The following is a 72,089-nucleotide window of genomic DNA, read 5'->3' as shown; positions in this document are numbered from 1 at the left end:
GAAGAAGAGAGTTAATAAAGATTCGAGCAGAACTCAATGAAATAGAGACCAGAAGAACTGTGGAACAGATAAACAAAACCAGGATCTGGTTTTTGAAAGAATTAATAACATAGATAAATCATTGGCCAGCATTATTAAAAAAAAAGAGAAAAAAACTAAAATTAATAAAATCATGAATGAAAAAGGAGAGAGATCAACACCAATACCAAGGAAATACAAATGATTTTAAAAACACATTATGAGCAGATAGGTATACGCCAATAAATTAGGCAATCTAGAAGAAATGGAAACATTTCTGGAAAACGACAAACTACCAAAACTGGAACAGGAAGAAACCGAAAACTTGAACAGAGCAATAACCAGGGAGGAAATTGAAGCAGTCATCAAAAACCTCCCAAGACACAAAAGTCCAGGGCCAGATGGCTTCCCAGGGGAATTCTATCAAACGTTTAAAGAAGAAACAATAAATATTCTATTAAAGCTGTTCCTAAAGATAGGATGAAATACTTCCAAGCTCGTTCTATGAGGCTAGCATGATCTTAATTCCAAAACCAGACAAAGACCCCACCAAAAAGGAGAATTATAGGCCAATATCCCTGATGAACACAGATGTAAAAATTCTCAATGAGATACTAGCCCATAGGATCCAATAATACATTAAGAAGATTATTCATCATGACGAAGTGGGATTTATCCCTGAGATGCAAGGTTGGCTCAACACTCGTAAATCATCAATATGATTCATCATATCAACTAGAGAAAAAACAAGAACCATATGATCCTCTCAATAGATGCAGAGAAAGCGTTTGACAAAATAGAGCAACCATTCATGATCAAAACTCTTCAGAGTGCAGGGATAGAGGGAACATTCCTCAACATCTTAAAAGCCATCTAAGAAAACCCCACAGCAAATATTATTCTCAATGGGGAAACACTGGGAGCTTTTCCCCTAAGACCAGGAACACGACAGGGATGTCTACTCTCACCAATACTATTCGACATAGTACTAGAAGTCCTAGCCTCAGCAATCAAGCAACAAAAAGAAATACAAGGCATTCAAATTGGCAAAGAAGAAGTCAAACTCCCCCTCTCTGCAGGTGACATGATACTGTACATAGAACACCCAAAAGATTCCACTGCAAGATTGCTAGAACTCATACGGCAATTCGGCAGTGTAGCAGGATACAAATACATGCCCAGAAATCAGTGGCATTTCTACATACTAACAATGAAACTGAAGAAAGAGAAACGAAGGAGTCAATCCCATTTACAATTGCACTGAAAAGCATAAGATACCTAGGAATAAACCTAACCAAAGAGGTAAAGGATCTATACCCTAAAAACTACAGAACACTTCTGAAAGAAATTGAGGAAGACACAAAGAGATGGAAAAATATTCCACGTTCATGGATTGGAAGGATTAATATCGTGAAAATGTCAATGTTACCCAGGGCAATTTACACATTTAATGCAATCCCTATCAAAATACCATGGACTTTCTTTACAGAGTTGGAACAAATTATCTTAAGATTTGTATGGAATCACAAAAGACCCCGGATAGCCAGGGGAATTTTAAAAAAGAAAACCATAGCTGGGGGCATCACAATGCCAGATTTCCGGTTGTACTACAAAGCTGTGGTCATCAAGACAGTGTGGTACTGGCACAAAAACAGACACATAGATCAATGGAACAGAATAGAGAATCCAGAAGTGGACTCTCAAATTTATGGTCAAGGAATATTCGACAAAGCAGGAAAGACTATCCACTGGAAAAAAAGTTGCTTCAATAAATTGTGCTGGGAAAATTGGACATCTACATGCAGAAGAATGAAACTGGACTATTCTCTTACACCATACACAAAGATAAACTCAAAATGGATGAAAGATCTTAATGTGAGACACGATTCCATCAAAATTCTAGAGGAGAACACAGGCAACACCCTTTTTGAACTTGGCCACAGTAACTTCTTGCAAGATACATCCAGGAAGGCAAGAGAAACAAAAGCAAAAATGAACTATTGGGACTTCATCAAGATAAGAAGCTTTGCACAGCAAAAGAAACAGTCAACAAAACTAAAAGACAACCTACATAATGGGAGAAGATATTTGCAAATGACCTATCAGATAAAGGACTAGTATCCAAGATCTACAAAGGACTTATTAAACTCAACAGCAAAGAAACAAACAATCCAATCATGAAATGGGCAAAAGACATGAACAGAAATCTCACAGAGGAAGACATAGACATGCCCAACAAAAACATGAGAAAATGCTCCACATCACTGGCCATCAAGGCAATACAAATCAAAACCACAATGAGATACCACTTCACACCAGTGAGAATGGGGAAAATTAACAAGACAGGAAACCACAAATGTTGGAGAGGATGTGGAGAAATGAGAACCCTCTTGTACTGTTGGTGGGAATGTGAACTGGTGCAGCCACTCTGGAAAACTGTGTGGAGGTTCCTCAAGGAGTTAAAAATAGATCTGTCCTATGACCCAGCAATTGCACTGCTGGGGATTTACCCCAAAGATATAGATGCAGTGAAACGCCGGGACACCTGCACCCTGATGTTTATAGCGGCAATGTCCACAATAGCCAAACTGTGGAAGGAGCCTCGGTGCCCATCAAAAGATGAACGGATAAAGATGTGGTATATGTATAGAATGGAATATTACTCAGCTTTAGAAACGACAAATACCCACCATTTGCTTCGATGTGGTGGAACTGGAGGGTATTATGCTGAGTGAAATAAGTCAATTGGAGAAGGACAAACATTATATGGTCTCATTCATTTGGGGAATATAAAAAATAGTAAAAAAGAATAAAGGAGAAAGGAGAAAAAATGAGTGGGAAATATCAGAAAGGGAGACAGAACATGAGAGGCTCCTAACTCTGGGAAACGAACAAGGGGTGGTAGAAAGGGAGGTGGGCGGGGTTGGAGGTGACTGCGTGACGGGCTCTGAGGGGGGCACTTGATGGGATGAACACTGGGTGTTATTCTATATGTTGGCAAACTGAACACCAATAAAAAATAAATTAATTAATTAAAAAATATTTGTGTGGAATCAGAAAGACCCCGAATAGCCAGGGGAATATTAAAAAAGAAAACCAGAGCCAGGGGCATCACATTGCCAGATTGAAGGTTGTACTACAAAGCTGTGGTCATCAAGACAGTTGGTACTAGCACAAAAACAGGCACATAGATCAATGGAACAGAATAGAAAATCCAGAAATTGGGCCTCAACTTTATGATCAACTAATATTTGACAAAGCAATAAAGACTATCCCCTGGAAAAAAGACAGTCTCTTCAATAAATGGTGCAGGGAAAATTGGGCAGCCACATGCAGAAGAAGGAAACTAGACTATTCTCTTACACCATACACAAAGATAAACTCAAAATGTATGAAAGTCTAAATGTGAGACAAGATTCCATCAAAATCCTAGAGGAGAACACGCGCAACACTGTTTTCGAACTTCGTCATAGCAACTTTTTGCAAGATACATCTATGAAGGCCAGGGATTAAAAAAAAGCAAAAATGAACTATTGGGACTTCATCAAGATAAAAAGCTTCTGCACAGCAAAAATAACAGTCAACAAAATTCAAAGACAAACTTCAGAATGGGAGAAGATATTTGCAAATGACACATTAGGTAAAGGGCTAGTATCCAAGATCTATAAAGAACTTATTAAACTCAACTGCAAAGAAACAAACAATCCAATCATGAAATGGGCAGAAGACATGAACAGAAATTTCACAGAGGAAGACAAACACATGGTGAACAAGCACATGAGAAAATGCTCCGCATCACTGGCCATCAGGGAAATACAAATCAAAACCACAATGAGATACCACCTCACACCAGTGAGAATGATGATAATTAACAAGACAGAAAACAACCAATGTTGGAGAGTATGTGGAGAAAGGGGAACCCTCTTGCACTGTCGGTGGGAATATGAACTGGTTCAGCCACTCTGGAAAACTGTGTGGAGGTTCCTCAAAGAGTTAAAAATAGAACTGCCGCATGACCCAGCAATTGCACTGCTGGGGATTTACCCCAAGTTAGAGATGCAGTGAAACACCAGGACACCTGCACCCCAATTTTTATAGCGGCAATGTCCACAATAGCCAAACTGTGGAAGGAACCTCAGTGCCCATTGAAAGATGAATGGTTAAAGAAGCTGTGGCATATGTATACAATGGAATATTACTCAGCCATTAAAAATGACAAATACCCACCATTTGCTTCGAAGTGGATGGAACTGGAGGGTATTATGCTGAGTGAAATAAGTCAATCGGAGAAGGACAAACATTATATGGTCTGATACGTTTGGGGAATATAAAAAATAGTGAAAGGGAATAAAGGGTAAAGAAGAGAAAATGAGTGGGAAATATCAGAAATGGTGACAGAACATGAGAGACACCTAAGTCTGAACTGAACACCTAAGTCTGAAATGAACAAGGGGTGGTGAAAAGGGAGGTGAGCGGGGGGGGGGTTGGGGTGACTGGGTGATGGGCACTGAGGGGGGCACTTGACAGGTTGAGCACTGGGTGATATGCTATCTGTTGTCAAATTGAACGCCAATTAAAAAAAAAGATGAGAAGATTAAAAAATAATAAGCATACAGATTTTTTAAAATTTTTTTTATGATAGTCACACAGAGAGAGAGGGGCAGAGACACAGGCAGAGGGAGAAACAGGCTCCATGCACCAGGAGCCCGACGTGGGATTCGATCCTGGGTCTCCAGGATCACGCCCTGGGCCAAAGGCAGGCGCTAAACCGCTGTGCCACCCAGGGATCCCAGCATACAGATTATTTAATGCAGTCCCTTAAATATTCTGATAAGCAGTGCTACCAAAACTTTGTAAGTTATATAGCTTAATCTATTCCAAAATATTTGAGTAAAGGCAGAGAAACATCTAAATCATTTATCACATGCTGAAATGGAAGGAGACTTGCTTTTCATCAGTCTGAATCATTGGCTTAGAACATAAATCATGTTTCCACAACTTTATTCTGATTATACTAAATTTTAAAATATCTTAAACTGGGTAGCCCAGGTGGCACAGCAGTTTAGCGCCACCTGTAGCCCAGGGTGTGATCCTGGAGACCCGGGATGGAGTCCCATGTCAGGCTCCCTGCATGGTGCCTGCTTCTCCCTCTGCCTGCGTCTCTGTCTCTTTCTCTCTCTGTCTCTATGAATAAATAAACAAAATCTTAAAAAAAATAATAAAATATCTTAAACTAAGGTTTATTCTCTATGTGGAAATACATAATCTAAATGTAGGTAATACAATTTATTCACTTAACAAACATTTACTGAGATGTTACTATGAGAAGGCACTAATGTTAAACAAGACAGGTCAAGTACATGATTTCTTGGGGTATACATTTTAGAAGAGGAAGATAATTAAAAATTTGAACTTTATTCCAAATAAGTCATAAGGTATCTAATCGAGACTAATAGAAAATATTGACAGGTATATGAGAATATAAAGGAGCAAGTTAGGGATCCCTGGGTGGCGCAGCGGTTTGCCTTTGGCCCAGGGAGCGATCCTGGAGACCCGGGATCAAATCCCACATTGGGCTCCCGGTGCATGGAGCCTGCTTCTCCCTGTGTCTCTGCCTCTCTCTCTCTGTCTCTCTCTCTCTCTGAGACTATCATAAATAAATAAAAAATTTATTTAAAAAATAAATAAAGGAGCAAGTTAAATGACATAATGAGGAAACACACAGATAAATCCAAAATGTGGGCCAGTCTATAAAACAGACAGCTGGTCTTTTCTAGAAATTACATGGAACAAAATGAAGATATTCTAAAAACAAAAGATGATTTAAGGAGACACAATTAAATATTATGTGTGAACTTTGTTATTGTCCTGGTTCAATTAAAAAAAAAAACAGGTATAAGAGGTTTCTTTTTGGAGTGATGGAAATGTTCTAAAATTAGATTGTGATATTAAAAAAAATCTGCAGTAAATAATTAACTCTTACACTTAAAATGAATAATTTAATTATTCCCCAGGAAAACAGTTAAAAAAAGATTTTGAGGGGACACTTAAGGATATCTAAAAGTGGTGAATATTAGAAAATATGAGAAAATTATTTTTAGTTATCTTAAATATTATAACATTGATAATACAGAAGAAAATATCCTTATTTTTAGGTGATACATGCTGAAAAATTTGCATCTGAATCATCATGAGGTCTGTAATTCAAATTGAACAGCAAAACAGAGAAAGCAAATACAACAAAATGACAAAAGTTCTTTACTCTAGGTTGTGGGTACATCGATATTCACTGCAAAAGTCTTTCGAGTTTTCTACATTTTTGAAAATTTCACAATAAGTTTTATATTAATTTTTAAGAGAAAAAAAGAACAATTGGAATATAATAAATAAGGAATGATATGATCGGTCATTTTGGGCATCTTAACAAATTGGACCTTCTTACTGTATGATTTGATAAGATAGATAAAAATCCTTCAGTTGCTGAAAACCAAATAAATTGAATATATTGAGATATAACTGATTATGAAGCTACAAATAGACTCAGACTAATGTCCTGTCTATAGCAGTATAAATAGTGAACATGCATTTCACCTTTCTATTTTGCTTCCTATCTCTTCCACCTTTAACTTTTCAATTTTGGCTGGTTCACTTTTGTTGTGGCCAACACATAAAGTCAAGGATCCTTGGCATAAAAACCAAAGACCTTAAGTAAGTATATAGCCTCTAATCTAAATACTTACTCACTGCTTATCTCTTCCTCTTTACCTTCTGTCTCACTCATCTTCTCTCTGTACCTCAAAATCAATGGCCTTTTTAAATATCTCAGATATGCCACATTCCCTCTACCCAGGGCCTTTCCATTTACTATTTCCTCTCCCTAGGTGCAACTTGAATATCATTTATTTAGAGAAGCTTGTCTTGATTTTCTTGAAGAAGCTAGACCTGGCAATTATACTCTGATAAAACTTTGTACTGTTTCTTTTAATACTAATTGCAATGATAATTATCTAATTATTTATGTAATAATTTAATACCATTTTTCTCCACTAGATTATGAGTTCTATAAGGAAAGGATTCCATGTGTATTGTGATCACTAGTGAAGCTTTCAAGAAGACATTAGTGTATAACATGTTAAGTGTTCCATTTAAAAACTAACGGAAAAACCACCTTTTTCAACCCCATTTCTCCCATTATCTTGTTTCTTTTCTCTATTGTCTTTTTTTAGCAAAACCTCTGGAAAGGACTGTTTATTCATTATTTTCAACTCTTCTACTATTCTCTCTTGAATACACACCAATCTGGGGTTTTACTTCAACCACTCCATGAGGACTTTTGTTGTCCAGGTCACTAATAACCTCCATGTCATGAAATCTAATGATCAATTTTCATTCTTTATCTTAATTTCATCAATCAACATCAATTGACAGTGGATTTCTCCCTTTTCCTTGAAACATTTTAACCTCAATTGGCTTCCAGGATTACACACACTCTTGATTTTCCTCTCACTTTTCCAGCTGCTCCTTTCCAGTTTCCTTTTCAGGTTCTTTCACATTGACCAAAAGGAAATAAGAAATAATATTTGTAAAAGTTCTTGCACCAAACTGGTGGTAAGTTTTAGGTTAAAGAACTAAAACTTAAAAGTAACAAAAAATGTAATAATCTAATTTGAAAATGTATGCTAACCAGAACAAAATGTTCTTTTATTCAGGGAAAGTAATCATCCTCCATAAAAGGTTATGATTAGCACTTTCTCACCATTATAATTATTTAATCAACTGTAAGTAACTACTGTAAATAACTATAGATTGCTCCTTGTTATCACACTTTTCCTACTTATAATTGGTCACCTAATGTATTCTTCCCTATTGTTGAAATTTCTCTACCTTCAATGGAATCATTGTTCTGAAACTCAATTTCTTTAAAGAAAATTCTGCTCCAACATCTGGACTCCTAACTTTATATTTCTATAGTGCTTTCAAATTGACAGAGTAAATTAATAAAAGAAATATGAGTAAATTTTATGAAATAATTTAACAAAATTAAAATAATCTTTGGAATACATTAACTTTCTACCTTCCTTGATATTTCTCAACATTTATAACCAAAATGGACTGCCAAACATAAACCTTCCTGATAGCAACAAACAGGTATTACTCTAAAATTGTAACTCAAAATGTAGTGTCAGGACCCGTGGGGTTCTCCAACATGCTCTCAGGGTGTCTGCAAGGTTCTCATTTTTCCAACTATGTTATTTATATGAGGCCTTTAATATACTTCAACCAAAGCATCATGTCACAATAGATTAAATGTAGAAACATATATGAGAATTATTAAGTCAGCATTAAAGAGATTTAAAAATATAAAATAATGCACCCTGCTCATTACATATTTTTAATTTGGAAGATATAATTACTTTTCCTAAAATGTTATCCAGTTAAAATGCAATGGTCTTATTAACTGGTATTTTCAATGAGTTAATAAATATTTTAAACACTTCTCAGTTTTCATTTTTAATACCATAAGTATCAATAGCTATTATTTTCCGATATTATTTACTGGTTACCACATAAGCAAATGCTCTTTGGGGTCCTCAGTAATTTGTATCAAGTAAAGGAATCCTGAAACCAAAAGCTTCAAGAACCATTGCTCTGAGAAAATGTTTCTCAGAGTGTACACTGACCATTTATATCACAGCCATCTATGATACTTGTTAAAAATATAGATTTCTGGACTTCAGAATTCCAGGGGTCATGGACTTATATTTTTAACACAACCTTCAGGTGACTCTTATGCATAATATTATTAGAAAATTATAATAAAGAGGTAAAATGACTTTGGAGTCTGATGGATTTAAACCCTAGTTGTGTTGCTTCCTTGTTACAACACTAGCCTATACCACTCTTCACTGATTACCTAAGTAAGAACTTTCCCCTCCCTCCATCTCCTGAATCATTTTTCCAACTGCACATGCTCAATTAAATAGTTCCTCATTTCCAGAGGGAACTCAAAAATTTCTACGTAATAGGAGTTTAGAAGCAGCAATCATCTGGATCTTAGAGAAAGACACGGGCTTAATGTTGGGTTCCACAGGAACCACGTAGCTTTTACATAGTTTGTTTTACTTGAGGTGACTAATGGAGAGATCTGGTAGTGGGAAAATATCCCCTAGGCTACTCATTGGCATAAACACTTACTTATTTGATTCTGTTCCTGAACAGCAAAGGCCTCCTCAACGGATTTTATTTTCTGTTTTTCACCTTGGAGCATATGGCACCGTGAGGCTGGCAGCCATTTTGTCTTCACGTAGCCCCACCCCAAATCAGTTATCCTCATAAAGCTGTTATCTTCTACTTCCTCAATGCTTGCTGTAATTTGCATACACAGTTCTGACCAATCAGAAGCCTGGAACTAGCTCCGACGTTATTGATTTAGCCAATTAACATAAACCTAATAGAAACCAATGAAATTTTGCCCAGCAGTGACGAATGCTTTAAGCACCACAGGCTTATTTAAAGATAGCAAAATTCTCTGTAGAATAGTGGTGCTAAGTTATAGTCCACTAACCTTCAAGATCAGAATCATAGAGGATTTTTTTAATGCAGATTCCTATGTTCCATCTTAGATTACGTGTATCAAAATCTCTGGCAGTGGATGAAATTTAGGAATTTGTAATTTTAACAATTTCCTTAGGTTATTATGTTATAAATTAAAGTCTAAAAACCATTGCCATAAGGGAAATTTTAATAAGAAAGAGTAGAAATAGGAAAAATAGGCATATTCTGTATCACTGTACCTAGTTGTTTTATTGATTACAAATGGATGTCACCCATGTGTCCTTCCACACAGACATAATATTTGCTTCCTTCTGTGTAGATACTATTTAGTACTTGATCAGTGTTCTAGCAGTACTGGATTGGGGAGGTTAATTCAAACCGCAGTTACAAGACAACATATAAAACAGAATGCCCATCTATTAGTTTATAATGGGAAATACTGTAAACACAGGGATATTCAGTTTGATAACCAGAATATTCTGAATTTATCAAATAATACATATATAAAAATTATAATAAGAAATTACCACGGTGAGCCAGGAATCATTAGAAAAGTAGTCAGTAGATATTCTCAATGACTACTGCTTCAAGATTTAATTTGATCTGCCTACCCATCTCCACCATTGGGTCGGGGACTAGACTATTCCAATTTGATAATTAGGAAATTTCCTTTCCTAGACATTGCTGGAAACTCAGAGCTAGCTCTCCAATTTTTCCTAATATAGTAATTTTTTATGGTAATTCAGTCTTCTGTTAAATGATTAGATTTTACCTTTCTAATTTATCATCACATTCTATGCATGCTTCCCTGAAACTCAACCAAAACTTTTGGTGTTTCTTTTTTTATTTTTTTTATTATTTATTTATGATAGTCACAGAGAGAAAGAGAGAGGCAGAGACACAGGAAGAGGGAGAAGCAGGCTCCATGCACTGGGAGCCCGACGTGGGACTCGATCACGGGTCTCCAGGATCGCGCCCTGGGCCAAACGCAGGCCCTAAACCGCTGTGCCACCCAGGGATCCCACCTTTGGTGTTTCTAAATCAAATTACCTACTAACAAGCAATCTCACTGGTTAATTTTGCAAGTGGCTTATCTTACTGTGGCTTTTCATTTTTCTTAATGTCACCTTGAAATTCTAACACCACTTTACTGATTTTATAAGACACTTGGGGGATGCCTGGGTGGCTCAGCAGTTGAGTGTCTGTCCTCAGCTCAGGGCATGATCTCGGGTCCAGGGATGGAGTCCCACATCAGGCTCCTGTGGGGAGCCTGCTTCTCCCTTTGCCTATATCTCTGCCTCTCTCTTCACGTCTCTCATAAATAAATAAAATCTTTAAAACAATAAGAAACGTGGAATTTTGAAAATATAAACAATAAATTTGTAAAGAGTGCTTAAGAATATTCAATATGCTCATGTCTTTTGCCCATTTCATGACTGGATTGTTTGTTTCTTTGCTGTTGAGTTTAATAAGTTCTTTATAGATCTTGGAAACTAGCCCTTTATCTGATACGTCATTTGCAAATATCTTCTCCCATTCTGTAGGTTGTCTTTTAGTTTTGTGGACTGTATCCTTTGCTGTGCAAAAGCTTCTTATCTCGATGAAGTCCCAATAGTTCATTTTTGCTTTTGTTTCTTTTGCCTTCGTGGATGTATCTTGCAAGAAGTTACTGTGGCCAAGTTCAAAAAGGTGTTGCCTGTGTTCTCCTCTAGGATTTTGATGGAATCTTGTCTCACATTTAGATTTTTCATCCATTTTGAGTTTATCTTTGTGTATGGTGAAAGAGAGTGGTCTAGTTTCATTCTTCTGCATGTGGATGTCCAATTTTCCCAGCACCATTTATTGAAGAGGCTGTCTTTCTTCCAGGGGATAGTCTTTCCTCCTTTATCGAATATTAGTTGACCATAAAGTTGAGGGTCCACTTCTGGATTCTCTATTCTGTTTCATCTCACAGAGGAAGACATAGACATGGCCAACATGCACATGAGAAAATGCTCTGCATCACTTGCCATCAGGGAAATACAAATCAAAACCACAATGAGATACCACCTCATGCCAGTGAGAATGGGGAAAATTAACAAGGCAGGAAACAACAAATGTTGGAGAGGATGCGGAGAAAAGGGAAGCCTCTTACACTGTTGGTGGGAATGTGAACTGGTGCAGCCACTCTGGAAAACTGTGTGGAGGTTCCTCAAAGAGTTAAAAAGAGACCTGCCCTAAGTCCCAGCAATTGCACTGTTGGGGATTTACCCCAAAGATACAGATGCAATGAAATGCCGGGACACCTGCACCCCGATGTTTCTAGCAGCAATGTCCACAATAGCCAAACTGTGGAAGGAGCCTCGGTGTCCATCAAAAGATGAATGGATAAAGAAGATGTGGAATATTACTCAGCCATTAGAAATGACAAATACCCACCATTTGCTTCAATGTGGATGGAACTGGAGGGTATTATGCTGAGTGAAATAAGTCAATCGGAGAAGGACAAACATTATATGTTCTCATTCATTTGGGGAATATAAATAATAGTGAAAGGGAATAGAAGGGAAGGGAGAAGAAATGGATAGGAAATATCAGAAAGGTAGACAGAACATAAAGACTCCTAACTCTGGGAAACACACTAGGGGTGGTGGAAGGGGAGGAGGGCGGGGGGTGGGGGTGAATGGGTGACGGGCACTAAGGGGGGCACTTGACGGGATGAGCACTGGGTGTTATTCTGTATGTTGGCAAATTGAACACCAATAAAAAATAAATTTATTATTAAAAAAAGAATATTCAATATGCTATCTATACTATACTCTAATGTTAAAAGTATCAGAGCAGAAGTTTTACATTATAACCCTTATATTATGGTAATTGGAAAATATTTTTAAGACTTCCTCCTGTGTTAAAAAGACACTATATAAAAAAAGCCAAATAAGCTTACAAAAAGATGTTCAACAACATATGCCATCAGAGAAATGTAAATTAAAACAGCGATGAGATAACATTACACATCTATTAGAATGCCCAAATCTAAAACACCAACAACACCAAACATTGGCAAGGATATGGAGCAACAAGAACTCACATACAATGCTGGTGGAACAGTAAAATGGTATAGCCAGTTAGGAAGACAGTTTGGCAATTTCTTACAAAACTAAATATACTATTACTATATGATTTAACAACTGTGCTCCTTGGCATATATATTTAAAAAGTTGAAAACTTATGTCTGCACAGATAACTGCACACAGATGTTTATAACAGCTTTATTTATAACTGGCAAAACTTAGTAGCAACAAAGATGTCCTTTAGTATGTGAATGGATAAATAAAGTGTGGTACATCGAGACATTGGAATACTACTCAGCACTAAAAAGAAATAAGCTATCAAGGCATGAAAAGACATGAAGGACACTTAAATGCATATTACTAAGGGAAATAAGCCAATCTGAAGAGGCTATATACTGTATAACCGTAACTATATGACATTCTGAAAAAGGTAAAACTATGGAGGCAATAGAAATATCAGTGGTTTCTAGTGGTGGGGAGATGAAAGGGCAGAGCACAGATGATTTTTAAGGCAGTGAAAATACTCTGTATGATACTATAATAGTGGATATATCATTATACATTTGTCCAAACCCATAAACATCTGAAGAAAACTCTAAGGTAAACTATAGACTTTGGATAATTATGATGTGTCAGTATAGATTCATCCTCCAGAAAAAATTAAAAAACGTCCTGGTGAGTGATGTGGATAATGGGGGAGGCTATGCAGGTATGGAAGGCAGAGAGTATATATGAAATCTCTGTACCTCCCTCTCAATTTTGTTGTAAAACTAAAATTTCCCTAAAAATGTGTCTTAAAAAGACATTCTGAACAAAATTACTATAAACAATACACACGCTGTATCATCTTTCTCAAAAGATGTTGAATCATATTTGCATTTCCACCTTTTTCATCTCTACTCGTTTCTTTCCATCCTTTCTTCAGCTTCTAAAGATAATGAGATGATCCCTGTTCTACCAACCCAATGCAATTCTTTTACATGGATACTCATTCTTTCTCTTTTAAAATAGCCCCTAGATTTTTTAAAAGGTCTAAAATAATAGGGTTTTTAAAATATTTTACTTATTTATTCATGAGAGACACACAGAGAGAAACAGAGACATAGGCAGAGGGAGAAGCAGGCTCCCTGTGGGGAGCCCAAAGTGGGACTCAATCCCAGGACCCTGGGGATCATACCCTGAGCCGAAGGCAGATGCTCAACCACTTAGCCACCCAGGCGTCCCTATAGGTGTTATTTTTAATAAATAACTAACATTGAACTTTAATGAATATTAGATTTGTAACCCATTTATCTATATAATCATTTGTTCAACCTTTTTTCAGGCCTTATAAATTGTGGAAATATTTCAAAAGAGCAACTTGAAAGTAGCAAATGCTAACCTTGTTGTTACTTCAAAGTTATAAGAACTTGTTAAAGAAGTCCTTATAAAAAGCATTAGTTATAAAAAGTAATGACAGTTAAATTAGTGCTGAAATGCATGGATATGTGCTGAATTGAGAATGACCTTGGTCTTAGGAAAAAAAATCTAATGCTCCATCTTGCATATGCTAGTTATACAAACTTAGGATGGTCTTTTAGCCTCTGTGAGCCCAGTTTTCACTTTGATAAAATGAGAAAAGCTGTCTCTAGTTTATGAGTTTTGGTCAAAATCAAATAAGGTAATATATGTGAACATACTTCAAAAAGGTAAATATGTCAGGCTAATGTAATTTCATATTGTTAGAATTGTTAGTATTAAGAATTATGATATCATGAGGGCATAATGGGAGGACCTACAACCATATTTAACAAAAATTTCAATGAAAATTTTGAAATGAAATAATATGTATCAGAGTGGCATTACACACACATAATTGTAACCTTTTAGGAGGGTCCTATGCATAATATAGCTTGCTATGCAAATGCTATGCACCAAGTATGTCCTACTTGTATACATATTCGTACTCTTTTCTATGTCTTGTATATCTTACACACTGCCAATTCTAGTTACCTTCCCTAAAAAATATTCTGATTCAGTCACTCCATATATCACTGAAATCCTTATGCTTTAGTTACAAAAGGTAGCTTACTATTCTTCAAATGTTACAAGAACTTTCCTAACTCTTTGACTTTAAACACACATTTCCTTTAATTCCTGATTTTCCAGATCCTCCTAGATGGAAATAATTTATTTTTCTCTTTTATTCTTGTGGCATGTTCATTCATCCTATATTTATTGAGTGCTTACTATTACCCAGCATCATCCTAGAGAGTGCTAGTGACCTTACAATATGCCTATGGCCTCTAAACTCATAGATTTTAGAAATTCTCATATTAAATAAATAATCCACAAAGAGCTACATAATTAAAACTGTAATAGTTCTATAAAGAAAATGTATAGAGTTTGATGCATATAACTAATACTTAGTCTACAGGATCAGGGAAGATCTCTCTTTGAAAGTAGGACTTAAAATAAGACCCAAAAGATGAATAGTCTTTAGCCAGGTAAAGTGGATGGGGTCCTGTTCAAGACAGAGAGAAAAATATATATGAAGGTACTGAAATAGGAGTTAGCTTGGCTTCAAGAAACATTAGGACAATATAACTGAAGGATAATGATCAATTATTATGGTGGCATGGAATGATGCTGGAGAAATGGGCAGGAGCATGATCATAAAGGACCTTGTGGTCAATATTAAAGATTTTGAACTTTTTCCAAAAGGCCATGGGAAGAGTTTAGAATAAAGGAGAAAGAGATATATATTCAAATTTGTATTTTAGAAAAATAATTCTATCATATGGATAATAAATTGGAGGTAAGTAAGGTTATATGCAAAAGAAATGTTAATCTAGGTGAGAGAGATGATGTTTACTTGGACTAAGTTGGGGCTAGAGTGCCATAGCTCTTAAATTATACCCTTAATTGAGCACACTGTTTGCCAAGTGGGAAGCCACTGAAAATTTTAAGCAGGGAATTGATGTGATCATACTTTCATCTTTAAAAGATCATTGTGCCCTTGTATAGAGAAATGATATTAGTGGGCTAAGAAGGAATGCAGGGTGCTGAGTTAGGCAGTGTCCAATTATGAGAGTTTAGAATACAGTAGTGGCAGTAGATGATAATGGTCTGGGCTAGGCTGCTGGAACTAGAGTAGGAGACAAATGGGAAGATACTATTTTGGAGGTAGAACTAAGAGGACTCAGAGAGTGATTGGAGATGAGATAAGGGAGGAAAAGGAATCAAAGGTAACTACCAAGTATCTAAAATTTGGCAGAGAGAAGTACCATTTATTAAGATGGGGCTCACTAAAGAAAATAAGTGCAAAGGGTGGGTAAGCAAATTTGTTTTTGAACTTTAATTTTGAGATTTCTGCTAGATATCCAAGTAGAGTTTTATTTTATTTTTTATTGGTGTTCAATTTGCCAACATATAGAATAACACCCAGTGCTCATCCCATCAAGTAGAGATTTTGAATAGACAGTTGACTATATGCACCCAGGGCTTAAAAGAGATGCACATTTAGATGTCTGCTTTATACTTCAATTAGTTTAGACCCTGACACTACATAGAGAATTTCAGTAGGGTAGCAATAATGATTTATTCATCTACTATTTCCTGTGGGATCAAACATATACAGAAGAGCTAAGATAGCAGCATAGTAGGAGGAACCTAGGCTCATCTTATCCCTTGAATACAAGTAGGTAACTATCAAATCACTCTAAATACCCAAGAAATTGACCTGAGGACTAACAGAACAAACTCCACAACTAGAGGGAGAGAAGAGGCCATATCAAAGAAGGTAAGATGTGCAAAGATGTGGTTTGGAGGAGAAATGGAATTGCAGCTGCTATGGAGGGGAGGGAGCCCTGGTTGCAGAGAAGGCAAGAGAGAGAGAGAGAGAGAGGAGCACAAAGGAAAACACACAAGGGGAAGGCTTCTCTAAAGCCATTCACTGGGAAAATAAGAGGGTCTGATTTTTCTAAGTTTTTGCAACCAGCAGGGCTCAAATACTAGAGTTTTAAAGGTCTATGGCCTTGTTGGGAGATAGAACTGAGGGCACTGGAGAGAAGGTAGGCAAAAAACCCTGTGGCACATGGTGTGAAAGGAGGATCCTAAGGTGCACTGGGGAGAGACTATTCCCTCCACTTGGAGAATGTCTGTGAAAGGTGGTGTTCCCTGAGATGCCTCTCCAGGGACAAAAGAGCCAGGGGGAATTACTTCATTCCCCTGCCACTCAGCATAGGCAACAGAGACATCCGCTGAATGCTTCTCACCCTGACACTGGTTGTTTAGTCTGATTGCTTCAAATCCCATGCCTTGCATTCTGATGAAACTGCCTTTCTCTGTCAAACCCGCATTCATCTCAGCACAGCAAGACCCTCCCCTAGAAGGTCAGTGCAGGCCTCTGCCACAGCATGTCCCTAAAGTTTGTGGAGTTTTAAACGGCAGCAGCCTTGGCTGAGATAGAGCCCAAAGTACACTGCCCTACTCCAGGCAGACAAGCAACTTGGGAGACAGCTTAAAAACAGAGATCTGCAAAATGATTGGGTCATATAAGGGCAGATTATTTGCTCCTCTGAAAGTGTGTATCTGAGAGCAGTAGCCACAGAGATCACTCTCTGGGGACAAAGGAGCTTGCTGGCACCATTTTCATCCCCTACCCCTCAGCATGAACCAGGTTCAGTAAATGGCACAGAGCCTACACTGGCAGCCTAACCTGCTTACATCAAGTCTGCACCCCTACACTTTGCTGATACTGCTGTTTTCAGGCAAGTATGCCTAAGTCTCAGGGCAGTGGGCCCCTTTCCCAGAAGAACAGGAGAAACTGTAGCATGCACTATATCTCCCAGATAGAGAGTTCTGCGGGACATCAGTTCTAGTGAAAGTAGCATCAGATCTCACTTAACAAGCAGACCAGAGTACACCTAGTTAAAACTTGCCAAACTCTGGCTAAGGTCCAAATACTGCCCACTGCAGGCAAGGAGAAACTCTGCAGACAAATGACCCCAGGAACAGAGTAGCCAAACACAGCAGCAATGTGACCACAAGGATTTAAGAAGCAGAGGAACAAAGTAGTGATACAGAAGATAGAAAATTGGAAAATAATGAAGCTGAACAAAAGAGAGAAAGAAGAATTATGCAACATGAGAATAGATATAGGGAACTCAGTGCTTCAATCAAACACAATAACATTCCTATCATGGGAGTCCTAGAAGAAGAGAAAGAAAAGGGGGCAAAAGATTTATTTGAGGATACAATAGCTAAAAACTTCCCTAATTGGGGGAAGGAAACAGACATCCAAATCCAGGAGGCATATAGCTGCCCATCAAAATCAACAAAAAGAGGCCAATGCCAATACATATTGTAGTTATTGGCAACATATAATGATAAAGAAAAAATCCTAAAGATAGCAGGACAAAAGAAGTCCCTAAACTGCAAGGGAAAACCCATAAAAGGCTAGCTACAGATCTCTCCACAGAAACTTGGTAAGACAGAAGAGAATGCCATGATATATCAAATCTGCTGAATGGGAAAAATCTGCAGTCAGGAATACTCTATCCAGCAAGGCTATCTTTGATAATACAAAAAGAGAAAAATTTTCTGAGTTAAACAAAAACTAAAGGAGGTTGTGATCACTAAACCAGCTATGCAAGGAATATTAAAGGGGATTCTTTGAGTGGGAAGATGAAAAGTGATAAACACTAGAAAGGAACAAAGAAAACCTCCAGAAACAATGACAAAACAAGCAATGACATGGCACAAGATACATATCCATCAATAATTACTCTGTATGTAAATGGACAAAAAACTCCAATCAACAGACATAGGGTGTCAAAATAGATAAAAAACAAAGCCCATCTATATGAAGCCTACAAGAGATTCATTTTAGACCCAAATATACCTGCAGCCTGAGAGTGAAAGGAAGGAGAACTATTTACCATGCAAATCGATGTCAAAAGAAAGCTGTAGTAGCAATACTTATATCTGACAAACTAGATTTTCAACCAAAAACTGTAACAAGAGACAAAGAAGGACATTATATAATAATAATAGGGTATATACAACAAGAAGATCTAAAAACTGAAAATATTTATGCCTCCAGCTTGGGAGCACCCAAATATATAAACAAGAGCAAGCATAAAGGAACTCATTCATAAGAGTACAATAATAGTAGTGGACTACAACATCACACTTATATCAATGGACAGATAATCTAATCAGAAAATCAACAAGGAAAGAATGGCTTTGAATGACACACTGGACCAGATGGATTTCACAGATCTATTCAGAACACTGCATCTTAAAGCAGAAGAATGCATATTTGTTTCAAATGCACGTGGGGCATTTTCCAGAATAGATCACATACTAGGTCACATATCAGGTCTCAACAAGTACAACAATTGAGATCATACCATGCATATTTCCTGACCACATATTTTCTGACCACAATACTATCAAACCTGAATTCAATCACATGAAAAAAATTTGGAAAGACCACAGATACACAGAGGCTAACAACTTGCTACCAAAAATTGAATAGGTCATCCAGGAAAATAAAGAATTAAAAAAATACATGGAAGCAAGTGAAAATTAAAACATGATGGTCCAAGACCTTTGTGATTCAGCAAAAGTGGTCATAAAAGGGAAGTAAATGACAATACAGGCACCCCTCAAGAAGTGAGAAAAATCCCATATAAACAACCTAAATTTACATCTGAAAGAGCTAGAAAAAGAACAAGTGAAGCCTAAAGCCGCATAAAAAAGGGAAATGATAAAATTAGAGGAAGAATAAATGATATAGAAACTAAAACACAGGGTAACATATTAATGAGACCAGGACCTGGATCTTAAAAATAAAATTAATAAAATTGGGCAGCCCCGGTGGCACAGCGGTTTAGCGCTGCCTGCAGCCCAGGGTGTGATCCTGGAGACCCAGGATCGAGTCCCACATCGGGCTTCCTGCATGGAGCCTGCTTCTCCCTTTGCCTGTGTCTCTGCCTCTCTCTTCACTCTCTCTGAATGAATAAATAAATAAATCTTAAAAAAATAAAATTAATAAAATTGATAAAACCTGAGGCAGACTTAGCCAAAAGAAAAGAGAAAGGATCAAATTAATAAAAAACACAGAAGAGAGAGGAGAAATCACAACCAACACCAAAGAAATACAAACAATTATAAGAGAATATTATGAAAAAATATATGCCAACAAATTGGAGAACCTGGAAGAAATGGATAAGTTCCTAGAAATACATAAACTACCAAAACTGAAAGAGGAAGAAATACAAACTTTGAATAGACTGATAACCAGCAAAGAAATTGAACTAGTAATAAAAAATCTCCCAACAAACAGAAGTCCAAGCCCAGATGGCTTCCTAAGGGAATTCTATCAGACATTTAGAAGGAGGAGGTTCTTCCACGGACTGGAAGAACATTTATAGGAGAGTTCATACCTATTCTCAAACTGTTGCAAAAATGTAAATTGAAGGAAAACATCCAAACTCATTCTATGAGACCAGCATTACCTTGATGCCAAAACCAGACAAAGACCCCATTAGAAAGGAGAATTTCAGGCCAATATCCCTGATGAATATGGATGCAAAAAGTCTCAAAAAGATACTAGCAAATCAAATTCAACAGTACATTAGAAGATTTATTCACCACAATCAAGTGGAATTTATGCCTCGGTTGCAGAGATGCTTCAATATTCATAAATCAATCAATGTGATACACCACATTAATGAAACGAACAGTTAGAACTGTGTGGAGGTTCCTCAAAGAGTTAAAAATAGAACTGCCGCATGACCCAGCAATTGCACTGCTGGGGATTTACCCCAAAGATACAGATGCAATGAAACGCCGGGACACCTGCCCCCCGATGTTTATAGCAGCAATGTCCACAATAGCCAAACTGTGGAAGGAGCCTCGGTGCCCATCGAAAGATGAATGGATAAAGAAGATGTGGTATATGTATACAATGGAATATTACTTGGCCATTAGAAACGACAAATACCCACCATTTGCTTCGACGTGGATAGAACTGGAGGGTATTATGCTGAGTGAAATGAGTCAATCGGAGAAGGACAAACATTATATGTTCTCATTCATTTGGGGAATATAAAAAATAGTGAAAGGGAATAAAGGGGAAAAGAGAAAAAATGAGTGGGAAATATCAGGAAGGGAGACAGAATATGAAAGACTCCTAACTCTGGGAAACGAACTGGGGGTGGTGGAAGGGGAGGTGGGCGGGGGGTGGGGGTGACTGGGTGATGGGCACTGAGGTGGGCACTTAACGGGACGAGAGCACTGGGTGTTATTCTATATGTTGGCAAATTGATCACAAATAAAAAATAAATTTATTTAAAAAAGAACCATATGATCCTCTCAATAGATGCAGAAAAACCATTTGACAAAATACAGTGTCCATTCATGATCAAAACCCTCAAAAAGATAAGGATAGATGGAACATAACTCAACATCATAAAGTCCATATACAAAAGGACCATAGCTAATATCCTCAAAAAGGAAAAACTGAGAGCCTTTCCCATGAAACCAGGAATAAGACAAGGATGTAAACTCTTTCCATTATTATTTTTTAAAGACTTTATTTATTATTCATGAGAGACACAGAGATAGAGGCAGAAACATAGACAGAAGGAGAAGCAGGCTCCTTGTAGGGAGCCCGTTGTAGGACTGGATCCCAGGCAGATGCTCAACTGCTGAGCCATCCAGGTGTCCCTCTTTCCATTATTATTTAACATAGTACTGGAAGTCTTAGCCTCAGCAGACAACAAAAAGAAATAAAATGCATCCAAATCAGCCAGGAAGAGGTCAAATTTTCACTATTTGCAATGCTGTGATACTCTATGTAGAAAACCCAAGACTCCACCAAAAAATTGCTTTGCTAGAACTAATACATGAATTCAGCAAAGTTGCAGAATATAAAATCAACATACAGAAATCTGTGGCATTTCCATACACCAATAATGAAGCGGCAGAAAAGGAAATCAATTCCATTTGCACCAAAACCAGTAATATACCTATAAATAAATCTAACCAAAGAGATAAAAGATCTGTACTCTGAAAACCAAGAAATCTTATGAAAGAAATTGAAGAGGACACAAAGAAATGGGAAAATGTTCCATGCTAACAGACTGGAAGATCAAGCATTGTTAAAACGCCTATACCTATACTACTCAAAGCAATCTAGACATTTAATATAATCTCTATCAAAATATCACCAGCATTTTCCACAGAGCTATAACAAACAGTACTAAAATTTGTGTGGAACCATAAAAGACTCTTAATAGCCAAAGCCATTCCAAATAAAGAAAAGCAAAGGTGGGGGTATCATGATTCCATACTTCAAGCTATAGTCATCAAGGCAGTACAGTACTGGCACAAAAATAGTCAAATAGATTAATGGAACAGAATAGAAAACCCAGAAATGGACCCACAACAATTTGGCTCACTAATATTCAACAAAGCAGGAAAGAATATCCAATGGAAAAAAAAATAGTCTCTTTAAAAATTGCTGTTGGGAAAACTAGACAGCAACATGAAAAAGAATGAAACTGGACCACTTTCTTATATCATACACAAAAATACACTGAAAATGGATGAAATACCTAAATGTGAGATAGGAAAACATCAAAATACTAGAGGACAACACAGGCAGCAACCTCTTTGAATTTGGCCATAGCAATTTCTTTCTAGACATGTCTCTAGGCACAAGGGAAACAAAAGCAAAAATGAACTATTGGGACTTCATCAAAATATAAAGCTTCTGCACAGCAAAGGAAACAATAAACAAAACTAAAAGGAAATCTCCAAAATTGGAGAAAATATTTGCAAATGACACATCTGATAAAGGAATTAGTATCCAAAATCTCTAAAGAACATATCAAACTCAATGCCCCAAAAACAAATAATCCAGTTAGGAAACAGGCAGAATACATGAAGAGCCATTTTCCCAAAGAAGACATACAGATAGTTAACAGACAAATAAAAAGACGTTCAACATCACTGGTTATCAAGGAGATACAAATCAAAACTACAAGGAGATATTACCTCACACAAGTCTGAAAGGCTAAAATTAACAACACAGGAAACAACAAGTGTTGTTGGGAAGGATGTGGAGAATAGGAACCCTCTTACACTGTTGGTAATGTAAACTGGTGCAGCCACTATGGAAAACAGTATGGAGGTTCCTCAAAAATTTTAAAATAGAACTATCCTACTAGCAATTGCACTAAAGGTATTTACCCAAAGTATACAAAAATACTGATTCTAAGGGATACATGCACCCAAATGTTTATAGCAGCATTATCAACAATAGCCAAATTATGGAAAGACCCCAAATTTCCATTGACTGATGAATGGATGAAAAAGATATGGTATATGGATACAATGGAATACTATTCAGCCATTAAAAGAAAACAGTGAAACTATGCCATTTACAACAATGTAGATGGAGCTACGGAGTATTATATTAAGTGAAATAAGTCAGTCAAAGACAAATACCATGTGATTTCACTCATATGCAGAATTTAAGAAACAAAACAAATGAACATGGGGTGCAATAGAGGCAAACTAAGAAATAGACTCTAATCTACAGAGAAGAAATTGATGGTTACTGAAGGGGAGGTAGGCAAGGAGATGGGTTAAATAGGTAATGGGTATTAAGTAGGACACCTGTGTGGAGCACTGGGTATTGCATGTAGGTGATGAATCACTAACTTACACAAATTTTTGGAATCTTATATTCAGAAGCATATGGGAACAGACTTGTTTTAAACTCATTGAAAATGCACCATGTATATAAAAAACATACATATATGAATCTGTTCTATATATCTCTTCATTTGAATTAAATTATGTACTTAATCTCAGTCTTTTTATCACAATTTTAAACACACAATGCAATGCAAAAATATTCATATGTTTTTTTCTTTACAAGAGAAGTGGTAGTTTTACATATTTTCTGACTGAATTGGCATTGCTCAATAGATATCCTATCACTGGGCTTTTGGTGTTGAAAATGCTTGGGACACAAATTCTCATGGTACCTGGTACCATGCATGGTTCATGGTACTTGTTACATGATATATGATTCTCAAAGTACATGGTAATACTTTTGGCTATGGCTGGGTAAGGAAATCAGGAAATCATCTTCCCCCAAACCACTATAAATATGGTAAAAGTTAACAAAAGCAAACATTTCAACACTCTGAAAATTCACCAAAATTATATATCCATCTATCTGTGAAGCATTTATTCTTGAAAAATTGCTGACCTTAGTGGACAAAGAGTGGGAATCTGTGGCACTAGGGCCTGGACCTGATCCAATACTCCCAACCCCAGTTCATTCAGGTCAATAGTTCTGCCTATTAAAATACCAGTTCAGTTCTTTGAAGAAATTGATATTGACAAGCTGATCCTAAAATCTATATGGAAATACAAGGTATCAGAGTAACCAAAACATGCTTGAAAAAATGGAACAGAATTGGAGGATTCACACAATTTCAAAACTTAACACAAAGCCACAATTAATCAGATAGTGTGATACTGGTATAAAGATAGGCATTTAGATAAGTGGAACATAATTAGGAGTTCAAAAATAAATCCTTATATTTATAGTCAACTGATTTCCCACAAAGGTACCAAGACAATTCAATGGGAAAAAGGACAGTCCTTTCAACATATGGTGCTGGGACAATTAGATACCCACATTGAAAAAGTAGAGAAGAAAATTAGACAGTTCACACTATATATAACAATTAATTCAAAATGAATCACAGACCCAAATTTAAGAGCTAAAACTACAAAATTTCTAGAAGGACATACAGAAGAAAAACTTTATTACCTTGGGTAGGGCAGAAAATTCTTATATACAATATTGAAAGCATGATCCATAGAAGAAAAAAAATGATAATCTTTATCACCTTTTGCTCCTCAAAAGTCACTAGTAAGAAATAAAAATATAAGCCACAGACTAGAAGAAAATACTTGCAAATCACAGATCAGATAAAGGACTTACATACAGAATATCTGAATAACTCTTACAATTCAATAATTATTAGGAAGACAAAAAGCTCAATTTTAAAAATAGGCAAATGATTCAAATACACATTCCATCAAAGAAAATATATGGATGGCTAACATAGGATATAAGAAATATGTAATATCATTAGTCATTAGGGAAGTGTAAATCAAAACTATAATAAGAAACTGGTACATATCCACTAAAATAACTATAATCAAAAAGACAAATGATACCAAGTGCTGAGGAGAATAGGAAGAAAGTGGACCACTTGTGTATTGCTGATGGGAATGTTATGGACACTTTGGAAAATATTTTGGCAGTTTCTTAGGAAGTTAAACACAATATTAGCATATAACAGCAATTTTTCTCCTAGGAACATAACCATGAGAAATGAAAATAAATGCCCACAAGGAGATGTATGTAAATATTCATAACATTACCAATAATAGCAAAAAACTTTAAAAAATCAAAATTTTTACCATCTAGTAAATTGATGAATGAAATATGATCTATCCATGCAATGTAATACTATTAATTAAATAGAACAAACTATTGATACATGCTACAACATGGATATACCTTAAGAACAATAAACTAGGGACAATGGACCAATATCATATGATTCCATTTATATGAAATGTACATAAAGCGCAAATGTACAGACAAAAAACAGAACAGTATTTGTTTATGTCTGGGCATGGAAGCAGGGATTAACTGTTAATGGGTCCTATAGAACTTTTGGGGATGAAGGAGAATTTTTAAAACTGAATAGTGGTGATGGTTGCACAACTCTATTAATTTACTAAAATCACTGAATTCAAAACTAATAAGAATGCATTGTATCATATATATATATATATATCACATTTTAATAAATATCTTTTTTTAACCAATAAATGTCTTCTAAAAATACAGGAATATATTAAATTGAAAAATTTGGTGAACTTCATTTAAAGCCTCCATTTGGCTTTCTTTAGGCCTACTGTATATACTAATTTTCATAATTTCTCCATGTAGACTAATACTCTTTACAAACCAACAAATCACAATCCAATATCTCCTATATTTAGGCCTTGACTGCTAAGCCCTTTTCCAAGTCCTTTTTTAAAAGATTTTATTTATTTATTCATGAGAGAGAGAGGTGGGGTGGGCAGAGACATAGGCAGAGGGAGAAGCAGGCTCCTTGCAGGGAGCCCAATGTAGGACTCCATCCCAGAATCCCAGAATCAAGACCTGAGTCAAAGACAATCAACCACCAAGCCACTCAGGTGCCCCTCTAAGTTCTAATCTCATATGTCCAGTTACCTTACATGCTGCTCCCTACAAAAGTTAATGAACACTCTTTCCACCTTCTACCTCAATATTTTCCTTCTTAATTTTCCCATAACTATTAGTGATACTTACATCTCTTCTGTATTTCTCACAACTTCAGTGCTGTTTTCAGTCTCACTACTTTAACCCCCAAATTAAATTGGAAATGTAGTCAAACTAATTCTCCAAAACATCTCTTAAATTTGCCATTTTCACTATCTAATCAACCGTCTTAGCATGTCTCATTGGTTCTAGATCCTTATATACAGATGCTGAAGCAATCTACCCCAATTACCTTTTTATATTATGTCCTTGAAACTTTTAGTACTTTTAAGTATACATATATTTTTTCTGTCGACCAAATATATCTGCCAGATAATTTTTACTTTTATTTTTTTTTAATTTTATAAATTAATTTTATTGCTGTTCAATTTACCAACATACAGAATAACACCCAGTGCTCATCCCGTCAAGTGTACCCCTCAGTGCCCGTCACCCATTCACCCCCACCCCCCACCCTCCTCCCCCTCCACCACCCCTAGTTCATTTCCCAGAGTTAGAAGTCTTTATGTTCTGTCTCCCTTTCTGATATTTCTCACGCATTTCTTCTCCCTTCCCTTATATTCCCTTTCACTATTATTCATATTCCCCAAATGAATGAGAACATACACTGTTTGTCCTTCTCCGGTTACTGTGGCCAAGTTCAAAAAGGCTGTTGCCTGTGTTCTCCTCTGGGATTTTGATGGAATCTTGTCTCACATTTAGATCTTTCATCTATTTTGAGTTTATCTTTGTGTATGGTGCAAGAGAGTGGTCCAGTTTCATTCTTCTGCATGTGGATGTCCAATTTTCCCAGCACCATTTATTGAAGAGACTGTCTTGCTTCCAGTGGATCGTCTTTCCTCCTTTATCGTATATCAGTTGACCATAAAGTTCAGGGTCCACTTCTGGGTTCTCTGTTCTGTTCCATTGATCTATATGTCTGTTTTTGTGCCAGTACCACACTGTCTTGATGACCACAGCTTTGTAGTACAACCTGAAATCTGGCATTGTGATGCCCCCAGATATGGTTTTCTTTTTTTAAAATTCCCCTGACTGTTTGGGGTCTTTTCTGATTCCACACAAATCTTAAAATAATTTGTTCCAAACCTCTGAAGAAAGTCCATGGTATTTTGATAGGGATTGCATTATACGTGTAAATTGCCCTGGGTAACATTGACATTTTCACAATATTAATTCTGCCAATCCATGAGCATGGAATATTTTTCCATCTCTTTGTGTCTTCCTCAATTTCTTTCAGAAGTGTTCTATAGTTTTTAGGGTATATTTTGAGAACCATTTGAATGGTAAATGGTTCTCCAACCTTTTATTTTCAGGTTGTAGGTGTCCTCCTGTCTAAAATGAGTCTCTTGTAGACAGCAAATAGATGGGTCCTGCTTTTTTATCCAGTCTGAAACCCTGCGCCTTTTGATGGGGTCATTAAGCCCATTCACGTTCAGAGTTACTATTGACAGATATGAGTTTAGTGTCATCATGATATCTATTTAGTCCTTGTTTTTGTGGATTGTTCCACTGAACTTCTTCTTAAAGGGGAGTTTTAAGAGTCCCCCTTAAAATTTCTTGCAGAGCTGGTTTGGAGGTCACATATTCTTTCAGTTCCTGCCTGTCTCGGAAGCTCTTTATCTCTCCTTCCATTTTGAATGAGAGCCTTGCTGGATAAAGTATTCTTGGTTGCATGTTCTTCTCATTTAGGACCCTGAATATATCCTGCCAGCCCTTTCTGGCCTGCCATGTCTCTGTGGAGAGGTCTGCTGTTACCCTAATATTCCTCCCCATGAAAGTCAGGGACTTCTTGTCTCTTGCTGCTTTAAGGATCTTCTCTTTATCTTTGGAATTTGCAAGCTTCACTATTAAATGTCGAGGTGTTGAACGGTTTTTATTGATTTTAGGGGGGATCTCTCTATTTCCTGGATCTGAATGCCTGTTTCCCTTCCCAGATTGGGAAAGTTCTCAGCTAGGATTTGTTCAAATACATATTCTGGCCCTCTGTCCCTTTCGGCGCCCTCGGGAACCCCAATTAAGCGTAGGTTTTTCTTCCTTAGGTTGTCATTTATTTCCCTTAATCTGTCTTCATGGTCCTTTAATTGTTTGTCTCTTTTTTCCTCAGTTTCCCTCTTTGCCATTAACTTGTCTTCTATGTCACTCACTCGTTCTTCCACCTCGTTAACCCTCGTCGTTCGGACTTCTAGTTTGTATTGCATCTCATTCAATTGATTTTTAATTTCTGCCTGATTGGATCTAAATTCTGCAGTCATGAAGTCTCGTGAGGCCTTAATGCTTTTTTCTAGAGCCACCAGTAGCTGTATAATAGTGCTTCTGAATTGGCTTTCTGACATTGAATTGTAATCCAGATTTTGTAACTCTGTGGGAGAGAAGGCTGTTTCTGATTCTTTCTTTTGAGGTGAGGTTTTCCTTCTAGTCATTTTGCTCAGTGCAGAGTGGCCAAAAACAAGTTGTATTGGGAAAAGGAGAGAAAGAGAGAGAAGGAAAGAAAAGAGAAAAAGAAAAAAGAAAACGAAGAAAAAAAAGAAGAAAAAGAGAAAGAAAAAGAAAGGTGAAAAAAGGGGGGGTGGGGGAAGCAATCAGAAATCAAAAAGAAAAAAGAAAAAAAAACAAAAAACACGGGGATGTGTCTTCTGATTCTGTATAACTTTAAGTCCCTTGACTTCCCCTGGAACTGGTCCGTCCAGCTGTTCTTCTGGGGGAGGGGCCTGCTGTGCTGATTTTCAGGTGTTAGCACTTGGGGGAGCCGCTCTGCCCCTGCCTGCTGCAGGGCTCAGCGGGGGTGGTTTACCCCGTGAGGCCCCAGGAGGAACAGCTGCAGTTGTTAAGGCAGCTCTGGAAGCCTGGATTCAGCCCCCGCAGGAACTACGGGACAGGTGATTTGGGGACCCTGCTCTTCCGCCATCTTGCCCCTCCCCTGCCAGATAATTTTTAAAAAGCAACCACGGAATGCACTGCCTACATCCAAGCATAGTTAATACCTTGTTGATTACGATTCCAGGTATTTTAATGTGTTTATGCCCTTTATTTAAAACGATAAATTCATGTACATAAGACTTTGTAACCTGCTTTTGTGGCTGAATGCTATATTTGATTATCTTTGTCAGTCAATAAATATTCACCACTATGGGTAGCAGATTAATGTTCTTTTGTATAAATAAATGAAACTATTGCTGTTCCTTATTATATTAAATATAAATTTATAAAATTATTTTTCAAAGTCTCCCTCAATCCTGTGTTCTCTAATACCCTCTCTTATTATTCTCTTTCTTTTTTTTAAGATTATATTTATTTATTCATGAGAGACAGAGAGAGAGAGAGAGAGAGAGAGAGAGAGAGGCAGAGACACAAGCAGAGGGAGAAGCCGGCTCCATGCAGGGAGCCTGACGTGGGACTTGATCCTGGGTCTCCAGGATCACGCCCTGGGCTGAAGGCGGCGCTAAACCACTGAGTCACCCGGGCTGCCCCTCTCTTATTATTTTCTAATATGAACCCTTCATCCCAGACAAGGCAATCTGCTTGTACCTCACATATATCTAGTTAATTCCCACTTTTAATATCTTCTTATATTTAGTACGGATATAATATTTTCACATGGTATTTTTTACTTTTTAATATATTTGATCCTGGGCAGCTCGGGTGGCTCAGCGGTTTAGTTCCTAAGATGCTTCATATTTTTTCTCTTCTAAATTAAACTGTGAGCTACATCAAAGGCAACTATAAAGTTTTTTTAATCTTTTTTCTGCACCCTCAAAACAATCACCACATTGCTGAGTATATAGTATGTGATCATTAAATGAAGACTGATTTAAACTAATAATTCACATTCTTGCATTCAGTTACTATGTGCATTACACTTGGTTAAATGCCATCAAAAAACAAAGAAAATATGATACATGATCTCTCTTCTCAAGGAGTTCATAATCTAGATGCGAGACATAAGGCATAAGAAGGGTTAGACAGGGCAGTGTGGGTGGCTCAGAGGTTTAGCGCTGCCTTCAGCCCAGGGTGTGATCCTGGAGACCGGGGATCAAGTCCTACGTTGGGCTCCCTGCATGGAGTCTGCTTCTCCCTCTGCCTATGTCTCTGCCTCTCTCTCTCTCTCTTTCTCTCTCTCTCTCTCCTCTCATGAATAAATAAACAAAATCTTTATAAAAAAAGAAGGGTTAGACAATAAAAGACCACCATTCAAAAAAGTTATCAAGAAGCAATACATGATTAAGAGAAAATGAGAAAAAAGAAAATCAGTGACTCATGGATGAGAAAAAGAGCTAATCTAGGCCTTAGAAGAGATAAGTTGGATTTTAAAAAGTGGAAAACATTGAGAGCATTACCGGCAGGGAAACTGGGCTAAGAAGGGCAAAGCTGAGTATTCAGGGTTTGTAGAGGATTCAGGAGAAAATTAAGTTGGAAAAGGCAGGCTGAGACCAGAAAGTGAATGGTCATGAATGACTGATTAAGTTGTCTAGACTTTGTCTTATTAAAATAGCCATTTGGGGCAGCCCCGGGGGCTCAGCGGTTTAGCCCCGCCTTCACCCCGGGGCCGGATCCTGGAGACCAGGGATCCAGTCCCACGTCGGACTCCGTGTATGGAGCCTGCTTCTCTCTCTGTCTGTCATAAATAAATAAAATCTTTTTAAAATATTGCCACTTACTGAGCACCTATATGACTTGTGGATTACATGCATACTGGGTATTTGTTATATGTTAGATATCAGGCAACCATTTTGTCAGTCTCCTAGCACTAGAAACTCAACACTCCATAATGAAGGGACAAGCAATTAAACTGAAAATGGTGTTCTAGATGAGAAATTTCTTTTTCCTTTGGATAAAGCTTGTTGGCTAGCACAAGTGGTGACCCCAACTACCAGATAACCTTCAAATCATCCTGAAAATCTACGAATTCGGCCTGAGATTTAAAGAGAGACCAGCTGGAACGCTACAGTGAGAAGAGTTCGCGCTTCTATCAAGGTAGGAAGACGGGGAAAAAGAAATAAAGAAACAAAAGGCCTCCGAGGGGGAGGGGCCCCGCGAGGAGCCGGGCTGAGGCCGGGGCGAGTGTCCCCAGGACAGGAGAGCCCCGTCCCGGAGGAGCAGGAGCTGCACCAACCTTCCCGGGCGGAAAGGGGCTCGCAGGGAGTTGGAGCAGGACCCAGGAGGGCGGGGATGCCCTCGGGCTCCCTGGGACACTAACAGACACCTGCGAGCGCAGGAGAGTGCACCGAGCTCCCTAAGGGCTGCAGCGCGCACGCGGGCGGAGCAGCTCGGAGGGGCTCGGGAGCGGCTCCAGGGAGGGAGCTGCGGGGCGGGAGCGCGAATCCAACAGCGCAGGCCCCGGAGCACAGGGCGCCGGGACACAGCCCAGGATCCGGCCTCCCCCGGGACAGGCAGAGGCCGGGAGGGCCCAGGACAGCAAGGACGCTCCTGCCCCGAGCTGAGCAGATCAGCGGCCCCGCCCCGGAGCCTCCAGGCCCTGCAGACGGAGCCGAGAGCCGAGCCCCGTAGTTCCTGCGGAGGCTGAATCCAGGCTTCCAGAGTTGCCATAGCAACTGCGGCTGTTCCTCCTGGGGCCTCACGGGGTAAACAACCCCGCTGAGCCCTGCAGCAGGCAGGGGCAGAGCAGCTCCCCCAAGTGCTAACACCTGAAAATCAGCGCAACAGGCCCCTCCCCCAGAAGACCAGCTGGACGGACCAGTTCCAGGGGAAGTCAAGGGACTTAAAGTCTACAGATTCAGAAGATACTCCCCCGTGTTTTTTGTTTTTTTTTTCTTTTTTCTTTTCTTTTTGATTTCTGATTGCTTCCCCACACCCCCTTTTTTTAACCTTTCTTTCTTTTTCTTTCCTTTTTCTTCTCTTTTTTCCCTTTTCTTTTCTTTTTCTTTTTTCTTTTTCTCTTTTCTTTCCTTCTCTCTCTTTCTCTCCTTTTCCCAATACAACTTGTTTTTGGCCACTCTGCACTGAGCAAAATGACTAGAAGGAAAACCTCACCTCAAAAGAAAGAATCAGAAACAGCCCTCTCTCCCACAGAGTTACAAAATCTGGATTACAATTCAATGTCAGAAAGCCAATTCAGAAGCACTATTATACAGCTACTGGTGGCTCTAGAAAAAAGCATTAAGGACTCACGAGACTTCATGACTGCAGAATTTAGATCCAATCAGGCAGAAATTAAAAATCAATTGAATGAGATGCAATCCAAACTAGAAGTCCTAACGACGAGGGTTAACGAGGTGGAAGAACGAGTGAGTGACATAGAAGACAAGTTAATGGCAAAGAGGGAAACTGAGGAAAAAAGAGACAAACAATTAAAGGACCATGAAGACAGATTAAGGGAAATAAATGACAGCCTAAGGAAGAAAAACCTACGTTTAATTGGGGTTCCCGAGGGCGCCGAAAGGGACAGAGGGCCAGAATATGTATTTGAACAAATCCTAGCTGAAAACTTTCCCAATCTGGGAAGGGAAACAGGCATTCAGATCCAGGAAATAGAGAGATCCCCCCCTAAAATCAATAAAAACCGTTCAACACCTCGACATCTAATAGTGAAGCTTGCAAATTCCAAAGATAAAGAGAAGATCCTTAAAGCAGCAAGAGACAAGAAGTCCCTGACTTTCATGGGGAGGAATATTAGGGTAACAGCAGACCTCTCCACAGAGACGTGGCAGGCCAGAAAGGGCTGGCAGGATATATTCAGGGTCCTAAATGAGAAGAACATGCAACCAAGAATACTTTATCCAGCAAGGCTCTCATTCAAAATGGAAGGAGAGATAAAGAGCTTCCAAGACAGGCAGGAACTGAAAGAATATGTGACCTCCAAACCAGCTCTGCAAGAAATTTTAAGGGGGACTCTTAAAATTCCCCTTTAAGAAGAAGTTCAGTGGAACAATCCACAAAAACAAGGACTAAATAGATATCATGATGACACTAAACTCATATCTGTCAATAGTAACTCTGAACGTGAACGGGCTTAATGACACCATCAAAAGGCGCAGGGTTTCAGACTGGATAAAAAAGCAGGACCCATCTATTTGCTGTCTACAAGAGACTCATTTTAGACAGAAGGACACCTACAACCTGAAAATAAAAGGTTGGAGAACCATTTACCATTCAAATGGTTCTCAAAAGAAAGCAGGGGTAGCCATCCTTATATCAGATAAACTAAAATTTACCCCGAAGACAGTAGTGAGAGACGAAGAGGGACACTATATCATACTTAAAGGATCTATCCAACAAGAGGACTTAACAATCCTCAATATATATGCCCCGAATGTGGGAGCTGCCAAATACTTAAACGAATTATTAACCAAAGTGAAGAAATACTTAGATAATAATACACTTATACTTGGTGACTTCAATCTAGCTCTTTCTACCCTTGATAGGTCTTCTAAGCACAACATCTCCAAAGAAACGAGAGCTTTAAATGATACACTGGACCAGATAGATTTCACAGATATCTACAGAACTTTACATCCAAACTCAACTGAATACACATTCTTCTCAAGTGCACATGGAACTTTCTCCAGAATAGACCACATACTGGGTCACAAATCGGGTCTGAACCGATACCAAAAGATTGGGATCGTCCCCTGCATATTCTCAGACCATAACGCCTTGAAATTAGAACTCAATCACAAGAAGAAGTTTGGAAGGACCTCAAACACGTGGAGGTTAAGGACCATCCTGCTAAAAGATAAAAGGGTCAACCAGAAATTAAGGAAGAATTAAAAAGATTCATGGAAACTAATGAGAATGAAGATACAACTGTTCAAAATCTTTGGGATGCAGCAAAAGCAGTCCTGAGGGGGAAATACATCGCAATACAAGCATCCATTCAAAAACTGGAAAGAACTCAAATACAAAAGCTAACCTTACACATAAAGGAGCTAGAGAAGAAGCAGCAAATCGACCCGACGCCCAGCAGAAGAAGAGAGTTAATTAAAATTCGAGCAGAACTCAACGAAATTGAGACCAGAAGAACTGTGGAACAGATCAATAGAACCAGGAGTTGGTTCTTTGAAAGAATTAATAAGATAGATAAACCATTAGCCAACCTTATTAAAAAGAAGAGAGAGAAGACTCAAATTAATAAAATCATGAATGAGAAAGGAGAGATCACTACCAACACCAAGGAAATACAAACGATTTTAAAAACATATTATGAACAGCTCTACGCCAATAAATTAGGCAATCTAGAAGAAATGGACGCATTCCTGGAAAGCCACAAACTACCAAAACTGGAGCAGGAAGAAATAGAAAACCTGAACAGGCCAATAACCAGGGAGGAAATTGAAGAAGTCATCAAAAACCTCCCAAGACACAAGAGTCCAGGGCCAGATGGCTTCCCAGGGGAATTCTATCAAACGTTTAAAGAAGAAATCATACCTATTCTACTAAAGCTGTTTGGAAAGATAGAAAGAGATGGAGTACTTCCAAATTCATTCTATGAGGCCAGCATCACCTTAATTCCAAAACCAGACAAAGACCCCACCAAAAAGGAGAATTACAGACCAATATCCCTAATGAACATGGATGCAAAAATTCTCAACAAGATACTAGCCAATAGGATCCAACAACACATTAAGAAAATTATTCACCATGACCAAGTAGGATTTATCCCCGGGACACAAGGCTGGTTCAACACTCGTAAAACAATCAATGTGATTCATCATATCAGCAAGAGAAAAACCAAGAACCATATGATCCTCTCATTAGATGCAGAGAAAGCATTTGACAAAATACAGCATCCATTCCTGATCAAAACTCTTCAGAGTGTAGGGATAGAGGGAACTTTCCTCGACATCTTAAAAGCCATCTACGAAAAGCCCACAGCAAATATCATTCTCAATGGGGAAGCACTGGGAGCCTTTCCCCTAAGATCAGGAACAAGACAGGGATGTCCACTCTCACCACTGCTATTCAACATAGTATTGGAAGTCCTAGCCTCAGCAATCAGACAACAAAAAGACATTAAAGGCATTCAAATTGGCAAAGAAGAAGTCAAACTCTCCCTCTTCGCCGATGACATGATACTCTACATAGAAAACCCAAAAGCCTCCACCCCAAGATTGCTAGAACTCATACAGCAATTTGGTAGCGTGGCAGGATACAAAATCAATGCCCAGAAATCAATGGCATTCCTATACACTAACAATGAGACTGAAGAAAGAGAAATTAAGGAGTCAATCCCATTTACAATTGCACCCAAAAGCATAAGATACCTAGGAATAAACCTAACCAAAGAGGTAAAGGATCTATACCCTAAAAACTATAGAACACTTCTGAAAGAAATTGAGGAAGACACAAAGAGATGGAAAAATATTCCATGCTCATGGATTGGCAGAATTAATATTGTGAAAATGTCAATGTTACCCAAGGCAATTTACACGTTCAATGCAATCCCTATCAAAATACCATGGACTTGCTTCAGAGACTTAGAACAAATTATTTTAAGATTTGTGTGGAATCAGAAAAGACCCCGAATAGCCAGGGGAATTTTAAAAAAGAAAATCATATCTGGGGGATCCCTGGGTGGCGCAGTGGTTTAGCGCCTGCCTTTGGCCCAGGGCGTGATCCTGGAGGTCCAGGATCGAGTCCCACGTCAGGCTCCTGGTGCATGGAACCTGCTTCTCCCTCTGCCTATGTCTCTGCCTCTCTCCCTCTCTCTCTCTCTGTGACTATCATAAATAAATAAAAATTAAAAAAAATTTAAAAAAAAATAAAAAAAAAAAGAAAACCATATCTGGGGGCATCACAATGCCAGATTTCAGGTTGTACTACAAAGCTGTGGTCATCAAGACAGTGTGGTACTGGCACAAAAACAGACACATAGACCAATGGAACAGAATAGAGAACCCAGAAATGGACCCTGAACTTTATGGTCAACTAATATTCGACAAAGGAGGAAAGACGATCCACTGGAAGAAAGACAGTCTCTTCAATAAATGGTGCTGGGAAAATTGGTCATCCACATGCAGAAGAATGAAACTAGACCACTCTCTTGCACCATACACAAAGATAAACTCAAAATGGATGAAATATTTAAATGTAAGACAAGACTCCATCAAAATCCTAGAGGAGAACACAGGCAACACCCTTTTTGAATTTGGCCACAGTAACTTCTTGCAAGATACATCCATGAAAGCAAAAGAAACAAAAGCAAAAATGAACTATTGGGACTTCATCAAGATAAGAAGCTTTTGCACAGCAAAGGATACAGTCAACAAAACTCAAAGACAACCTACAGAATGGGAGAAGATATTTGCAAATAACATATCAGATAAAGGGCTAGTTTCCAAAATCTATAAAGAACTTATTAAACTCAACACCAAAGAAACAAACAATCCAATCATGAAATGGGCAAAAGACATGAAGAGAAATCTCACAGAGGAAGACACAGACATGGCCAACATGCACATGAGAAAATGCTCTGCATCACTTGCCATCAGGGAAATACAAATCAAAACCACAATGAGATACCACCTCACACCAGTGAGAATGGGGAAAATTAACAAGGCAGGAAACAACAATTGTTGGAGAGGATGCAGAGGAAAGGGTACCCTCTTACACTGTTGGTGGGAATGTGAACTGGTGCAGCCACTCTGGAAAACTGTGTGGAGGTTCCTCAAAGAATTAAAAATAGATCTGCCCTACGACCCAGCAATTGCACTGTTAGGGATTTACCCCAAAGATTCAGATGCAATGAAACGCCGGGACACCTGCACCCCGATGTTTCTAGCAGCCATGTCCACTATAGCCAAACTGTGGAAGGAGCCTCGGTGCCCATCGAAAGATGAATGGATAAAGAAGATGTGGTTTATGTATACAATGGAATATTACTCAGCCATTAGAAACGACAAATACCCACCATTTGCTTCAACGTGGATGGAACTGGAGGGTGGTATTATGCTGAGTGAAGTAAGTCAATCGGAGAAGGACAAACAGTGTATGTTCTCATTCATTTGGGGAATATGAATAATAGTGAAGGGGAATATAAGGGAAGGGAGAAGAAATGTGTGGGAAATACCAGAAAGGGAGACAGAACATAAAGACTTCTAACTCTGGGAAATTAACTAGGGGTGGTGGAAGGGGAGGAGGGCGGGGGGTGGGGGTGAATGGGTGACGGGCACGGAGGGGGACACTTGACGGGATGAGCACTGGGTGTTATTCTGTATTTTGGTAAATTGAACACCAATAAAAATTATTTATTAAAAAAATTTAAAAAAAATAATGCTAATTCTGACTTTATTAAAATTTTTAATATTTAAAAAAAAATAAAATGGTGTTCTAATTTATCTTTTCCTCAACATCATGATTAGATTATTCTGGTTTGAAAGTCTTGTGTTTTCTGCTTCTGAGGTTTCCAAAGCTATTTCATTTCCTGCCTGTTTCCAAACCTGATCCACTAGCCTTCCATAGAATCTATAAGACCATGTTATTTTTTCCAATGAATTAAATTCTGGGAAAGACAGTCAGCAATGATTTACGTTGCTTACAACTAGAAAGTCCTAATTGGGGGATGCCTGGGTGGCTCAGCGGTTTAGCACTTGACTTGAGCCCAGGGCATGACCCTGGAGTCCCGGTATCGAGTCCCACATCCGGCTCCCTGCATGGAGCCTGCTTCTCCCTCTGCTTGTGTCTCTGCCTCTCTCTCTCTCTCTCTCTCTCTCTCTCTGTCTCTCATGAATAAATAAATAAATCTTAAAAAAAGAAATTCCTAATTGATATACATTATTTTTCACATCTAACTGATAAGGAGTCTGTGGGTTAGTGAGATTAAGTAACATCCTAAGGCCACACAGCTAGCATATAGCAAATGTAGGTATGTTTGACTCTGTAATCTACATTCCATAAAATTATCTACTAGAGAGTATATGGTATAGCCAAGACTCAAAATTTAATCTATCTGACCTCAAAGCTGGCATTCTTTTCCCTATACTATTTTGCCTTTCAATGAGGATTCACTATAGATTTTTAAGAAAGATATGATACGATGACATTTTAGAAAGGTTAATTTCACAGCAGAGTATAAGCTAGAAGGGAAGCAAGAGAGCTTGAGGTAGTAAGATAAATGACAAGAGGTACATAATCCAGATGGGAAATGACAGCAGTCTGAAATAGGAAATAACAGTTGGGATGCAAAAGAGTAGAGAAGGAAATAGTTACTAGAACAACTTTATCAGTTGTCACAGCTATCTCTCTGAAATGTGCATTCCATCACTTTTAAAATACCTTCAGTGAAGTAATTTCAAATTTTAGTCCAATAAGCATAATCTTTTAATGAACTAAACAGAACCTCTTAGTAAACATAAATTTATAAGCAAATGTAAACATTTGCAGCTAAAATATATAAACATCTTTAGCAGAAAAAAATACAATTTGCCTAGTGATTTTATGATCAAGCAATATTTTATTGATTGAAATTTCAAGTTATCACAAAACCACAGGGAAAAATATCAAAAATCCAAATATATATTTGTAGGAAATAGCTTAAGTTTTCCCCATAAAGATAAAAATAAAGTTGTCATACAATGGCTGATCCACTTGTGATCTTCATTTTTCAAGGCAACATAAGTCTATAGAAGTAGGAGACATTTTCACCATTAAAAGTAGCTTTACACACTGAACTCTACTCCTGAAATCAATATTGTACCATATGTTAACTAGAATTTAAATAAAAATTTGAGGAAAAAATGGCTGTACAAATCAATAGGAAAAATTATATTAGCTTCAAAATAAGAGGACAGAAAACAGTTTGGGTGAAAAATAATACTAAGGGGGGGTTCCAGTCCAAGATAGCAACATGGGAAGACCCTGAACCCATCTCCTACATGGAACACATCAAATTTTATCTATTTATAGAACAATTCCTCCTGAAGAAGAACTGAGGGCCAACTGAACAGCTTCTACACAACAAAAGATAGAATGGCAAAAAAGAGCAATGAGGAGACATGGTAACAGGGAATCCCCACCCTCTATTCTGTGAACTGCATTGGGGTGGGACAGTACTGAGGGGCTGGGAACAGATTCCTGTGTCCTTGGGCACAGAAAAAAAGCCTCAAGTTTAAAAGAAAAAACAGTGTATGAAAGAGCCAGCCCTAGGGTCACCTGGATGACTCAGTTGAGTGTCTGACTCTCGATTTCAGCTCAGATCATGTTCTTGGGGTCCTGAGATGGAGTCCCACATAGGGCACTGCATTCAATTGGAAGTCTACTTGAGATTCTCTCTCCCTCTCCCCTCCTCCCCCCACTTTCTTGCTCTTTCTTTCTCTAAAATAAATAAATCTTAAAAAAAAGAGCCCTAGAACTTTGCCAAACAGCAGAGGAGCTGCAGGAATGCCCTCCAGGTCAGAGGTACTGACCAGTGACATGGGTTTATGCTACCTCTTCACCATAAAAATGAATACTGGAACAGTGACTGATCACCACAGCTGGCTTGTCACCTCAGCAAACCCTAGGTCTACAAGCCCATACCAGCCTTGGTCATGCTGAGGCACAGAAAAAAAAAGCCATGGTTTAATAGAGCAACTAGCATATAAAAGGGTCAGTCCTAGAACTCTATCAAATGATGAGTAAAGCTGCTGGACCTCTCTCCAGGTGGGAGAAGCTGATGGACATGGTCTATGCTTCTGCCCCCACCTTGAAAGCACAGATAGGTACACAGTCCAGGCACCCAACCTGGCTTTCCACCTCAGTGAGCCCTGGGTCCCTAGCCCACACCAGCCCCAGCTATTCCACCAAGGTGGCCACAAGGCAGTGTACACCAGGGACACCCTGGTTAGCACTCACCATAGCTTCAGATTTCATGCCAAGGTGACATAGGTGCCAAGCACGCTGGAACACTCCAGGCCCATACCACTTCTTCTTCAGAAGGCTTACTAGGGCACCCCCAGTGCAGAGTGCTCCAGAACCACCTGTTTTATGTCTGTTTCAGACCCAGCTGCCCTGCCAGGATGACTCTGCGTGGAATGCCCTAGGAATCCATGGCCCTTGCTGGTATCAGTTCCACCAAATCCACCAGGTTATCTATCCCCTGCACAAAGTGCCCTAGAATACTCCTGCCCATACCAGTCTCAGCTCTAGTTGCCAGACAAGGGCACTCCCTGCAATGAACACCCTGGGACACCTTGGCCTGTACCCAATTCAGCTTCAGCTGTCCTGTGAGTTTGCCTTCAGTTTGGAGAGCCATGGGAAAATACAACTTGAAACCATTTCAGCTTCACTTGTCCTGCCAGGACACATTTTGTAAAAAGAGCCTAGGAACCACAGCAACCCATGCCCACTTTAGATTTAGCTATCCTGCCAGGGTGCCCCCTGCACAGAGTACCCCTGACCTTACTGGCTGATACACTGCCTTGGTTCTAGATAATACTTAAGGGCACCTTCTATGCAGAGAATCCTGAAACATCCCAGTTCATACTCACTTCAGTGTCAGCTATCCTGCCAAAGTATCCTCTGGGCATAGAGCCCCCGGTCCCCCCACCCCCCGCTGCATGCACCTATTTTAGTTTCAACTATCTTGCTAGGGCATCATCCTCTGCATAGAGAGCTCAGGGGCCTCCAACGCACATACTACTTCCATTCAAGGTATGCTGCCAGGGTACCCCTTGTACAGAATATATGGGACACTCCAGTTTGCACCCCTTTCAGCTCTAGTTAACATTCCAGGGCATCCCCAGCACCAAGAATCCCAGAAAACTCTGAGCTACATCCACTTCAGATTTATCTATCCTGACAAGATGCACACGAGATTTAGAACCACAGGATCCCCTAGCTTACACTCACTTCAGCATCAGCTGTCTTGCCAGGGTATCCTCTGCATGAAGAGCTCCATATCCTCACAGCCTGCATGCCACCTCAGTTCCAGCTGCTCCACCAGGGTACTCCCAAAATGGAGTGACCCAGAATCCCTCAATTTGCATATACTTCAGCTTTAGCTGTTCAGGCAGGGTGTCTGCTGCATGGAATTCCCTAGGATGTGATGGGCCACAACATGCCTTAGCACCAGCCACCTCACCAGGGCACCCTCTATGTGGAAAGTCCCAGGATTCCCCAGATAATAGCACTTTAGCCTCAGCTATACTACCAAGGTACCCTCTGCCTGTAGAGCTTCAAGACATCCCAACTTACACCCACTTTAGCCTTAGGTATTCTGCTGGGGCACATGCTGCATGGAGAGCCAAAGGAGTGTACCAAACTATGTATACATCAGCCTTAAATATGCTTCCAGTATGCTCAGTATGTGGAGAGACCTGGAACCCTTCAGTCTATGCCAGCCACAGAACCAGCCAGCCAGAAAAAGTAACCAAGCATACATAGCCTACATTGGGGATAACCATACAATAGGCCATTCCCTCAAGTTTAGGAGAAGTAGCTGCACCACATAATCCATTGAAACAAACACAGAAAGTCAAGTAAAAATGGGGAAACAGAGGAGCATTCTCCAAAAGAAAGAACAAGACAAAACCTCAGAAAAAGAACTAAATGAAATGGAGATAAGCAATATGCCTGATAAAGAATTTAAAATAATGATTATAAAGATGTTCACCAGGCTGGATAGAAGAGCAGAACAACATAGTGAGATTACCAAAAAAGAGGTAAAAAATATAAAAAGGAACCAATGCAAGTTAAAGAACACAATAGCAGAAATACAAAGCACACTAGAGGGTATTAATTGTAGATTAGCAGATGCACAAGAATGAATCCTCAATCTAGAACACAGGGTAATGGAAAGCAGCCAACCTAAACAGCAAAAAGGAAACAGGATAAAAAAATGAGGATAGGTGAAGAGATCTCTAGGATAACATCAAGCAAACAAACACCTGCATTATATGGATCAGAAGAGAAGAAGAGGAGAAAGGGGTAGAAAATTCATTTGAAGAAATGTTAGCTTAAAACTTCCCTAACCTGAGAAAGAACATAAACCTCCCAGTTCAAGAAACACAGGGAGTTCCAAAAAGATGAACTCAAGCAGGTCCACACTATGACACATAATAATTAAAATATCAATTGAAGATAAACAGATAATTTTAAAAGCAGCAAAAGAGAAGCATAGCGTTACCTACAAGGAAAATGCTATAAATCTATAAGCTGATTTTTCAGTAGAATGTTTGCATGTCATCAGGGAGTAGCATGATATATTCAATGTGCCAAAAGGAAAGAAAATCTACAACCAAGAATACTCTGCTCAGCAATGTTATCATTCAGATTTGTAGGACAAATAGTTTCCCAAACAAATGATAAAGGAGTTTATCACCACTAAACCAGCCTTACAACAGCTTTTAAAGGGACTATTTTAAATGGAAAAGAAATAACCATAATTAACAGTTAGATGCAAAAACATAATGAATAAAAATATATAAAATAAGACGGGATTGGAGGAAGATGGTGGAGGAACAGGTGACCCTAGTTTCGTCTGGTCCCTGGAATTCAGCTAGATAGCCATCAAATCATTTGGAACACCTTGAGAACTCAACTGAAATGCAAAGAAAAGAATTGCTGCAATTCCACAGGTAGAAAATTGACTACTTTTTGGAAGGTAGGAGGTTCAGAGAAGTGAATCAGAGGTGATATATAGCAAGATTAACCCTTGGCAGAGGGAGCCTCCATAAGCTGGCTACCAGAAAGTGATATAGCAGTAGAGCACAAAATTGGAACTTTTAGAAATCTGCTCTGGTGGGAGATGTTCCTGCCTGAAAGGTGCTTAGGTGGTGAAACAGGGTGAAATCCTAGGTGGGACAGCATGGTGTCAGAATCTGTAGGGTTAAAGAAAGAACAGGGATGCCTGAATGCAGCACTGTTCTCAAGTGTCAGAGCAGGGAAGCTAGCTGCAGTGAACCCAGGATTGGGATTTCTACTGTGTTGTCCAACTGCAAACTGCAATATGGTGGGGCAACTGAGCTCTCTCTGATCAGGGGCCAAGCAAGTAGCAAACAGAAATGAGACCTCCCTCCCTCTCCAGGGAGGATCAGTGTAGGCACATGCCCCAGAACCCTATAAAGTTTAGAGACACAAAAATGAGCCATGTGCCTGACATAAAAATGCTAAGTCACAGGCTGGGTGAACACAGGGTGCAGACAGAAACCAGGAAGACAAGAATGATTGGCTGTAAGGGCTCACTGAAGAGTAAGCAGTGTAAATTTTCAGATCTTGGGCTTGAGATCTTGGCACAGACATTTTCATCCTCTAAAGCAGTATGGAAAGCATTCAGGGAAGAAAAGCCACATAGAGCAATCTGAAGACGCTTACACTGAGATTGGCCCACTGGAAAGTGGTTTGGGCAATTCCACCCAGGCAATGAAACCTGAGAATTAGTGCAACATGCTCCTCCCCCAGAAGAACAGCAGGAACAACCAGCTAATACCAACTTTACCAATCACACAAAAGTGCAAATTCCAGTGCTAGGGGAAAATAATATATAGAATTCAGGGGGTTTTCGTCACAATTCTTTAGTCTTTCATTCAATTTTCTTTTTCCCTTTCAACTAGTTTCTTATTTTATCAATTTCTTTTTTCAGTCTTTTTTAATTTTCATTTTCACATTTATACTTTATAAATATATTCATGGGGCATCTGGGTGGCTCAGTTGGTTAAGCTGCTGCCTTTAGCCCAAGTCATGAACCCAGGGTCCTGGGATCGAGCCCTGCATCGGGTTCCTTGCTCAGCAGGGTGCTGCTTCTCCCTCATCCTCTATCTGCTGTTCACCCTGAACGTGTTCTCTCTCTCTGTCAAACAAATAAATAAAAGCTTTAAAAATAATAAAAATAAGTATATTGTTCATTTTTGGCTTCCTTTCTTTGAATTCAATTTTATTTTTGAATATATGTTTTTCTTTCTTTACAATTTTATTTTTTAAAGATTTTATTTATTTATGAGAGAGAGAGAGAGAGAGAGAGAGAGAGAGAGAGAGAGAGAGAGAGAGGCAGAGACACAGTCAGAAGGAGAAGCAGGCTCCATGCAGGGAGCCCGATGTGGGACTCGATACCGGGACTCTGGGATCACTCTCTGAGCTGAAGGCAAACGCTCAACCTCTGAGCCACCCAGGCATTCCTCTTTACAATTATAGAATCTGAGTTATTCTAACAGACCAAAATACACAGAGGACCTAGTGCTTTATTCTGTTCTGTCCACCTCTTTGATTATATTCTTTGTTTCCTTTTTGGTTTCTGATAGCTTCTGATATGTCTGGTATATATTTTGCAGGGGTTAGGGTTGATATATTTGTATTTTGTTCTCTCATTCATCTAATCAACTCTGAACAAAATAGCAAGATGGGAAAACTCACCCCCACAAAAGAACAACATGAGGCAGTACTTACTATCAGGGACCAAATCAATATGCATGTAAGTAAGATATCAGAGCTAGAATTCAGAGTAACAATTATAAAGATACAAGCTGGGCTTGAAAAAAGCATAGAATACACTAGAGAAATCCTTGCTAGAGAAATAAAAGAATTAAATTCAAATTAGTTCAAAATAAAAGTGAGTATTAATGATATGCGATAAAAAAATGGAGGCTCTAACTGCTAGGAAAAACAGGACAGATATTGAATCAGTGATATTGAAGACAAAATGATGGAGAATAAAGAAAATGATAAAAAGAGAGATAAACAACAAAGGGATCATGACAGGAGGATTCAAGAGATCAGCAATAATATAAAGCAAAATAATATTAGAATGATTGGGGTTCCAGAGGACTAGGAAAGACAGGGACAGAAGGTATATCTTATCAAATCATAGCTTAGAACTTCCCAAATCTGGGGAAGGAAACAGGCAATCAAGTCCAGGAGGCACAGAGAACCCCCGTTAAAATCAATAAAAATAGGTCAACACCTCAACATATAATAGTAAAACTCGCAAATTTTGGAAACAAAGAGAAAAGGGTGAAAGCAGCTCAGGACAAGAGGTCCTTAACCTACAGAGGTAGGAACATTATGCTAGCAGCTGACCTATCCACAGAGATCTGGCAAGCCAGAAAGGACTGGCATACTATACTTAGGGTGCTAAATGAGAAAAATATGCAGCCAAGAATATTTTATCCAGCAAGGCTGTCATTCAGAATAGGAGAAAGAAAGACTTTCCAGGACAATCAGAAATTAAAAGAATCTGTGATAACTAAGCCAGCCCTACAAGAAATATTAAAGGGGATCCTTTAAAGGAACAGAGAACCTAAAAGTAACATAGACTAGAAAGGAACAGAGAGAATATACAGGAGCAGTGACTTTACAAGTAATATAATGACATTAAATTCATATCTTTCTATAGTTAGTGTGAATGTAGACAGGATAAATGCTCCAAGCCAAAGACAAAGGGTATCAGACTGGGTAAAAAAGCAAACACATTGATATATTTGTACAAGAGGCTCATTTTAGACCTCAAAACACCACCAGATTGAAAGTGAGGGGATGGGGAACAATTTATCTTCCTAACGGACATCAAGAGAAAGCTGGAGCAGGGATCCTTATAATAGATAAATTATACTTTAGACCAAAGGCTGTAATAAAAGATGAAGAAAGACACTATATCATACATAAAGAGTCTATCCAAAAGAAGATCTAACAATTATAAATAATTGTGGCCTTAACTTGGGAGAAGCCAATTATATAAAGCAATTAATAACAAAATTAAAGGAACATATTGATAATAGAACAATAATAGTAGAGGATTTTAACACCACCCAAACAGCAATGGATAGATCATCTAAGCAGAAGATCAACAAGGAAACAAGGGCTTTGTATGACACACTGGACCAGAAGGACTTACAGATAAATTCAGAGCATTCCATTGTAAAGCAACAGAATACACATTATTATCCAGTATATATGGAACATTCTCAAGAATATATCACATACTGGGTCACAAATCAAGTTTTAACCAGTACTAAAAGGTTTGAATTATTCCCTACGTATTTTCAGATCACAATGATTTAAGACTTGAATTCAAACACAAGAGGAAATTTGGAAGAAAAACAAATGCATGGAAGTTAGAGTATCCTATTAAAGAATGAGTCAACCAAGATCTTAAAGAAGAATTTAAAAATTCATGGAAACAAATGAAAATGAAAACATAACTGTTCAAAAAATTTGGGATGCAGCAAAGGGAGTCCTTTTTTTTTGTATATTTGTTATTGGAGTTCTATTTGTCAACATAGAGTAAAACACCAAGTGCTCGTCCTGTCAAGTGCCCCCCTCAGTGCCCGTCACTCAGTCACGCTATCCCCCCGCCCATCTCCCCTTCCACTACTCCTTGTTCCTTTCCCAGATATAGGAGTCTCTCGTGTTCTGTCACCTTCTCTGATATTTGCCACTCATTTTCTCTCCTTTCCCTTTAATCCCTTTCACTATTTTTTATATTCCCCAAATGAATTAAACCATATGTTTGTCCTTCTCCGACTGACTTACTTCGCTCAGCATAATACCCTCCAGTTCTATCGACATCGAAGAAAATGGTGGGTATTTGTCATTTCTAATGGCTGAGTAATATTCCATTGTATACATAGATCACATCTTCTTTATCCATTCATTTTTCGATGGACACCGAGGCTCCTTCCACAGTTTGGCTATTGTGAACATTGCTGCTATAAACATTGGAGTGCAGGTGTCTCGGCTTTTCACTGCATCTGCATCGTTGGGGCAAATCCCCAGTAGTGCAATTGCTGGGTCGTAGGGTAGTTCTATTTTTAACTCTTTAAGGAAACTCCACACAGTTTTTCAGAGTGCCTGTGACAGCTCACATTCCCACCAACAGTGCAAGAGAGTTCCCCTTTCTCCACATTCTCTCCAACATTTGTGGTTTCTTGTCTTGTTAATTTTCACTATTCTCACTGGTGTGAGGTGGCATCTCATTGTGGTTTTGATTTATATTTCCCTGATGGCAAGTGATGCAGAGCATTTTCTCATGTGCTTGTTGACCATGTCTATGTCTTCCTCTGTGAGAGTTCTGTTCATGTCTTTTGCCCATTTCATGATTGGATTGTTTGTTTCTTTGCTGTTGAATTTAATAAGTTCTTTATAGATCTGGGATACTAGCCCTTTATCTGATACATCATTTGCAAATATCTTCCCCCATTCTGTAGGTTGTCTTTTAGTTTTGTTGACTGTTTCTTTTCCTGTGCAGAAGCTTTTTATCTTGATGAAGTCCCAATAATTCATTTTTGCTATTGTGTCCCTTGACTTGTAACATTCCTCAGCATCTTAAAAGCCATCTATGAAAAGCCCACAGCAAATATCATTCTCAATGGGGAAACACTGGGAGCCATTCCTCTAAGATCAGGAACAAGACAGGGATGTTCACTCTCACCACTGCTATTCAACATAGTACTAGAAGTCCTAGCCTCAGCAATCAGGCAACAAAAAGAAATAAAAGGCATTCAAATTGGCAAAGAAGAAGTCAAACTCTCCCTCTTCACAGATGACATGATTCTGTACCTAGAAAACCCAAAAGCCTCCACCCCAAGATTGCTAGAACTATACAGCAATTTGGAAAGGTGGCAGGATACAAAATAAATGCCCAGAAATTAATGGCATTTCTATACACTAACAACGAGACTGAAGAATGAGAAATTAAGGAATCAATCCCATTTATAATTGCACCCAAAAGCATTAGATACCTAGGAATAAACCTAACCAAAGAGGTAAAGGATCTATACCCTAAAAACTATGAACACTTCTGAAAGAAATTGAGGAAGACACAAAGAGATGGAAAAATATTCCATGCTCATGGATTGGAAAAATTAATATTGAGAAAATGTCTATGCTACCCAGGGCAATTTACACATTTAATGCAATCCCTATTAAAATACCATGGACTTTCTTCAGAGAGTTGGAACAAATCATCTTAAGATTTGTGTGGAATCAGAAAAGACCCCAAATAGCCAGGGGAATATTGAAAAAGAAAACCAGAGCCGGGGGCATCACAATGCCAGATTTCACATTGTACTACAAAGCTGTGGTCATCAAGACAGTGTGGTAGGCACAAAAACAGACACTTAGATCAATGGAACAGAATAGAGAACCCAGAAATGGGCCCTCAACTCTGTGGTCAACTAATATTCGACAGAGCAGGAAAGACTATCCACTGGAAAAAGGATAGTCTCTTCAATAAATGGTACTGGAAAAGAATTGGACAGCAACATGCAGAAGAATGAAACTATACCATTCTCTTACAGGATACAGAAAGATAATCAAAATGGATGAAATATCTAAATGTGAGATAAGAATCCATCAAAATCCTAGAGGAGAACACAGGCAACACCCTTTTTGAACTCGGCCACAGCAACTTCTTGCAAAGGCAGTCCTAAGAGGGAAATACATAGCTTACAAGCCTGTCTCAAGAAACAGGAAAAGTCTCAAATATACAACATAAGGTTATACCTAAAGGAGCTGCAGAAAGAAGAGCAAAGAAAGCCCAAATCCAGCAGGAGATAAGACTTAATAGGGCAGCCTTGGTGGTTCCGCAGTTTAACACCACTTTCAGCCCCGGAGCTGATCCTGGGGACCTGGGGTTGAGTCCCAAGTCATGCTCCCTGCATGGAGCTTGCTTCTCCCTCTGCCTGAGTCTCTGCCTGCCTCTCTCTCTCTCTCTCTCATAAATAAAATCTTAAAAAAAGACTTAATAAATATTAGAGTAGAAAACAATGAAATAGAAACAAAAAGAACAGAACAGATCCATGAAACTAGGAGCTGGTTCTTTAAAAGATTAATAAGGTTGATAAAGCCCCAGCCAGATTTATCAAGAAAAAAAGAAAAACCATCTAAATTAATAAAATAATGAATGAAAGAGGAGAGATCAGAACCAACACCTAAGCAATACAATTATAAGAACATATTATGAGCAAATATATGCCAAAAATTAGACAATCTGGAAGAAATGGATGCATTCCTAGAAACATATAAAGTATCAAATCTGAAACAGGAAGAAATAGAAAACATGAACAAACCCATCACCATCAAGGGCACAGAAGCAGTAATAAAAAACCTTCTAAAAACAGGGCTAGATGGCTTTTCAGATGAATGCTACCAAACATTTAAAGAATTAATACCTATTCTTCTGAAACTGTTTCAAAAAATAGAAATGTAAGGAAAACTTCCAAACTCATTCTATGAGGTGAGCATTACCTTGATCCCAAAACCAGATGAAGATCCCACCAAAAAGGAGAATTACAGACTAATATCCCCGATGAACATGGATACCAAAATTCTCACCAAGATATTAGCCAATAGGATCAAAAAGGACATTAAAAGATTTATTCACTATGAAAAAGTGGGATAGATTTCTGGGCTACAAGGGTGATTCAACATCCACAAATCAATTAATGCAATTAATAAAAGAAAGGACAAGAACCATATACTCCTCTCGATAGGTGTAGAAAAAGAATTTTACCAAACACAGCATCCTTTTCTGATAAAGACTCTCTGCAGTGTGGGATAGGAAACATACTTCAATATCATAGCTATATCAATATCAAGTTATATATAAAAGCCCACAGCAAATATCATTCTCAATGGTGAAAAACTGAGAGCTTTCCCCTAAGGCCAGGAACATGACAGGGATGCCCACTTTCATGAACACTGTTGTTCAACATAGTACTAGAAGCCCTAGCCTCAGCAATCAGACAACAAAAAGAAATAAAAGGTATCCAAATAGGCAAAGAAGTGAAACGTTCACTCTTTGCAGATGCCATAACACTCTATGTGGATAGTCCAAAAGACTCCATCCTAAAATTGCTAGAACCCATACAGCAATTCAGCAACGTGGCAGGATATAAAATCAATGTACAGAGATCATTTCCATTTCTATACACTAACAATGACACAAGAAAAACAGAAATTAAGGAATCATTCCCATTTACAATTGCACCAAAAACCATAAAATACCTAGGAATAAACCTATCCAAAGAGGTAAATGATATGAACTCTGAAAACTATAAAACACTTATGAAATTGAAGAAGACACAAAGAAATCAAAACCGTTCCATGTTGATGGATTGGAAGAACAGATATGGTTAAAATGTCTATGCATTCCAGAGCAATCTATACATTCTGTGCAATCCCAATCAAAATACCATTAACATTTTTCACAGAGCTGGAACAAACAATCCTAAAATCTATATGGAAACAGAAAAGACTACAAATAGCCACAGGAAAATTGAAAAAGAAAGCTAAAGCTGGTGGCATCACAATGTTGGACTTTAAGCCATATTACAAAGCTATACATCAAGACACTATGGTACTGGCACAAAAACAGACACATAGATCAATGGAAAATAATGAGAACCCAGAAATTGACCCTCAAATAGATGGTCAACTAGTCTTCAACAAAGCAGGAAAGAATATCAAATGGGAAAAAGACAATCTCTTCAACTATTGGTGCTGGGAAAATTGGACAGCCACACGCAGAATTGGTCCATTTTCTTATACTATATAAAAAATACACCCAAAATGGATTAAAGACCTGAATGTGAGACAAGAATCCATCAAAATCCTAGAGGAGAACACAGGCATCAACCTCTTTGACCTTGGCCATAGCAACTTCTGGCTTGACACATTTCCAAAGACAAGGGAAACAGAGGGGAAAATGAGCTATTGGGACTTTACCAAAATAAAAACCTTTTGCAAAGGACAACAGTTGACAAAACCAAAAGGCAACCTACAGAATGAGATAAGATATTTGCATATGTTTTATCAGACAAAGGTTTAGTGTTTAGAAATCTATAACGAACTTATTAAATTCAATACCCAAACAACAAATAATCCAATCAAGAAATGGGCAGAAGACATGAACGGACATTTCTCTTAAAGAAGACATACAAATGACACGTGAAAAAATGCTCAACATTACTAGGCATCAGGAAAATACAAATGAAAACCACAATGAGATACCACCTCACACTATTCAGAATGGTTAAAATTATCAAGTCAGGAAATGACATGTTTGCTAGGATGCAGAAAAAGGAGGACCCTCTTACACTACTGATGGGAATACAAGCTGGTACACCCACTCTGGAAAATAGTATGGAGGCTCCTCAAAAATTTAAAAGTAGACTCATCCAAGACACCTAGGTATTTACCCTAAAGATACAACATAGAGATCTGAAAGGGCATGTGCTTTCCAATGTTTATAGCAACAATACTCACAATAGCCAAACTACGGAAACAGCCCAACTGCCTATAGACAGATGAATGGATAAAGAAGATGTATGTGTATATACCATTACCATTACCACATTACCTTTAACATATACCATTAACATATATATGTGTGTGTATGTGTGTGTGTGTTTGTGTGTATATATATATATATATAACAGCATAATACTCAGCCATCAAAAAATGAAATCTTGCCATTTTCAGTTACATGTATGGAACTAGAGGGTATTATGCTAAGTGAAATAAGTCAATAAGAGAAAGAAAATTGCTATATGATTTTACTCCTAGGTGGAAATTAAGATGCAAAACAAAGGAGCATAGAGGAAGGGAGGAAAAAATAAAACAAATGAAAACACAATGTTCCGAAAACTGTGGGACATAGCAAAAGTAGTTCTAGGAGGGAAATAATTAGGGATACAGCCATACCTCAATAAATAAGATAAAGCTCAAATAATCTAAACTTAGGCCCATAGGAACTAGAAACAGAAGAACAAAGTCCAAGGTGAATATAAGAAAAGAAATAAAAGGGAACCCTGTGTGGCGCAGCGGTTTGGTGCCTGCCTTTGGCCCAGGGCGCGATCCTGGAGATCCGGGATCGGATCCCACGTCGGGCTCCCGGTGCATGGAGCCTGCTTCTCCCTCTGCCTGTGTCTCTGCCTCTCTCTTTCTCTCTCTCTCTCTCTCTCTGTGTGTGACTATCATAAATAATAATAATAATAATAAAAACAGAATAAAATCAATGAAACCAAGAACTGGTTCTTTGAAAAGATAAACAAAATTGAAAAATCAATAAACCCTTAGCCAGGCTCATCAACAAAAAAGAGAAAGAACCCAAATAAATGAAATCAGAAATGAGAGAAAAGAAGTAACAAATGACATCACAAACATACAAAGGATATAAGAAAATACTACAAAATATTTATGCCAATATGGAATACCTGGAAGAAATGCATAAATTCCTAGTAACATAAATTATCAAAACTGAAACAGGAAGAAATAGAAAACTTGAACATATTGATAACCAGCAAAGAAATTAAATCACTAATCAAAAATCTCCCAACAAACAAAAGTCCAGGACCATATGGCTTCACAGGTTAATTCTAACAAACATTTAAAGAGTTAATACCTATTCTCCTTAAACTATTCCAGAAAATGGAAGAGGAAGGAAAGCTTCCAAATACATTCTATGAGGCCAGCATTACTCTGATATCAAAAGATATCAAAACCAGGCATATAACACAAAAAAAGAAAACTAAAGGTCAATATATCTGATAAACATACATGCAAAAATCCTCAAAAAATACTAGCAAATCAAATCCAACAATACATCAATAGGATTGTTCAACATGATTAAGTGAGATTTATTCTGGGAATACCAAGAATGGTTCAATATTCACAAATCAAACAACATGATATACCACCTCAACAAAATGAAGGATAAAATCATATGATCATCTAAATAAAGGGGAAAGGAGAAAAAATAAGTGGGAAATATCAGAAAGGGAGATGGAACATGAAAGACTCCTAACTCTGGGAAACGAACTAGGGGTGGTGGAAGGGGAGGTGGGCGGGGGTTGGGGGTGACTGGGTGACGAGCACTGAGGTGGGCACTTGACGGGATGAGCACTGGGTGTTGTTCTATATGTTGGCAAATTGAAAACCAATAAAAAAATAAATTTATAAAAAATAAAAATAAAAAAATAGATGCAGAAAAAGCATTTAACAAAATACCACACCCATTCATGATAAAAACTCTCATCAAAGTGCATTCAGAGGGAATATACCTCACCATAATAAAGCTGTATATGAAAAATTCACAGCTAATACATGATGAAACTGAGAGCTTTTCCTTTAAGATCGGAAAAAGAGAAGGATGTTCACTTTTGCCACTTTTATTCACCCTAGTACTGGAAGTTTTAGTCACAGCAATCATACAAGTTAAAGAAATAAGAAGCATTCATATCAGGAAAGAAGAAATTAAGGTGTCACGATTTGTGAATGATATCACACTGTACATAGAACATCCTACAGACGCGCCACTGAAACACTAATAGAATGAATGCATGAAGTAAAGTTGCAGTATACAAAGTTAATACTCATAAATCAGCAGGGATTTATACACTAATAATGAAGTAGCAGAAAGAGAAATTAAGGAAACAATTCCATTTTCAACTGTGCCAAAAATAAAATGCCTAGGAATAAACTTGAGGAGATAAAAGAGCTATACTCTGAAAATTATAAATTATCAATGAAAGACATTAAGTACCATACAAACAAAAAAAGTACCATACAAACAAATGGAAAGATATTCCATGTTCATGGTTTGGAAACATTAATAATGTTAAAATGTTCCTACTACCAAAAGAATCTACAGTCTCAATGCAATTGCTATCAAAATACAAACAACATCTTTCACAAAACCAGAAAAAATAACACTAAAATTTGTATGGAACTGCAAAAGACCTAAATTGACAAAGAAATCTTGAGAAAGAAAAACAAAGCTGGAGACAACACAATTTCAACTTCAAGAAATGCTACAAAGCTCTAATAATCAAAACAATATGACATCGGTACAAAACTAGACACATAGATCAATGGAACAGTATGGAGAGCCCAGAAATAAACCCACACTTATATGGCCAATTAATGTATGACAAAGGAGTCAAGAATATACAATGAGGAAAAGACAGTATCTTCCATAAATTGTGTTGGGAAAACTGGACAGCTACATGCGAACGATTGAAACTGGATTACTTTCTTATACCATATACAAAAATAAACTCAAAATGGATTAAAGACTCAAATGTGAGACCTGAAACCATAAAACACTGAAGAGAAAACATCAGAAGGAATCTCTTGAATGTCAGCCTTAGCAACATATTTATGGATATGTCTCCTCAGGCAAGGGAAACAAAAGCAAAAATAAACTATTTGGACTACAACAAAATAAAAAGCTTTTGCACAAGGGCACCTGGGTAGCTCAGTCTGTTAAGTATCTGTCCTTGGCTCAGGTCTTGATCTCAGGTTCCTGGGATCAAGTCCCATGTCAAGCTCCCTGTTCGGCAGGGAGTCTGTTTCTCCCTCTCCATCTGCCCCTCCCACTCACTTGTGCGTTCTCTCTCTCTCTCTCTCAAATAAATAAAATCTTTAAAAACAAATAAAGCTTTTGCACAGCAAATTAAATCATACACAAAACAAGAAGTAACCTACTGGAGAACATTTTTTTTTCAAGTAATATATCTGATATCCAAAATATATAAAGAACTTACACAACTCAAAACTAAAAACATCGAGCAATTCCATTAAAAGAATGGACAGAAAACCTGAATAATTTTTTTCCAAAGAAGACATACATATGGCCGACAGACACATGAAATGATGCTCAACATAACTAATCATCAGGGAAATGAAAATCAAAGCCAAAATGAGATATCACCTCACATCTGTCAGAATTGCTAAAATAAGAAAGACAAGAAATAACAAGTATTGACAAGGCTGTGGAGCAAAAGGAACCTTCATACACTGTTGGTAGGAAAGCAAATTGGTACAGTCATTGTGGAAAACAGTATGGAGGTTCCTCAAAAAAGTAAAAAGAGAAATACTATATAATCAAATAATTCTACTACTGGGTATTTACCCAAAGAGTACAAAAACACTAAATTGATAAGATATATGAACCCCTATGTTTATGGCAGCATTATTATATAGCAAAATAGATCAACAGACACAGATAGAAAAATGGTATATGTATACAACACACACACACAATGGGATATTACACAGCCATAAAATGATAAAATCCTGCCATTTGTGACAACAGGGATGGACCTGGAGGATAGTATGCTAAGTGAAATTAGACTGAGAATGACAAATAACATATGATTTATTCATTTGTGAAATCTAAAGAAACAAACTAGTAAACAAAAATCATAATCAGACTTATAGACAACTGATGTTTTTCAGATGGATAAAAGGGAATAGGAGATACATACATGCTTCTAGTTATGTAATGAATTAGTCATGGCAATAAAAAGCATAGTGTAAGGAATACAGTTAATGATATTGTAATAGCATTTTATGGTGACTAATTGTAGCTACACAAGGTGAGCATAAAATAATACATAAACTAGTTGAATCACTGTTGTACAACTAAAACTAATGTAATATTGTGGGCCAACTATACTTAAGTAAATAAAATACGGTAAAATAAGCTGTTTAGATTTTGAGCATAATGGAGAGGAGGGTAATGCTCTCTCTGATACTGTTATGGTTGTCCTAAAAAATACCATTTTTAGGAAGAAAAACAACTATGTATAAAAGCTTCAAATGCCAATCAGAATGAAGCACGAACTAGCTGACAAATTGTGCATCTTGTAAGGCATCTGCTTATGATGATACCTCAGATCAGGCTTTATAAGTGCAAGTGCTGTTCAAGCAAAAATAGTTCATACTTTGCAAAAGTGGTAATTAAGACACTCTAAATAAATCCCACTTGAGTAAATAGCAACCCAATTTATTTTCAAAATATGCTAAGCCTTGGGGTGCCTGGGTGCCTCAATCAGTTAAGTGTCTGACTCTTGATTTCAGCTCATGTCATAATTTCAGGGTCGTGAGCTAGAGCCCCAGGTTTGGCTTTGCGCTCAGCGGGGTGTCTACTTGAAATTATCTTTCCCCCTGCTTTCTGCCCTTCCCCACCTCTAAAATAAATAAATAAACCTTTAAAATTTTGTAAAACTTTGTTGCCTTAAACTTTTTCTTTTTTAGTTACAAAAATAATATATTCTCATTGTTTAAAAATTCAAAAAGTGCTTAAAAATAAAAAATAAAAGGTAAAGTTTCCCTTCCACCAAATTGCATTTATTTGTTGTATATATTTTCAGACATTTTTCTATGAATATGAGATCACAGACACATGCACATCCCATATATACATCTTTTTATGTGTACTTTTTATATAGATGAGATCATACTGAAGATATTGTTTTGCAGTTTGCCTTTTTTGACTCTCTACTGTGGACATCTTTTGTACATATTCAGAAGGAGCTATTTTCGCAGATTTGTTCTCAAGCTCTGGTTTCTGGCATTGTCCCAACCGCTTAAATGCCTCAATAACTGTTTTTTTTTGTTGTTGTTCAATCACTGTTTTTTATGTAAAAAAGCCCAAACAAAAAAACAAAAACAAAACAAACAGAAACCCAAAATAAAACAAAACAAATAAAAAACTTTACTTCCTAAAGAAAAGTGTCTTTCAAATAATAAAGAAATTAAGGAATTTGTTTTTTAATATACTACATGAAAGGTAAATTCGATGTGACATGTAGATGATACTCATTTCAGATAATAAATATTTGATGACAATAATAACAAAAAATAATCTAGTTCTCTGAGTAGCCTTTTTAAGAATTCTTTTATTTTACTCTGGTAAAAACTCAACATGAGATATAGCCTTTTAAATTTTAAGTGCACAATACATTATTGTTGACTATAGGTACAACGTACAATGGATTGTTAGAGCTTATTCATCTTAATTGAAATTTTTGAGTAGCCATTTTTATTATACTCACTATACAATTTATTGATACTTTGATATATATTCACTTTTAAATGCCTATTATTTGTAAAGCAATTTTCAGACAATGATTTTCTAGAAATCTTGTTTTATGAAATAAAATGTTAATTAAAGGGTTAAATAAACAATTTAATATTAATTCTAGATCTTCATTAGCTTCTAGAATGTTTCTTCCTTTTTCAAGATTTTATTTACTTATTCATGAGAGACACACACACACAGAGAGGCAGAGACCTAGGCAGAGAGAGAAGCAGGCTCCCCATGGTAAGCCTGATGTGGGACTCAATCCCAGGACTCCAGGATCAAGACCTGAGCCAAAGGCAGACGCTCAACAATTGAGCCATCTAGGTGCCCCTAGAACGTTTCTTCTGAAGATTCGCAGTCTCCTAGCTATTAATAGCATATGTGATATAACTCCTATTTAAAAGTGGATTGCGAAAACAAAAATTCTTCAAATCCTGAAAATTTAGTAAACTAATGTGATTTGCTAAATGGCAGTTATGCTAGTATATGAGGCACATTTAGGGGACAATTGTTAAATAAAAGAAGGATGCAATTAAAGGTTAAAAATTATTTTTATTTCAGCAGCAAGTGGAAACAGTTCTACTATTAGGATGCCAATTCATTAGTTCAAAAAACATATGAAATGTAAGGTAGGCTTAGTAAATAGCCCTAAAGGAAATGAAGAGTTAGCGAACTATATTCCATTGTGTAAGCACTCCTGGAGAAGATAAGTTTAGTAAGAAAGTTAGAATTCACTGAGACTCACCATAGTCTAGCTGTATTAAACTATTTAAAGCTAACCATGGCTCTAGGAGGTCGGTACTATTATCTTTATTTTACAGATGAGGAACCTCAGGCAAATGAAGTTCAGAACTTTGTCCAAGGTCACCAGAAGGGAAAAGATACAGCTTATAATTATATGCATAGTTCTGATTCAAAACACTGGAATATCACTAAAATTTGGATTATAGAAAGGATATGGTAAGTGTTTTCAAGAAGATTTTTCAAAGAACTACGTATAGCTATATTAGAAGCTGGGAACAGCTTGGAAGTTGCTGCAAGGAGCCTGAGCATTTAGTCTAATAATTTATATAATTCTGTCTTTATGGCATTTTTTAACCTTTCTTCAAGGGAAGGCTAGACACATTTTAATGACGTCAGATAAGGAGATTGTGTTAATTACAGCATTAGGATAACTAAGAGAATGCTCAGTGTTTTAGATAGATAAACACTGGTTATAAAAGAAAACTCACAAACCTGCTCAATATCATGATTTTGAATTTTTGGTTACATCTGTTTTAAGAGAGTCACTAAGACAAAATAATAAATCTGGATAATTTACTCCATTTTTTCCTTACTCTGTATGAAACAGATTTTTGGATGATAACTACAAGCAACAAGAATTTAATTAGATATCCTGTTTGTTTCCTCACGTGTAGTCAGTCATAATGTAATTTTCTTGCTTCTCTTTCATTGCTGAGATAAAGAACAGTGAAGCGTTAGTTATCATCACCTTGAAAGTGAAGCGTTAGGCTTTACTACATGCTTAGCATATAATTTTGAAAACTGCCACAGTGGAAAATAACTAAACTAAGGATATTAATTTTCACCTTAACAATAAAATGTAACTTTATGTCACAAGGCAGATTTAACTTATTTTCTAAGTCGAAAGGAATGGGGTACATATAAAGCACAGCAACTCAAGCTGATAAAATTCATTAGCCTTGTACATGGATCATACTTATTTAACTGGGATAGAAATCCCTATGTGGCTCTGTGAATGGTATAATTGTAATAGAAACACTTACTGAGCCTTTATGCATCCACTAAACAATTTATATAGATAAATTTCTTAATTCTTATATAACAACCAATGGTACAGTTCCTATCATTATCTTCTTTTTATAGATAATGAAACAGAATTGGAGATTCTGTTTGTCCAGGGTCATACAATCAGTAAGTGGAATTTAAACCTAGACAGTGAGGTCCCAGACCCTGTGCTGTTGCCTGAAACTCACAGGAAAATGGATTGGATCATCATAACACATCATCCTGGGTGTCAATTTTACTCAGGGACAGGAAATCTTATCTCACATAAAAACTAATGCCAATAAATTATAGAATACAGGTCAAATATTGAAAATAAATTTATAGTTAAAATGTATAGATTTCAAGAGAGTTTCCTGCTTAAGGGTAGCTTCAGGTGATACTTTCAGGTCCTCAAAGTACAGGTTCCTTTGCCAAAAGGGATACTAAATGGAAAAATTCATAGGGTGCTTTCCATTTAATTATAGATTGAATAGATTGGCATTTATTTTAAGCTCTAACCTCTTAGTGTTTAGTTGTTAATCAGTAAAGCTGTTAGGCATGTTAGAATTAATGAAAACCATCTTGTTCGTTAAATTAGCTTGTTCTAGCATACTTTGTAAGCTCAAGCCAACAGTCTTGCATAAATCAGAGGAGCTTGAGGACTACTGCCCCTAAAGGTACTCACATCATAAAAACATAACTACTACCAGAGGAATGGAAGAGTAGCCATAGCTGTCACTTAAATAAATCCAGATCCAGCACCTCTGTTCAAGAATTCATTAATTTTTTTCTCACTAAAGATGGTAGAATAAGAATTTAATACCTGGAATCAAACCATCTGGTTTTACATCTGGGCTCTTCTGATTATAAACTTCGTGACGTTGGGGAAGCTATTCCCTTAAAATCTTAGTGTTCTCATTGAGGACACTAAGGATGATATGAGGATAATATTATATGAGGATAGTATGAGGATGATAATGAAGCCCTCAATGGGCTCATTAAATGAAACAATAAAAGTAAAGTATTTGGTTCAGTGTCTGATACATTGAAAATATAAAGTTAGTTATTATTCAGTGAAAATTATGAGCACTTACTATCTAATGTTTAGGATAATTATCCATTATTAGAGAACTTTTCTTTACTTCTTAATCTGCCCTTAAGCCAAAATCATTAACATTTGTGAAAATGACTTTCTGAATACATAATAATGTTTGTAAGAGTGTTGCTTATAGTGACAAATACCTGGAAACACACAGAATGCCCATCCAATAGAGAAGGCCTCAGATTCCCTGGTCTGTGTAAGCATATTGGACTAAAGGATCTCTAAAAGCTCTTCCACCTCCATCAAGGACAATATTTTCACACAGCTATTAGGTAGGCTTGAGACCACTATTCCAATCAAAAGGGAAAAAAAGGAAAATTCAAGGATTTGGTGGGTCTTTAAAATTAAGTCACAATGCACAGTACTCTTAATTTAACCAACATATAAAAAGTTTATATATATATAAACATATAAAAGGTTTATATATATATATATATATATATATATATACACTATCAAGAATAGAAGTCACTATTTAACACAACAGGAATTATTTTATTTTTAGATATATGTAGTTAATTGTATGCAAATTTTATAATCTTAACATTTAAAATAGAATAAAAATAATGGCATCAAAAACAAACCTAGGATATAAATTTGAGGTTAAGATAAAGAAGACTGTATAATTTAGGACTGTCAGGAAGTTTGACATTGTCAGGCTGGTTCAACACTCATAAAACAATCAATGTGATTCATCATATCAGCAAGAGAAAAAACAAGAACCATATGATCCTCTCATTAGATGCAGAGAAAGCATTTGACAAAATACAGCATCCATTCCTGATCAAAACTTTTCAGAGTGTAGGGATAGAGGGAACATTCCTCAACATCTTAAAAGCCATCTACGAAATGCCCACAGCAAATATCATCCTCAATGGGGAAGCACTGGGAGCCTTTCCCCTAAGATCAGGAACAAGACAGGGATGTCCACTCTCACCACTGCTATTCAACATAGTACTGGAAGTCCTAGCCTCAGCAATCAGACAACAAAAAGACATTAAAGGCATTCAAATTGGCAAAGAAGAAGTCAAACTCTCCCTCTTCGCCGATGACATGATACTCTACCTAGAAAACCCAAAAGACTCCACCCCAAGATTGCTAGAACTCAAACAGCAAGTGGGCAGTGTGGCAGGATACAAAATCAATGTCCAGAAGTCAGTGGCATTTCTATACACTAACAATGAGACTGAAGAAAGAGAAATGAAGGATTCCATCCCATTTACAATTGAACCTAAAAGCATAAGATACCTAGGAATAAACCTAACCAAAGAGATAAAGGATCTATACCCTGAAAACTATAGAACACTTCTGAAAGGAGTGAGGAGTGTGTCTTCTTGAGGAAGACACAAAGAGATGGAAAAATATTCCATGCTCATGGATTGGCAGAATTAATATTGTGAAAATGTCAATGTTACCGAGGGCAATTTACACGTTTAATGCAATCCCTATCAAAATACAATGGACTTTCTTCAGAGAGTTGGAACAAATTATTTTAAGATTTGTGTGGAATCAGAAAAGACCCCGAATAGCCAGGGGAATTGTAAAAAAGAAAACCATAGCTGGGGGCATCACAATGCCAGATTTCAGGTTGTACTACAAAGTTGTGGTCCTCAAGACAGTGTGGTCCTGGCACAGAAACAGACACATAGATCAATGGAACAGAATAGAGAATCCAGAAGTGGACCCTGAACTTTATGGTCAACTAATATTCGATAAAGGAGGAAAGACTATCCATTGGAAGGAAGAAAGTCTCTTCAATAAATGGTGCTCGGAAAATTGGACATCCACATGCAGAAGAATGAAACCAGACCACTCTCTTGCATCATACACAAAGATAAACTCAAAATGGATGAAAGATCTAAATGTGAGACAAGATTCCATCAAAATCCTAGAGGAGAACACAGGCAACACCCTTTTTGAACTCGGCCACAGTAACTTCTTTTTTTTTTTTATAAATTAATTTTTATTGGTGTTCAATTTACCAACATACAGAATAACACCCAGTGCTCATCCCGTCAAGTGTCCCCCTCCGTGCCCGTCACCCATTCACCCCCACCGCCCGCCCTCCTCCCCTTCCACCACCCCTAGTTCATTTCCCAGAGTTAGAAGTCTTTATGTTCTGTGTCCCTTTCTGATATCTCCCACACATTTCTTCTCCCTTCCCTTATACATCCACGAAGGCAAAAGAAACAAAAGCAAAAATGAACTATTGGGACTTCATCAAGATAAGAAGATTTGCACAGCAAAGGATACAGTCGACAAAACTAAAAGACAACCTACAGAATGGGAGAAGATATTTGCAAATGACGTATCAGATAAAGGGCTAGTATCCAAGATCTATAAAGAACTTATTAAACTTAACAGCAAAGAAACAAACAATCCAATCATGAAATGGGCAAAATACATGAAGAGAAATCTCACAGAGGAAGACATAGACATGGCCAACATGCACATGAGAAAATGCTCTGCATCACTTGCCATCAGGGAAATACAAATCAAAACCACAATGAGACACCACCTCACACCAGTGAGAATGGGGGAAATTAACAAGGCAGGAAACCACAAATGTTGGAGAGGATGCAGAGAAAAGCGAACCCTCTTACACTGTTGGTGGGAATGTGAAATGGTGCAGCCACTCTGGAAAACCGTGTGGAGGTTCCTCAAAGAGTTAAAAATAGACCTGCCCTAGGACCCAGCAATTGCACTGTTGGGGATTTATCCCAAAGACACAGATGCAATTAAACGCCGGGACACCTGCACCCCGATGTTTATAGCAGCAATGTCTACAATAGCCAAACTGTGGAAGGAGCCTCGGTGTCCATTGAAAGATGAATGGATAAAGAGAAGATGTGGTTTATGTATACAATGGAATATTACTCAGCCATTAGAAATGACAAATACCCACCATTTGCTTCAATGTGGATGGAACTGGAGGGCATTATGCTGAGTGAAATGAGTCAATCGGAGACGGACAAACATTGTATGTTCTCATCATTTGGGGAATATAAATAATAGTGAAAGGGAATAGAAGGGAAGGGAGAAGAAATGGGTAGGAAATATCAGAAAGGGAGACAGAACATAAAGACTCCTAACTCTGGGAAACGAACTAGGGGTGGTGGAATGGGAGGAGGGCGGGGGGTGGGGGTGAATGGGTGATGGGCACTGAGGGGGGCACTTGATGGTATGAGCACTGGGTGTTATTCTGTATGTTGACAAATTGAACATCAATAAAAAATAAATTTAATATTAAAAAAAGAAAATCAAATGCTAACACACTTGATAATTATTGGGATTCTCCTATTTTATACTCTAAGAAAGGGTTTTGTGAATAGTATATATGTTGTTTGATACAAAAGTGGCCATCATCTCTGAAGAGCTGTGGAACATGTATTTGTTCCCACTAGGAGGAGTATTTGCAGTACCACAAGATTAATTTTTCACCAAAGAATGCATAAATCAAATTAATTAAACATACCTGGGTATTGTGGATAAAGTTTAGCAGAGAATGTCAATTTGGGCTTGTTCTGTATTGTCTAAATGTAATGCAAAATTTATAAATAGTTATTGCAGTAATATACAAATGCATGGACATTGCTCACCATTTAAATCCTTCAAAATTTTCCTTCCTTTTTAGGAGAATTAAATAAAATGCTTCCACACTTGCAATATAAAATATTTGCTTTATTTGAGTTTTAATGTAAAAATTCTTCAAATGAGTACTATGAGCAAAAGATTTTTGAATCCTCTCATTAAAGTGTTCCTCTGCAATGTGGATTTACATTTTTGAACATGTATTCTATTTTTAAATTGAAAACTAGCATTAGAACAAATATTCAAATTAGTAACTGATTTTCCCACTCTGCCACTGCATTAATTGTAACTGCCCTTTGAAACTCTATGAAGTAAAGGCTATAATGCCCGAAATATAATTCACAAATATTTCCTTTAAAAATCAAATGTTATAGCTACATACTATATTCTATCATTTATGTGTACCCTTATTTTAGGAATGAGCATGGAATGAGATAATTTTTGCTTTGAAACCCATAGTATGGGCAGCCCTGGTTGCTCAGTGGTTTAGCGCCGCCTTCGATCCAGGGCCTAATCCTGGAGACCCAGGATGGAGTCCCATGTTGGGCTCCCTGCATGGAGCCTGCTTCTCCCTCTACCTGTGTCTCTGCCCCTCTCTCTCTCTCTCTCTCTCTCTGTCTCATGAATAAATAAAACCTTTAAAAAATAAAAAAAGAAACCCATAGTATGAAATAATAAATTACTTATAACAACTATGTATTTTAATCATAATTTATTAGCAGCTTGAAAATACTTTCTATTTAGATTTTAGGAAACTTCTCTCTCTTATCAAAGGTGAGAAAAACAAAAGCATTTTTTGTGCTCCTGAATAAAGCTAGCTACTGTTCCTGTGGCTGGGCTGTAGACTGCCACACACTGGAAATTCCACAAAATAGAAAAGCATTTGTGTTTCTTGCTTTGATTTGTTTCCTAGGTTACCAGTGTTGTTACTTTGCTTTCCTCTCAGATACTTGAGGGCAGAAATGAAAGGCCAAGGATGAAGATCCAGCTATTGTAACTGTCTCCACTGTAATGAAATTCTGTTTTCCGACAATTTGTTTCTCATTCCTCCCCAAATATATCTAAGAAATGTTTACAAAACAGGCAATTAAAATAAGTACACAATGGAACAGAATAGAGAGGCCAACACACCCACACATATATGGACAACTGATTCTTGATGAAGTTACAAAGGCAATTCAGTAGAGAAAGGATAGTTTTTCAAAAATGATGCTGGGACAATTAGATACCCATATGAAAGAAAGAGAGAAAGAAGAAAGAAAGAAAAGAAAGACAGAAAGAAAGAAGAAAAGAAAAGAAAAAAGAAAAGAAAGGAAAGGAAAGAAAAGAAAGGAAAGGAAAGAGAAGAAAGAAAGAAAGAAAGAAAGAAAGAAAGAAAGAAAGAAAGAAAGAAGGAACTTCAATCTATATTTGGTACCACATACAAAAATTGGTCAGATCTAAATGTGAACTCTCAAGGTATAAAACTTCTAAAAAAGCATAGAAGAATATCTTTGTGATCTTGTGCTAGGCAAAGATTTCTTAGAGATGACACCAAAAACATAGTTCATAAAAAAGGAATAAAGATAATAAATTGGACTGCATCAAAATTACAAATTTCTATTCTCTGAAAAACTATGAAAGAACTGTGAAGAAGATTTTAAAAAATCCATGGATTTGTGGATGGTAAATCACTACAAAAAAGATGTTTAACATCCTTAGTCATTAGGGAAATGCAAAGTAAAACCACAATGAAATACTACTGCATATCTATCAAATGGCTAAATTTAAAAGAAATGACCCAAGTGTTGGCGCTCCTGGTAAGAATGCAAAATTGTACAACTACTTTGGAACAGCTAATTCTGAAAAAGTTAAATATACACATAACATGTGATTCCTCAGTTTATTTATATAACATTCCAGAAAATGCAAAGTAGTCTGTAGAAACAGCACATCAGTAGTTGCCAAGGTAGTAACAAAGAAAGGCATGATGAAACTTTTGGGGGTAATACGAATTTTCATTATCTTGTCTATGGGTGATAACTCTGCATATATATAGATTTATTAAAACATCATAATGTTTTGATGTACTTTATGTACAGTTGTATATATTGTACTTTAATAAAATTGTTAAGTTGGGGCACTTGGGTGGCTCAGTTGGTTAAGTGTCTGCATTCAGCTCAGGTCATGATCCTGGGATCCTGGAATTGAACCCCAGAGTCCAGAGTCTGGCTTCCTGCTCAGCAGGAAGCCTGCTTCTCCCTCTGCCCCTCCCCCTGCTCATGTGCACTCTCTCTCTCAAATAAACAAAATTTAAAAAAAAATTATCTTGTGTATTCAGATAAATCCCATCTAGGTGAATAACAACAAAAAAAGAAAAACACCACAAATAAATGAAATTTCAGTGTTTGGCTTAAATATCTACAACAAAGATAATACTGTAGCAATTATTGAGTTTTATGTACATGTGTTTGTGTGACCTGGTGGTAGTTGGGATTGTATATAGGTTCATAACAGGAAAGGTATAAACACATGTCAAATAGCCATGGTCAGCCAGAATCTATCAACAGATTCTGTGTTAAGCATCATCTCATGTAGAAGTACGAACATTTGACCCCAAAAAAGAATATTATAAAATAATAAAACAGAGAACATATCACTATGCAAGTAATTTAAAGACAGCCTTTGAAGAAAAATAAGCATTTTATATGCCAGAAATTATACTTATAAAAATATTCACAGTAGAAAATATAATATAGTGCATAAATTAAATTAATTATATAAAGAAAATAATTATTTTCTTTTAGAAAACTGCCATAATAAAATTAAGTTAACTAATAGACCAAGAAAAGCTACAAAAATAAAAGTATGTTACAAGATACCTAAGGTAGTATATACACATCAAAAGTAGAGCACTGTAGTTAGAAGTCACCTATAATCTTTTTTTTAAAGATTTTATTTATTTATTCATGAGAAACGCACACACACACACAGAGAGAGAGAGAGAGAGAGAAGCAGAGACACGGGCAGAGAGAGAAGCAGGCTCCATGTAAGGAGCCTGATGTGGGACTCAATCGATCCCAAGACCCCAGGATCACACCCTGGGCCCAAGGCAGGTGCTAACCCGCTGAACCATCCAGGGATCCCCCAAAGTCACCTATAATCTTTGGCTGGGAAAAATATGAATTGAAAAATCAAAATAGATCATTAATGTCTCTGTATGAGGGTTTTTTTTTTACAAAATTTTCTCTTTTTATTCTCCCTGTTTCATTTCAAACTTTTTGTATCAGTGTGATTAAGTACTAATCCTTGAAAAGCATTGTTTTGATGACAATTTAAAATGAAATTAGGTAACTTAAAACAAAAGATGTAGTTAAGTTGCCTTTCGCCAGTATTATAAATCACAGCAGATGTATTTTTTAAAGGAGTCACAGTTGTCTTAAAGCCAAAATTATTTTACCTGTAGGATTGCAATACCAATTAATTTCTTTCTAATTCAGTGGAAAAGCAAGCAAAAGGTATAAATAGGCAATTCTCAAATGAACAATAAAAATATGAAAAGACATTCACTCTTACTGCTAAGATAAGAAATACAAATATATAATGATAAGAAATTAATTTGGGGATGTTCATTAAAGATGTGAATATTGTGACATTACCTCTCACTGTGTTTTTAGTTATTTTCTTGTTTGGATTTCAATGCATTATCTAACCTTTTTTTCAATGCATATCATTTTCACAAAATAAAACGTTATTTAAAAATTGCCATTACAGGGGATCCCTGGGTGGCGCAGCGGTTTGGCGCCTGCCTTTGGCCCAGGGCACAATCCTGGAGACCCTGGATCGAATCCCACGTCAGGCTCCCGGTGCATGGAGCCTGCTTCTCCCTCTGCCTGTGTCTCTGCCTCTCTCTCTCTCTCTGTGTGACTATCATAAAAAAAAAAAAAAAAAAAAAAAAAAAAAAACTATTTAAAAAAAATTGTCATTACGGGATCCCTAGGTGGCGCGGCGGTTTAGCGCCTGCCTTTGGCCCAGGGCGCGATCCTGGAGACCAGGGATCGAATCCCACATCGGGGCTCCGGGTGCATGAGGCCTGCTTCTCTCTCTCTCTCTCTCTCTCTCTCTCTCTCTCTCTCTCTCCTCTTTCTGTGGGTGTCTCTCATGAATAAATGAATAGAATCTTAAAAAAAAAAGAATTCAGAACAGAACCAAGGAGTTTCATTAATATGATAAAGTGGTATTTCAAATAAGTGTGAGACAGAGAGACTATCAAATAAACAGTACAAAAAAGTAGCTAGCTAATAAAAATATATTTTAAAAAATATCTGAATCAGTAAGTCATTGCTTACTCCAAAATACTATTTACTGATGGTACAAAATGAAACCACTATAGTACTATCAAAATATAAGAGCATTCATTACAAAAAAAGTATATCTATCATTTTAAATGAAAATAATAAAGTTGCAGAACAATATTTATGGCATAACCTCACTGATTTAAATTCTTGTTTCCATAGTATATGTTTTGATTAAAATTATGAAATGAAAGAATACACACATAGTTAAGTTTTATTCACCATCATATTACCATCCTCTACCACATGTGCCTGGCACAAAAACATAACCAGTTGAATGACTAAATAAATGACTCTTAGGCATTGTTGGTAGGACTGTAAATTGTGATAACTTTTCCGGGGAGAAGTTTGGCAATATGTGTCAAAGAATAAAATGAACACACATTTTTTTTTCCAACACTCCCATTTCTAGGAATTCATCTTAGGACTAATTTTCACAAATGCATATAGTAGGTATCCAGGGATAATTTTTTTATAATGGAAAAAAAAGTATATGCTAGTGGAGAAATGGTGTGGAAAGGAGCTGCTCTACAACAGAAATCTGGTTAAATAAGTTACGCCAACCATGGAATATGTATCTATTTTAAAATTAGATGTTGATCATTTACCATGAAAATATAGCTACAACTGATAAGTGAGCAGATTATAAACATATGTTTTATTTAGAGAACAGTTTATATAAACAAGCCAGTGTGTAGATGCGCAAAGAAATTTCTTGACGGAAATGTATCAAAATGCTAACAATGGTTATCATTTGGTTCTTAAGATTATGTTTTTTACCATCATTGTAATTTTCTATATTTTTTCTTTACGATGCTAATATATCTTGAAAATTAGAAATAAACAATAAAAGTAAATTTATTTACAAAATAGAAAAGTGTTCTCTTTTTAAAAATATATGACTAAATGACAAAGCACAAATTCTATAATAAGAGGTAACACAAATGTTAATCAAACTTTGATATTTTTCCTCATTTGAAGTGATGATTCATCGTATTTTATATTTTAATTTATTGCTTATATTCTATGAGCCGGTTTAGACACTGAATGTAATTAATCAGGCTATTTTATACATTAATATATCAAATCATCTCTATGGGTCTTTTTGCTTCCACAGAAATATCAAGATATCTCCTAACTAAATTTTTAAAAGACTGTAATAGAACCTGTGAATTTTTATTCAAATACAGATAGGTAATTCTTGTCATTCATAAAAATGGTCTAAATATGTTTCTTACCTTTAATGAAAAGTAAACACTGGTCTTTTGGTGGTGTTCCGTAGCAGAAAAGAATCCTGTAAATAAAAATAACAGATACCTGTTTTTAAACTTCTTTTAACAAAAGTTTATGGACATATTCCTGGACTTGCAAATCATACTTTAGTGTGGCTGGAATATTACAATGTTAGAAGGAAATTGGTGGCAGATGACATTGTAAAGTATAACCTGACAGAGGGTGCACTTTCATCAGCACAAATTCCCCCTCCCAGCCTGCTGTTCATGGAATTGAAAACTGCAACACAGAAGTATAGAGCAAGCCGTCTGCTTTTAAATAATACTACCTAACTTTTGAATGCCCTTGTACTTCACCTACAAGTTTGTTGCAAGCATTGAGAAAAGCTAGTGGCAAGTCAGCAGCAAGATTTGGGTATATTATATGACAGTTTAAAAAGAGAAATATAGCAAAAATGGTGTAACTGACTCATGGAAACATGAGTTCACAACCCCTGTCGATGGATATAAACCAGGCTTGTCAAACACGACAGCTAGTACTTATTAAAACTGACACGTGAATGCATTCTGCCTGCTTTTTGCACCTTCCCCCTTTGCCAGTAAACGACTCCCCTTTTTTCTCTAGTATAGAAATAAAGCTCAAGGATATTTAGATAAAGAGATTTTTTTTTTCAAAAAAAATCACCCATAATCTACCCAATGATGCCATTTGGAGTATTTTCATCCAATTTTTTAGAAACAGATTTTTGTTAAGAGGCTCCTGAAAAACCAAACGGGAATTCAGGATGAGATTATGGGAGAAAAATACTCCTCTTCCCTTGTTAGGAACAATGACTAATATTTTTACCTCATATTTAAGCTTGTTTTTGATTTATATAACTATAAAGATAGAATTTTCAGGGGAAATAAAGGTTTTCCAATGGTGTGTGCCTCAGCTACCAAGGAGCGTCTGGGAAGGTGGGTGGAGCCTGGAGGACGGCTGGTGCGTTCCGTCATTCATTAGGCTTAGAGCTTGTCAATCAAATTTGCCCAGCAAATGAGGCGCGATCTAAGGGCACACTGGGAACTAAATTAACGGCAGTTCTGACTGCAAGGGTGGGGGCTGGCGATCTAAACGCTGAAGAGATTTTGAAGTCTTACACTGTGCCATTAGGTGCAGCACGCCTCTGTCCGTCGCAGCTGCAGTGAGAGGCCTTGCCACCGCCACTCTTGCCCAGGCCTCTATTGTGGCTTCCACGTCTGCGCGATCACCGCAGCCCAACCCAGCCCCGCCCTGCGCTGTTACCTTCGCTGATGCAACCTCCTCAGCCCCAGCCTCTGCTGCTACCCAAGCATACGTGAGTCATTTTCTGCCCATCTCTGAGCGCGCGGTCTCAGTGGTAGTCACCACATTAAGAGGTTTGCAGGTTTGCAAAATGGCAGAAAAGAATCTTAACATGGTCTCGGAACCTGCCGCCCAAAGGGTTACTGAAGAGAAGATGGCTAGCTCGTCTAGTGATTCTGGGGAAGATTCGGACAGCAATGGCTCTAGCAGCAGCACTAGTTGCAGCAGCAGCAGTGGCCGCAGCCACTTATATAGAAAGAAGAGGGTATCTGGGCCTTCCAGAAGAGCACGGGGGGCTCCGCTGGGTAAAAGTTTTGTGGATCGGCTGCCTCAGGCAGTTAGAAATCGTGTGCAGGCGCTCAGAAATATTCAAGATGAATGTGACAAGGTTGACATCCTGTTCTTAAAGGCAATTCACGATCTCGAAAGAAAATATGCCGAACTCAATAAGCCTCTATACGATTGGCGATTTCAAATAATCAATGCAGAATATGAACCTACAGAAGAATATGAATGGAATTCAGAGGATGAGGTGTTCAGCAGTGATGACGAGGTGCAGGAAGACAGCCCTATTGAAATGCCTGCCTTAGAAAGTGAGGAGGAAGATGATAACCCTAAGGAAAAACCTCAGGTAAAGGCTGAAGAAAACGAGGTACCAAAAGAAATTCCTGAGGCAAAGACTGAAGAAAACGCAGAGTCTAAAGATTTTCTGGGTATAAAGCCTGAAGTGAAAGAAGAGCCTGAAGTAGTCCCCCAGCAAAATGCAGAAGATCAAAAACAGCCTAAAGCAGCAGAGGCTAAGGCAAAGGCTGCTGTAATAGAGGCTCCTAAAAGAATTTCTGAGGTCAGGCCTAAACAAAGAGTAAATCTTAAAAGAGTTCGTAAGGGAAAACCTAAAAAAGAAGATCCTAAAGGCATTCCTGACTATTGGCTGACTGTTTTAAAGAATGTCGACAAGCTTGGGCCCATGATTCAGAAGTATGATGCCCCCATTTTGAAGTTCTTGTCAGATATTAGCCTAAAGTTCTCAAAACCTGGCCAGCCTATAAGCTACACGTTTGAATTTTATTTTCTACCTAATCCATACTTCAGAAATGAGATGCTGACCAAGACATATATAATAAAGTCAAAACCAGATCACAACGATCCCTTCTTCTCTTGGGGATGGGAAATCCAAGATTGCAAAGGCTGTAAAATCGACTGGAGAAGAGGAAAGGATGTTACCGTGACAACCACCCAGAGCCGCGCAACTGCTAGTGGAGAAATTGAAATTCAGCCAAGAGTGGTTCCTAATGCATCATTCTTCAATTTCTTTAGCCCTCCTGAGATTCCTAAGATTGGAAAGCTAGAACCACGAGAAGATGCCATCCTGGATGAAGATTTTGAAATTGGTCAAATTTTACATGATAACGTCATCCTGAAATCAATCTATTACTATACAGGAGAAGTCAAAGGTACCTATGATGATGGTAAAGATTATGGAAACAGGAAATATCGAAAATAAAAAAATAGGCAGCCTGAAGAAATTTTCAAGCATCTCGAAACCTCAAGCAGAAGTAAAGCAGGTTTATATAGGCTCATGTGAGATGCGGAAGGGGGGGGGGCTTGGTGGTGGAAGGGCAGGGTGGCTTCTTTATAAACTCAACACAAGCATTCCTTACAGTCTTGTGTTTTCATATTTTCTTGGTAGTCTAAAAAATGTCTTACAGAGTCTAAGTATCAGTTTAGCTTATTGTAGTGTAATATTCTTCAAATATGTAAATGCTGCCAGTTATCTAAAGCATGCTAGTTTGGTGCTACAGAGTTTTGATTTTTGTGAAGTCCTTTTGTCATGTTCCTATTAGAATGTAGCTGTGAAAACTCATAATTGTCAATAGAGACAAATATTTGCTTGAAAAAAAGTTTTTGAAGTACCAATGCAAGTGGTTTTTCTTTTCCAGCCCAGAAAACTAAAGGTTTA

At 37.5% G+C, this 72,089-nt stretch overlaps 1 protein-coding gene across 1 annotated transcript; it reads left to right on the top strand.

The window, feature by feature from the left end:
* Nucleotides 1-70,220: 70,220 nt before the first annotated feature.
* Nucleotides 70,221-71,633, top strand: NAP1L3 (nucleosome assembly protein 1 like 3). Its single transcript, XM_055337392.1, has one exon. The coding sequence runs from the start codon at nt 70,221-70,223 to the stop codon at nt 71,631-71,633; it is 1,413 nt and encodes a 470-aa protein (XP_055193367.1).
* The last annotated feature ends 456 nt before the right edge of the window (nt 71,634-72,089 follow it).

This window comes from Nyctereutes procyonoides, unplaced genomic scaffold, assembly GCF_905146905.1.
Source record: "Nyctereutes procyonoides isolate TBG_1078 unplaced genomic scaffold, NYPRO_anot_genome, whole genome shotgun sequence".
Classification (NCBI taxonomy): domain Eukaryota; kingdom Metazoa; phylum Chordata; class Mammalia; order Carnivora; family Canidae; genus Nyctereutes; species Nyctereutes procyonoides.
This window is presented reverse-complemented; position numbering and strand designations above follow the sequence as displayed.

Excerpts from the sequence above, each read along its gene's own strand:
- NAP1L3 (XM_055337392.1), top strand. The coding sequence starts at position 70,221 with ATGGCAGAAAAGAATCTTAACATGGTCTCGGAACCTGCCGCCCAAAGG.